The 71,865-nt window shown below is 44.1% G+C and overlaps 1 protein-coding gene across 1 annotated transcript; it reads left to right on the top strand.

Moving 5' to 3' along the window:
• Positions 1-21,056: 21,056 nt before the first annotated feature.
• MTAP (methylthioadenosine phosphorylase) lies at positions 21,057-66,619 on the top strand. The gene is made up of 8 exons (XM_035016546.1): positions 21,057-21,201; positions 32,868-32,954; positions 34,668-34,726; positions 38,005-38,172; positions 53,429-53,531; positions 57,791-58,030; positions 62,586-62,708; positions 65,113-66,619. Exons 1-8 carry the CDS (start codon positions 21,169-21,171, stop codon positions 65,149-65,151), a joined length of 852 nt encoding a protein of 283 aa, XP_034872437.1. The 5' UTR covers positions 21,057-21,168; the 3' UTR covers positions 65,152-66,619.
• The last annotated feature ends 5,246 nt before the right edge of the window (positions 66,620-71,865 follow it).

The raw sequence follows: 71,865 nt of genomic DNA, 5'->3' as shown, positions 1-71,865 counted from the left end.
GAGAGAATGAGAGGGAACACAGGCAGGGGGCGTGGGAGAGGGAGAAGCAGGCTTCCAGTGGAGCAGGGAGCCCGATCCGGAGCTCGATCCCAGGACCTCGGGATCATGTCCTGAGCTGAAGGCAGACGCGTAACGACTGAGCCACCCAGGCGCCACAGAAGAAGAAAATTGACCACTGCTTTTGGCAATATGGAGATTGCTGGTGATTTTCGCAGAGCAATTCCAGGGAAGTAGGGAGGATCCTGCCCAGCACCACGCGTGAGGCGTGAGGCCGAGAAGCGGAAGGGCAGGGAATGGGCTCAAAGTGGAGAGAGGGTCCTTAGAAGAGCAGAAGCTGCTCCTCCTTTGCACCGGCGGGAAGACAGGACATGAGGGTGCGGCGCAAGGAGGCTGGTGGACTTGGTAAAGGGGAAAGGAAGCAGTTCTCCTCCGCTTGCTGTTATTTCCTTAGCGATAAGCTGAGGGCAAGGGCTGGGAGGGAGTGCCGGAGGTTTGAAAAGAGAGAAAGTATAGGGACGCCTGGGTGGCTCAGTCGGTTAAGCGTCTGCCTTCAGCTCAGGTCATGATCCCAGGGTCCTGGGATCGAGTCCCGCATCGGGCTCCCTGCTCCGCGGGGAGCCTGCTTCTCCCTCTGCCTCTGCCTCTCTCTCTCTCTCTCTCATGAATAAATAAATAAAATCTTTAAAAAAAAAAAAAAGAAAAGAGAGAAGGTATACAGCAGTCGTCTGACCACGTGGGCAGGAAACGGAACAGAGAATTCTAGCAGAGGCATCCTACAGTTCCGAGAACCCACTTGGGCTTTGTGGCAATGCATGCAAGGCAAATGTCTTTTTCTCCCGTCCCATCCATTTGGCTGCTTGGATGCAGACGTGGGGAAGACGGAGTTGCGTATCGCTAGGGTTTGCATTTTGTCAGGGAAGTAAGTGGAGGTGGTCTCCAGGCAAAAGAGTTGAGGGTGCATCCAAGGACGTTGTGGTGACAGTCTGTGGCATCTAAGCTGGGTGTGGCAGTAAGTCAAGAGGGGAGAGTTGGACCGGGGAGAGGTCATGGCATGGATCCCTGAATTCCTGGAATGGTGTTATTTTTGGGTGAGGAAGAGATGCTGTGGATATCACAAAGTGGGGTGATGGAAAACCAGATTTTGGAGGCTGCTGTTAATAATAAGATCTAGGATATAACTGTGGGAGCAGGTGAGTGTGGGAGGGAGGTGGGTGGAGAGGAAGTATTGGAGGGAGGTTAAGGAACTGGAATTGATCTCCTAAGTAAGGGGTTCTGAATCCTGCCTGCGCATTCAGATCAACCTGAGAATTGAAAAAGAAAAAAAAAAAACCAAAAAAGCAAAAAAACCCACCCTAATGCCTGAATCCTATCTTGACCAATTAAATCCATATTTCTGGGGCTTGGGGAGGACCTGAGCACAGGTAATCTTTAAAAACATCCTCAGGTGATTCAAATATGCAAGTAAATTTGAGGACCAACCATCTATATGGACGCTAAAGTCACCAAAAATGATGTCTGAAGCAGTAATGGACGGAAACGCAGTGAGCCGGTTGCTAAAATCTGCCAGGCATGAAGCAGAATGACTGGGTGGGGAAGAAATGAAAACCATCTAATATCACCTCCAGAGAGCCGGAGTCTCTGAAAGAGAAGCGGTGATGAGAAACAAGGAGAATACCTATTTCCCATTCCCACCTCCAGGACCTGGAAATATGGGGCATGGAAGCAAACACAGCCACGATTTGAAAGGGCTGCAGGTGGGCAAGATGCCGGGGGATGATCCAGGTCTTAGAGCAAGAAGGCAAAGGTATCCAAAGAAGAGTGTGGAAAGAGGATTCACAGAAGGGTTTGAAGGGAAGACAGATTTTTTTTTTTAAGATTTTATTTATTTATTTGAGAAAGAGAATGAGATAGAGAGAGCATGAGAGTGGGGAGGGTCAGAGGGAGAAGCAGACTCCCCGCTGAGCAGGGAGCCCGATGTGGGACTCGATCCCAGGACTCCAGGATCATGACCTGAGCCGAAGGCAGTCGCTTAACCAACTCAGCCACCCAGGTGCCCGGGAAGACAGATTTTGTTATTCAAGCCCTGAGCTCCAAAGGCCACATTGGAAAGGACAGCAGTTTGGGAAGGAACGGGAGAGTGACTCAGATAACAGACTATCCAGAAATGTATAGATCAGAGTCCCTGTGTTGATCTGAGGGGCTTGTACTTGTGGTGACTAAGGCCAGTGAGGGTGTGAGACATGATCATTAGTCCCACGGCCTCTTAGGGAAAGGGGGAGATTAATTCTAAGTACAGCTTCCTTCCTGGGCTAGGGTGCTTAGGTAGTAGGTGATGAAGAAGCAGGTGGAGGAACCGGGTGGGTGGGCTAATGGGAGGGGAGTCTGTGTGTCTCTAAAGCCCTTTCCTGTTGGACTGGGGACAGTGTCAAAGAGGGTAGGAGAATAGTCCTGCAAAGAGTAAAGTATGGGCCTCCCTTAAAGTCTTGGACACAAACAGTTAAATGCTTTGAATCTCAGGACTTGAACTATTTTGCCATTATCTGTTTATGTGCCTGTCTACAAGTAGGCTTTCAATTGCCTCAGCAAAATCTTTTTCTTATTTATCTTTTTACCCCCAGCACCCTAGCTTAGTGCCTGGTACAGAGGAGGTGCTTAATAAATGTTTGATGTACTGAAATGAAATGCTTAAAAAGCCAAAGACAAGGTCTTTCTGTGTCTACAGTGAAGTAACCAAGTGAGACACAATATTTTGCTAGAATTTCTAGACCGTAACGTTACCAGGCTTGACCTATTGCCAGGTACACTTACATTTCTAACCACAAACAGCACTTTTATTTTTTACTCATTAAAAGAATTAAATTAAAATAGTTTCTGCCAGGAATTGGTGCCATAATATATGTGTTTATGTATTACATTAAGAAATCAATATTTCTAGCTTGCACTAAGTACATTAAGCAACCTTTAATTCAGGAGCATGAACAGTGTGTGCACTTAAGATTAATTTCATGAAAAGAAAAGACAAATTATGGGGCACCTGGGTGGCTCAGTCAGTTAAGCGGCTGCCTTCGGCTCAGGTCATGATCCCAGGGTCCTGGGATCGAGCCCCGCGTGGGGCTCCCTGCTCGGCGGGGAGCCTGCTTCTCCCTCTCCCACTGCCTGCCTCTCTGCCTGCTTGTTCTCTCTCTATCTCTGTCAAATAAATGAATAAATAAAATCTTTAAAAAAAAAAAAAGATAAATTAGATCAGCCAAGCCAAGGAGACAGTGAGACCTCAACATGGTCTTCAGTACTAAACTCTTTGCTCTATTCTGGACATAGATTTCTCCCTTTGTTTGGAGTTTGTTGTTTGGAATCAGGACAATCCAACACAAAATGAAAGCAAAGAGGCTCTCTACTAAAGAATCAGCTATCTGTGGGGCACCTGGGTGGCTCAGGTGGTTGGGCGACTGCCTTTGGCTCAGGTCATGATCCTGGAGTCCCAGGATTGAGTCCCGCATCAGGCTTCCTGCCCAGCAGGGAATCTGCTTCTCCCTCTGACCCTCCCCCATCTCGTGCTCTCTCGCTTTCATTCTCTCTCTCTCAAATAAATAAAATCTTAAAAAAAAAAAAAAGAATCAGCTATCTGTTTTCAGCCTCTTGTAGAATCCTGCTGTAGTTCTCCCTTATTTATAATACCTTATCTCAAAAACACAAATAACACCTGTTTAATATGGTAGCTTGCTAGAATGTTATTTTTCTAAAAATCTTTCTTATGCTGCATATCAAAATAAACCCCAAAGTCAAGAATATATGTGTGAGGATAAAAAAGAAGAAAAATGGAGAACAAGATAATTCTGGGGTGCCTGGGTGGTTCAGTCAGTTAAGCATCTGACTTTGGCTCAGGTCATGATCTCAGGGTCCTGGGATCGAGCCCTGAGTCGGTCTCCCTGCTCAGCAGGGAGACTGCTTCTCCCTCTCTCTCTGGCCCTCCCCGCTGCTTTTATTCTCTCTCTCTCACTCAAATGAATAAATAAAATTTTTAAAAAAATAAAGATAATTCTATCTTGATGCAACCCGGATGCAATAAAAAAGATTCAAAGGAAAATATTCAAATATACAAAAATTTATATAAAATCACACATATGTAAATCACAAAACAATAATTGAAAGGAAAAATATTTTCATCAAATGTGAAGAATGATTAATATCCATATTCAAGTGTATAAGAAAAATAATCTTAATAATTAAGTATTCAGAGGATACAGACAATGACTTCACACAGAAGGAGATATAAATTATAAAGAAAATTAACCAAAAATAACAATCAAAATATTAGCTTAATCCTATCAAATGAGCCAAACTGGATTAATAGTAATCCATACTCTAGTGAAGATGTGATACAATAGACTAGTCTCTGCTACAACTTGATTCAGGGAGAGTTAATAGAGTTGGTTCTCTGCCCTCTGCTCTCTAGAACAATCAGCTCCACTCTCCATGCTGGGGTAAAGATGATATGCATGTGTTCTCATTTACTTGGTGAACACTGCACTCAATTACAGGTGAGTGCGCCAGGCTGGAGAAAGAACAGCAATTAAATCATAGAAAATCATGCTTCCTGTGTGGATAAATGCAGAGGAGCAGGCTAGAAAAAAGGTCTTATAACAATTGGGTATTTTTTTCATTTATCATAAATAAAATCCTGCAGGAAATTCTGCCTTGAACATTCTTGCCAATGTCATAGCATTCTCTCTCTCTCTCTTTTTTAAGATTTTATGTATTTATTTGGGAGAGAGTGAGAGAGGGCATGAGCAGAGGGGAGGGGGAGAGGGAGAGGGAGAAGCAGATGCCCCGCCGAGCAGAGAGCCTGATGTGGGGCTCAGTCCCAGGACCCTGGGATCATGACCTGAGCCGAAGGCAGATGCTTAACTGACTGAGCCACCCAGGCGCCCATAGCATTCTCTTTTTACTTTCACTCAATAGCCAAAGATAAATCTGAGTGCCATCCTGCGTAAGTACAGGTTAGATTCCTTCTTAGTGGCGTAATCCACTGATTTCTCTTGCAGGATGTGGTGAATTTTCAGCAGACCCAAAAGATGGATTCATCACTCCAAACTAGTCTTTTTCTCTAGCTCATTCCTATGAATCAATATTATTATTATTATTTTACTTTTAATATATTAAGGTTTAAATATTTTTCCTACCAGTCCTGAGCAATGATGAAAGAGCTCTGAGACAGAAGAAGAAGGAAAAAATGAAGACATAAAGATTAATTTTCAGCTAAAATAAGCCCCATAGGATTACCTTTGGGTTAGAAATTGCTTTTATTCTCTGGGAGTGCTCGCAACTCTTCAGACTTGGCTGATTTTTTTTTACCCTGAGATTCTCATCTTGGTGACCTGGATAGTGTACAAAATGTCCAGCAAGTTGTTCAGTAAGTGGGAGGAAATCATTGATTTATCCTCCCTGTTTTACCAACTACCAAGCAAATCCATTTAGAGGTGAGACTCCAGAAATGCCTTCTGAATGAGTGACCAGCAGTTAGACAGTGTGGCCTCTGGGACAGAATGATGTTGGCAGCCAGACTTGAAGTTTTGCTGATGTTCTCAGCTTTGCATAAGTCATTTCAACTGTCAGTCTTGTTTTCTCTTAGTGGCCAGATGAGGAAGAGAACAGTGATTAAAATCTACTCCTAGACGTATTTATAAACCATCTTAAGATTCTCCTAATGGTATTTTTTTTTTTTTTTTTTTTTTGCCTACAAAGGGTGAAACACTTAATTACATTAACTATCTTTAATGCTATACTGAGGGGGAAACTTTTATGTATATGTATTTAAAGAGGCACTGCTATACTGAGGGAGAAAATGTATATATAATATACATGACATATATTATTTGATGCCGGTTGAGACTTCCCTTAAAAAAAATAGTGTCTTAAATTTAGTTTTTAAAAAGTAAGTTTGTTTAGAAAGGGCATAAAGATTCATTGAGGTGGAACATGTTTTGTAAGTAAAGTATGATTTGGTGTAAAATTTGTAACTTACTTTGAACAAAGGTATAGGAAGGATTTCATAACTCTCAATTTTAACAACCTAAAGTACATTTTCTTTAGTCAGTGTGTTTGGATTTCCTTAAAGTGATCATGAAATGAAATGAATGAGCATCTGCTACCTGGCATAGGAATGAAAATTTCCTTCCTTCAAGCTACGGGAGTTTTGCTAGGATTTAATTTCTGTGTAAAGTGGGAGGTTAGAATGTATTTGCCTCTAGTTGGTCCTGTTTGGCTGTAAGATCCTTTTAGTATCTCTTTTCTAGGAATTATTCCTAGGGCATTCTCCCAGAAAATTTTGGGGGAAAAATACAGTCTCATTTCCTTCTTTCCAAAGACCTGCTTGTTTGAGCCTCCCCCCCCAAATCAGAGTTCATTGCTGCTGCTTCTCGGTGGGAAGCTGCTTACTCTGCCCCCCCAACCCCCCCCCACCCCCCAGTACACTCATGTGCTTCTGCTCTGAATTAAAGTTATGTATTTGCAGACTGATTTCTTCCACCAGGTTATAAGCTCCTTGAGGGCCAAAATTGGTGTCTTATTCATTCAAGCGTACCCTTCCTCCAAGTACTTACAATAGCAAGAGACTCCCTAAAAGCAGAGTAGAATTGTCGACAGCTTCCCACAGAGCAGGCTTCCTACATTTGTTCAGCGAATATTAGATGTAACTCAGAGGTTGCAACTTGGTTTCAGAGATAAGCATAGCTCCGTAGCACAGTGTGCTTTCTCTCTCCAGCCCCTGATGCCCGGACCAGCCTGCGTCCTGGAGTGATAGTCGGTTTTCCGTCTTATCCATCTGTTTCCTCAGCACCTCAAGCAGTGCCTGGTAGATCATTATCACCTTTAATGCACATAGTTCTTACTGCATTCCTAGTGCTTTACAAGTGTTAACTTGAACTCTCACCCCAATCCGCTATTATCCTCCTCATTCTACAGATGAGGAAATTGAAGCAGAGAATGTGAGAACATTCAACACCAAAATAGTGTAGGGTCAGAGGCCACACTTCCAGACCATATTTCCTCCCACAGGGAGCAGTGTTATTCTTTGGAAACAAAACGAAATCTAAGGGTCATTTCCTGGTAGTTGACCATTCTTCAGGATTTCTAATCCCTTTCGATGTATCTTTCAGTTACTAACCAAATAGAAGAGCTCAGAGCCTGTTTTGCCAAGAAGGCCAAACTTTATTAAAATCGTGGTGTTCGAAGAATCTAAACCCACCTCGCTGTCTGAATCCATTTTCCCTCGATTCAGCCTTGGTGAAAAACAGTGCAGCCTGACCCAGTGATAACCCCATTAGGGAGTTTCTTTCGTGCAAACAGCAATTTAAGCAAATATGCCCTTCTGTTTTTTCTAGTGCCCTTTGTTATTGCAGTAAAATCCAAATTGGGCTCCGTGTGGGAAATCAAAGAGCCGAAGACAAGGGGACTTTTCATTACATGCAGAAATGCAACCGAATGCTTTTTATTCCCATCCAAGCAATTATCGTTTCTTTGCATGTCTAAGGAATGGAAGATCTAAAAAGCAACCAAGTGCTAGAGCTGCATCTGCTCCTTCCCCGATGGAAGTCTCCCGTCCTGTGTGCAGAGTCGTCCTGTGTGCAGAGTCGGGGTAACTGCTGGCCCTCTCCAAGCCAGTTCAAGTACTCCAACTACAGACGTTGTTCCTACTTTCAACCTGATTATTAAAAGCCAACTAAAGTAGTTAAATGTTTAAAAAAAGGTGAAGACCCGATAAAATGTAAAAGCCTCTGAGTACTCTGTTGACACTTAAATAATGTAGCCAGGGACGACGCAGGAAGTCATTTTGTGCTATTAATCAGTAATCTGGAAGCATTGTGTAGGTGTGTAAGTGTCTTTCCCTTGGCTAACATCTGTGAATTGATCATTGAAAAATCTGATAAAGGAACATTCTAAAAGTACACAGTGAAATCCAAATGATTACCATCAATTACAGCTCACCTTTTGTAAGACTCAAACTTGACATTTTAAAACGTTTTTGTTATCGCCTTGCTTCAAAATGAACAATGTGCCTATGGTTAAAATTCTACCTTTCTTTCATCAAGACATTTGAGACCTAGAAGACTTCATCCTCTACTTCATACTGATTTTACTTCTATAGTTTTTAAAATAAAGAATTTCTGCCCCACTTAGCACAGAGTTGGCTTGAGATTCTTTCTCCCTCCCCCTCTGCTTCTCTCCCTGCTCTCTCTCTCTCTCTGTCAAATACATACATACATACATACATACATACATACATACATACATACATACATATATAAAGTCTTAAAAAAAATTTCATGCCCTCTAAAACTTTACTTTTTCCTCAAAATCTTGTTCTGTAATCCTGACCGTGAGAAGTACTGCCATCTTCTGGCCATTGGTATATAACGCAGTATGAACGGTTTGGGGTCCTTGAAGAAAAGACTGTGAAAAAGCACGTGCATTGTTAGAAGCAACCCAAGTAGAGTCCACTTGTCACTTTAGAATTGACCTTTAAATTACAGCACCTCTGTGTGTATGTGTGTCTTTCTCATAGAAAGTCAATATGACAAACGTTAGACAATATTGATTGGCAAAGTTAAAAAAAAACAAAAAAACAAAAAAAACGACTGTTTTGCTGCCCCCTGCTGTCCAGAGCCAGCATTTCTGAGCTTTCATTCTTGTTAAAACTAAAAGCGTAATTAATGTGTTTGTTCTTCTATTTATTTATTCATACAGTCGTTCACTCGGTTATTCGTTCAGTGAATGACTAGAAGCCGTACTCTGCACGTATGCACCATGCTGTGGGCAAGACGACTGGGACACAAACCTGACCAATGAAACAATGAAAGAAAAACGAAGAATTTCAAGGCAAATGACATGAACATCTGTTTTAAAGTGTCCCTAGATCTAATCCATAAATTCAATGGTATCAAATCTGTGATGCCTGTCTTAATAATAGTCTGAGGAAGAGAGGGAAAGGGAAGGGGAGGGGGTGGGAGAGGGAGGGGGAGAAGAGAGCGGGCAGGCACAGTGCCCTGAGCATGGTGTGACCCAGTCACGGCAACACCCAGGGAACAACCGGTTGCTCCTTTTTTTACTTTAAGTCCATTAAAACCATAAAACTTTTCAATAAAAAGCTGGATGAGGGACGCCTGGGTAGCTTAGTCAGTTAAGCGTCTGCTTTCTGCTCGGGTCATGGTCCCAGGGTCCTGGGATCGAGCCCCGCATTGGGCTCCCTGCTCTGTGCTTCTCCCTCTCCCACTCCCCCTGCTTGTGTTCCCTCTCTCGCTGTGTCTCTCTGTGTCAAATAAATAAATAAAATCCTTTAAAAAATAAAAATAATTTTTTAAAAAAGCTAGACGAATTTACCAAGAGCCTGTTCCTTTTGGAGCAAGATTTGTGTCTAATGTTTTAATTTAATTTTGGCTGTTACGGTCAGATAGTCTAGAATAAAATATTGCATCTTGTATAAGATCTGTGCGGAGGCCTATGGAATTCTCAGCAACACCACGTTTCCTTTCACTTACCTGCGCTCCATTTGGCTGAAAAGAGATATTTTCAGTTTGATCGGAAGCTACGTCAGTGATGGCCAATAAACCATAACCTACTCTTCAATTCGGCCACTTGGAGCATATGGTGATACCATGCAGGTGCCATATTTCTGTGAAATACAATCCTTTGGCTTGAAACTTGGCGCCTACCTCCACCTTACCTCCTCCTTCCCCACTTTGCCTAGCTACCTCGGGGTTGTCTTTCAGGATCCCTGCATCACCTCCTCTGGATAGTTTGTCCTGATTCTTCCTGAGCTACCAGTCTGATTAAGAACCCCTGTCTTCCACTTTCCCTCAGCACTTTATAAATACATTTTCCACTGCACTCTGTGAAATGATTGTTTAATCATTACTAAGCTCCTCTAGAGCCTCACCCTCCTTCTGGATGGCCCTTTCAGACTCTTTGCCTTTATTGAAACCTAGTCAACCATTTCCCTCCACAACTCTCTCCAGGGGAAGCCAAATGTTCTAGTGTTCCCCATATATCATGGGACTGCTGGTTCCTCACAGCCAACTCCAGATTGGCTTGCTTCCTGATGTCTATAAAACTAGTACTATTGTGAGGTCTCTGACCAGCCTTGGGGCTCTCCCTTGCCAGCTCTTCCCAGCAACTGGATCCTGGCTCCCCGCCGTCCCCTTTCCCCAAGTTCTGCCACAGTCCCGGTAGATGCAGAATGGTCTCAGACAATGCACACAAAAAGCGCCTTCTGTCCTATCTGATGACTTGATTCAGTTGTTCAATTTTTGGATCTTGCCATAACCTAGGGCTACAATTCTAAAACCTTGAGCTTCAATATCTCCCTTCAGGACCTGCCCTCCTTCCATCTCTCACACCCCTTCATTCTACCACCACTGAGCTGAGCCTCCAGTTCCTCCACCATCACCCAGCTCCTTCTTGGCCTCTGCTCTGTGTAAGGCTGGACTCCCATGGTTGATAATATAAACTCACCCCCCAATACCCTCCATTCCTTGAGACCCCATCAAGTCAGACAATAGGGGCCTACCAGGGGAAATTATATGCCCCTGTAGATTGGTACCATTTCATATTTATGGTCCCTAATCTGACATGGTCCCACAACCATTCCAAAAGTATGCCATCTCTCTTCAAAGCCATTTTGTAACCCTATCTCTTACTTTGTTGAGAATATTAGGATATCAGGAGGGACTTCCTGTAGGTTCACAACACCTTCTCTTAAATTTATCTAGAGCCCCCTGTCTTACCTCCTTTTTCCAGACCCATATCTCCTTCTTCTGATACAGGACCATGTTCCCCATCAGTACTTCTGATCCCATCCCTCTGGGATACTCCGGGACCCTGCCTCATTAGGCATCCCTCTCATTCCTATCTTCCATTTTTCCTTCTTTTCCTTCTGTGTGAACTTCTTCCCCTCTGCTTACAAACATATTCAAAACTCTCTCATCATGAAAGGAAAGGGGAAGAAAACCAACATTGACTTCTTATCCTCTTATGTTTCAATGTTTCTCCTTTTTCATCCAAACTTCATGAAGGGAGGTATCTGTTGTCTCCTTTCCTCACTTTCAGACCATTCCTTACTCTCTTCAATATGGTCAGTTTCTGCTCTTGGTGGAATAATCAATGGGAGGCTTTTGTCTTTATGTTTAATATTCTGGAGTCAGATGGTCGAGAGCTTTGTATGTATAAAGAAGTGTTTATTTGGTTTTAAAGTTAATATTCAATTTATTAGGGCCACACAATCAAAAACAAGTCTTAAGTATTTCTTAAACATTTATGTTCTATTTACAAATTGTTATTCTATTTCTATAATGGGTAAAATGAGAAATATCATCTTTGCTTTTTCACTGATGATTGTATTAACTATTATTGGTTAACATTTCCATAATGAACAGAATAATTTTCCTCAGTTCTCTTTTACAATTATATTCAATTAAATATTTTAAACTTTTTTCAAGAATTGTACATATTTCATTTCATATTGAAGCATTTCACATTCCTGACAGGACACATTTATAACACCTATAAGCAAAGCATTTCCAAGAACTCAAATATTTTTTAATGGAATTATTTATATACTTATAGAATTACCTGTATTACTCAGAAATATAGCAAATCAATTTTTTTGTTTGGGGGCGGTTACCCACAGCTTACTGTCGTCAGGCCAGAAGGGAATGCAAAGATTTCAATAGCAGCAGCTGCTTTTACATTCAGATATTTCCCAACTTTGTCTGTGCATCCCATCAGAGAAATTATTACTTTCGCACCATGAGTAGTTGCAAGGACCATTGAGCTCTCTCTAATTTATAACCAGCAATCACAAAGGCTCATAACGGCATTTGTAAGTTTGTCCAAGGAAGAAAGTTGATCATGGCTAATCCTACTTGAGATTGTTTCTTGGGAAATTCGGTTATCTGATAAATGTTGTCAAAAATAGTATACTCACTGGGCGCCTGGGTGGCTCAGTCAGTTAAGCCTCTGACTTTGGCTCAGGTCATGATCTCAGGGTCCTCATCGAGCCCTGTGTCAGGCTCTGCACTCAGCGCAGGGGTCTGCTTGACATTTTCTCTCTCCCTCTCTCTCTGCCCCTCCCCGTGCTTGTGCTCTCTACGTATGTATGTCACTTTATAGAAAAATTAAGAAATATCAGAGAACTTTCAGGTTTTTCAAGTAGGTACAAAATAAAATTTCACCATTTTAAGAAGACACGCTAAGGAATTTGTTCAAAGTTGAAAATCCTAGCCCCATCATCATATATATATTACATATATATACATATATAGGTATATGCATCACATACATATATGTATATACATCACACATATACATGTATGCACATATATATCATCATATATAAATATATGTACATCTTATCATGTCCCAATGTCTGATCCTTGTGGAAAATGGAAAATAACCTGACATTCCTTAATCCTGAGTTTTCTTCTTTATAAAATGGAAACAATAATTTCTACCTTATAGATTTTTTTTTAGGAGATTAAACTGGTAAATGTAATTGACATGTAACTAATATAATTGACATGGTAGACATTATTTCAGTAATGTCTTTTTAGATAGTTTTCTTGCTAGTTCAAGTTAGAAAGTATAGCTGACTATTTCCGTGGAATTATAATGTAAAATCGGGGTTTAGAAGGAAAGTATTTATATATGTATCTATCTGTTTAATGTGTTTTAAGTTCAGAATATGGATCAAGTCAAAACGCTGAAATATGAAATACGAATGGCTCAAACTTACGAGGAGTTAAATAAATACAAATTAACCACAAAATGGATTTTATATTTATAAGTATATAATGCTTATTATTGGTGAATGTGTAGGAAACAATTTCACTTTCTTCCCAGCTATGTAAGGTGGCAGTGGCTTTCTGTAAGATAATTTGATTCTATGAAGTGCTTGCAAAAATGCCCACTCCTTTTGATTCCCCAGCCCCACTTCTAGAAATTCATCCTCAGGAAAAAAATTATATTTAAACAAATATTTATATAAAATAGAAATAACATGAACATCCAACTAAAGGAAATATTGATTGATTTATTGGCTACACAAAATATCTTACACAATCCGATATTGTGTAAAAATTTATAGTGAAGTTAACTTTGTCTGTAAGCTTAAAAATCAATTGTACGTTAAATTAGAATTATAAGGATAATCTGTGAAAGTCTATGCATTTGGTACTTTATAAAGTTTAAATAAAAAACAGAGATTACCCTAAACTTAACATGAAGGTATTAATACTATGTTTACTTTATTTCATCCAAAACATTACCCAGGTTGCAAGGCACTTACTTAGGGAAATCATAAAATTTATTTTCTAAACTGGGACACTTTCAAGAGGGAAAATGGTAATAATAACAAGAATTAAAATGTACTGAATGGGAGAAGATATTTGCAAATGACACTACAGATAAAGGGTTGGTATCCAAGATCTATAAAGAACTTCTCAAACTCAACACCCAAAAAACAATCAAGTCAAAAAGTGGGCAGAAGATATGAAAAGACACTTCTCTGAAGAAGACACACAAATGGCTAACAGACACATGAAAAAATGTTCATCATCATTAGCCATCAGGGAAATTCAAATCAAAACCACATTGAGATACCACCTTACACCAGTTAGAAGGGCAAAATTGACAGGGCAAGAAACAACAAATGTTGGAGAGGTTGTGGAGAAAGGGGAACCCTCTTACACTGTTGGTGGGAATGCAAGTTGGTGGGAATGCCACTTTGGAAAACAGTGTGGAGGTGCCTCAAAAAATTAAAAATAGAGCTACCCTATGACTTAGCAATTGCACTCCTGGGTATTTACCCCAAAGACACAGTTGTAGTGAAAAGAAGGGCCCTATGCACCCCAATGTTCATAGCAGCAATGTCCACAATAGCCAAACTGTGGAAAGAGCCGAGATGCCCTTCAACAGATGAATGGATAAAGAAGATGTGGTCCATATATACAATGGAATATTACTCAGCCATCAGAAAGGATGAATACCCAACTTTTACATCAACATGGATGGGACTGGAGGAGATTATGCTAAGTGAAATAAGTCAAGCAGAGAAGGTCAATTATCATATGGTTTCACTTATTTGTGGAACATAAGGAAGAGCATGGAGGACATCAGAAGGAAGGGAAAAATGGAGGGGGTGGAATTGGAGGGAGAGATGAACCATGAGAGACTATGGACTCTGAGAAACAAACAGGGTTTTAGAGGGGAGGGGGGAGGGGGGATTGGTTAGTCCGGTGATGGGTATTAAGGAGGGCACGTACTGCATGGAGCACTGGGTGTTATACGAAAACAATGGATCGTGGATCACCACATCAAAAACTAATGATGTATTGTACGGTGACTAACATAACATAATAAAATTTTTAAAAAAAGAATTAAAAGGGTATTAATTGATTTATATCGAGATAAAATAGGATTGTCCCAAGGAAATCAGGTCACCCCATACTTCTCCAAGTATAGAGAGTAGTTTACAATTTGGGTGAGCAGAACTTGCTGCATCATGTGTTCATGACCACATATGGCTATACAGGTCAGAGAGTTCAGACCAGGTCATAGGACCTGAATGTTACTGGCTTTCTAAATGGTTCTAGCAGTGCTACAGGTAGACCTGCAAGGTCTTTTTACAGTTGCTGCATCAATCAGGGCCTTCAAGTTTATATGCTTCGTAGTGATTTTGCAATTTATACCTCTCAGGTTTTTGGGTTTTTTTAATATATATATTTTTTTACTTGACAGAGAGGGACACAGCGAGAGAGGGAGCACAAGCAGGGGGAGTGGGAGAGGGAGAAGCAGGCTTCCCACGGAGCGGGGAGCCCGATGCGGGGCTCGATCCCCGGACCCTGGGATCATGACCCGAGTCGAAGCCACCCAGGCACCCCATGCTCTGTGCTTTCATGGGACCAAGCAGGCAGTCTCAAACCTCATCCGTACCACACTGTCTCAAAAGCTCTGACACCTCTCACCAGACTGGAGTTCCTTAAGGGCTGAGAGTGTCTAAGTCACACATCTTTCTATCTTCAAAACTTAGCTAAAAACTAGCACATGGTGGGAATGTAATGTAGTAATCAACAGTTCAGACTTTGCTGCTATGACAGATTTAGGACTGAATCCCAGTTACCCCAGTTATATAAATTTGAGAAGACTTCACGACTATAGGGATAATAACTCCCAACCCTGTGCTTTCTCAAGCATCACATTCCATCCAGAGTTTAATTATCTTAGTTTGCTTTAATCTCATACAATCCGCAGGCCCCCAGGAGAGGTGACATTTTAAACTGCTATTGGACATTTACAACTTAACAGGAATAATAGATTTGATTGACTTTTTGATGGGGCAGGGAAGACCTGAAAGCCCGAAACAATCAAAGAAGCTTTTGATAGAGGCAGATCAGCAAAGGACACCTGGGTGACTCAGTCTGTTAAGCGGCTGCCTTCGGCCAGGGTCATGATCCCAGGGTCCTGGGATGGAGTCCCACATCGGTCTCCTTGCTCAGCAGGGAGCCTGCGTCTCCCTCTCTCCCCCTCTGCTTGTGCTCTGTCAAATAAATAAAATCTTAAAAAAAAAAAAAAGAGGGGTCAGGGTAAGCCAATGTCTCTTAATCCCCTCATCTGTGAAATGGATATTAGAACAGCATGTGAGGATTAAATGAAGAACAGATGGTTTTCAATAAATATTAACCATTTTATTGTTGCTTTTGAAGACACTCAGAAGACAAAAATGACCCCACTCCCAATTTTTTTATTTTTAAGACTTTACTTTTTAAAAAAGTACTTTATTAAAACAATGGATCGTGGATCACCACATCAAAAACCAATGATGTATTGTATGGTGACTAACATAACATAATAAAATTAAAAAAAAAAAAAAGACTTTATTTCCAGACAATACATGGATTTAGCAGTGAAAGGAAAAAATGCTATTAGAGTTATTTCCTATAATTTAATTTTTCTCTGCTGCCCATAGGTGTGCTTTAAGTTCTAAAAGCAGAATGAAGAGCAGAAACCACTCCAACCTATGAGTCTCTCATTGCCTTAGTTTGGGCTGCTATAACAAAAATACTACAGACTGGGTGGCTTAAGCAAACATTTCTCACAGTTACAGAGGCTGGGAAGTCCAAGGCGAAGGTACTGACAAATTCCGTGCCTGTTGAGGGCTTTCTTCCTGGTTTATAGATGGCTGTCCTCCCATTGTGTCCTCACACACAGAAGGGGTTGGGGAGATCTCTGGGGACTCTTCTATAAAAGCACTAATCCCTTGGGCAGCCTTGGTGGCTCAGTCTGTTAAGCTTCCAACTCAGGTCATGATCTCATGGGTTGTGAGATGGAGCCCCAAGTCGTGAGGCTCCATGCTCAGCAGGGTGTCTGCTTGAAGAGTCTCTCCCTCTGCCCCTACCCCCCCAGTCGCACACTCTTTCTCTCTAAAATAAATGAATCTTTAAAAAAATTAAAAATTAAAAAAAAAAAAAGCACTAATCCCATTCATGAGGGCTCCACCCTCATGACCTAATCACTTCCTAAAGACCTCACCTCCTAAAACCATCAGCACTGGGGGTTAGGATTTCAACGTACAAATTTTGGAAGGACACAAACATTCACTGCATAATACTTGTCATAGTTCTAGTTGTGACATACCGAACAGATTATGGTGCAACTGTAATATTAAAATATATCTGAGCACTTACAACTTCCTGCTCCTTTTCTATACACAGCACAGAAAGGCCCACGTCTCTTTAGAACAAGATCGAACATCCTCTCCCCCACCAAGGGAGGTGTGCCGAGTTTAGTGCTTCATCTTGTCGTCTGCTTATCCTATTACAGAAATAATAATATCTGCCTCACAGGATGTGAGATTCCCAGGATTCTGGGATTCCAGGAGAGATGGTCATTCTGTTAACCAGAATATGTTCTTGATGAGCATTATCCTAAGGAGAGTGGAAAACCAGACACGATTTTTCTTCCATAAATCCAAATTATATGCAACTTGAGTCATCTTCCGTAGGGTCTCCAGAAATGAAGGGAGAGATACAATTTGAAGTGAACACTGAAGAAGAGATAAGATGATTTGGAATGGAAGCTATTTCTAGCCATTTCTGGGGTCAAATGGACTTGGAATAGCAGGGAGAGATGGAGAGAACTGGATGAGTAGAACTTGACTGGATTGCAACAAGACAGTTCAATAGCGGGGAATCGCCAGCTATCTGGAGCCCACCGAGTTAAAAATAGACCATTGGAATTGACCTTGCTTGTCTCATGTCAAAGCATGTGGTTCTTCCTTCAGCCAGAAATACAGACGCCAAGTTCTATTTATTGTTGGACGCTCTACTTTTATTAAAGGTCATTATTAAGGATTGCCACCTACAATATGTTACAAATATTTTTTAAGGAGTTTAACTTCTAATTCCTTCTACAAAGTGCCCTGCAATAAATGCATTACAAATGTTAGCTTTAAATAATATTTTCTTCTCTTGTGACATATTACTATGCTTCTTTACTCTGACAACAGGAGCATGAAGCACTTTATTTTTTCTTAAAATTTTAGTCTAAGTAATAATTACTGACCTATAAGATAAGTATAATGAATTTAGAAAGGTCAAATTAATTAAGCTTTCTGTGACAAAATAAACCCCAGTCTCTAGTACTAAAATGTTCATGTTTAAAGGGTATTATTGCCTACACTATGTGGTGTCAGAGAGACTATACATAACTGTATTTTTAAAAAACTAATAAAATAATTTAATTCATCCAGTTACTTCCCACAACCAGAAGTGTTAAAGAACTTGAATTATAGATAAATATTTTATTTACATACCAAATATTAATTTTTTTTTTTTTTAACAAAACATTACCTGAAGGCTGGCTTGGTACATACTTGCTTATCTTTTACTTCTTATCCTAATAAACACCAGCCACTCTTCCCCATGGCAGGAGAAAGAGAAGTTAATTATTTTGAATACTGCCTATGGAAAAATTTCTCTGAACACAGTTTTGTTAATGTTTGTTGTATCTATTGGGGATTAATTTTTTTTCAGTGGCCACCCTGTGTACAATAGTGACATTAAGATTTCTGAATCTGAATCTACCAACTCAGACATCTCTGGGAGTCTCTGTGTCTTCATCATGGGCTTGCCTCGCTAGAAATCTGAAGGGGCAACAATTGTTAAAAATGTATTATTACTACTATTAATTTTCTTATTGTGCTCTGAAGATATTTTGTTGACAATGTTCTGCTACCTCCAGAGTGGTTTCCCTAGCTTCCAATGCCAGCCTGGAATCCACTGATAAAAGTGTTGGCCAAAATATCCCTACCCATAGTATCTATGATACAGGAATACTGTAAAAAGATCTAAGGCACAAGAAATTGGGGCTCTGCAAGGACACTCTCAGGTTATTTAGAATTGTTATGTTGGCCCAAATTTCTAAAAGGTGGTGGGGAATTATGTGAGTTCCTTCAGCCATCACAATTTGACAGCTTTCACATGCCCACCTGAGGAGTCTCCATCCAGCACTGACACACTGGGCAGAAGCAAAGGGATGTGACCATTCACTGGGGAAGCCGATACGGTTGACTGAGATGATACACTTCACGCATTTGTGTGAAATTTCCTCTTGGATATTTGATGAACCCGGAATGCTTTGAAGTCTTAAATAATAGCATGTCGTATAGTCATATTTAAAGACACAAATTATTGGAGGTTCTCCCCCTACAAAGGGACCCGGGACAGTGAAGAACCATTGCTCAAGACTTGGTATGGATGGCTATGGGCAACACTATCTCAGTACATTGTTGGCTAGGAGCTGGAAGCTGGGGAGGTGTGTATGAGGGATTACCTGGAGAAGGAAGAAGCGATTGAAGTATCTGTATAGTGTCATAATCAGAATTGTTGTAAGGTGGCCTGGGTACTCCTTTAGAATTTTCTTAGAAAAACAAGGATACAGGTGAACAGAGAGAATTTATGGGGCAAGAACATTAGGGTAGAGCAAGATGTTACTTTCATAGACGGATTCTTGAGATACCTGTTGTCCTGTTGAGAATTCCCCATACCGATCAAAAAGAGAGACCACTAGTATAAATTTTGTCTTCCACTGATTCTAGGGCTCGTTAAGAAAAAATTATCTAAAACTTGGAAATAAGCCAAAGACACATTAAGGCATTATCCAACAAGTCTCCCCTAGGGTCCTCTGCTTCTTGGGTGAGTGGAATCCCCTTGGGAGGTGGGCGAATTTGTCTTGAACTACATGTCACACACACACACACACACACACAAATGCAAATCGTGCCTGACAACCAGCTGGGGGGTGGGTGCCTGTTTTCTTATAAGAGGTTAGAAAATTGCTTAAATTTCGTCTAGAATTGTTAATTTCCTCCTATTAATGGCTTGTGAATTACATCCCTCAAAAAAACAGACCAGATTTGGGACAATTTTCCCTTCACAGACACCACATGTTCAAGAGCAAATGATTCAGCCCAGACCTGCAAGTTACAGTAGAAAAGTCCAGAAGTCCAGTTTAACCCCTTCCAAATTTCAAATACCTCCTTCTCTGAGGGTCTTCTAACGCTTCCAGGATCTAACCTGTTTATAGGGTCTAACTTTTGGCAGAGACCCAATACTGAGTAGAAACTGGACTTGCTGGTCACATCAAAGCACCTAAGTTGGTCAAGGTCTCCTAATTACCAAGCAGCCATAAATCCCAGGGTGTCAGGGTCCCCCCCAATAGTTACCTTCTGATCAGTGGGCTTCCTGCTCCTCCGTAGAGCAATCAGCAGACAGGCTCCTGAAAAACCACATTTGAGGGACTCCCAGCCTTCTGCCCTTTCAAAAGAACACCCCAATCTTCTACTTTCTATTCGTTAGCCATTTCATTTTATAACTTAAAAGAAACAGAACAAACTTTACATTCTAAGAAAAGTTAGGACCTAGAGCAAAAAAATAAGAGGGTGAGTCTTTACTAGTTCAGTAAACAGCTTATATGGGCGCCCCCCCCCCACAGTGGTATTTTAAATGAAATTGTATTTATGTCTTGTTTCTGTGTTTTGCTGCTGTAGGTCAAGAGCACACTCTTCCTCCCACCCCCGGGGTAATGTGCACCATTTTTGTGTCTCAGAACATGACTGCCACCCAGCATTTAGTTTTGGAGAGCTTAATCCATCAAGGGAGGTTAAACTGGATTATCCTAGCAGGGGAGGGATGGGGACTTTGAGAAGAAGGGATTATCCAAGTGGAGAGCTGTTGCTATGCTTGGGGGGTGAGAATGACCAGTGTTGAACGATGAACCCATGGGTCTGGATTCTGAATCTAGGTGTACTGGGCATTGGCCGGGGTGGGAGAGGTTGAAGATGGCCTTGGCCGCTTCCGGCCCAACTGGGGGCTGGCCGCGTCTCACCCCCTTAAAAGCCTCCTCGCAAATTTAAGATGAATAAGCTATAGTTTGCACATCAGAAAGGTTATCCCGTAGCAGGTTACTCTGTTTATTTCCCCTTTGTCATCCCCGAGTCTGGGGTAACCCAGTCCCTGCTCCGTCCCCCAGGAATTAGGGACTGGGGCAAACCCCAGGTCGCGGCGGTAGGAAGAGCGAGGCGCGGCCGCGGGGCGTGAGCAGCTGGAAGGAAGGTCGACGAACAGCCAGTTCCCCCCGGACGAGGAGTCTCCCTCCCGCGAGAACTTCTGGGACGCGGACCGACCTGATTTTACCGAGGAGGCCGAGAACGCTGCTACTAGTGGGCGCAGCACTGGGTGGCGCTCTTCCTCGTAGGGATCTTGCAAAAGTTAACGGAGCCGGTCAAAGTACAAAGCACGGAGTGTGGGCCAACACAAGGGCTCAACCAACGGTCTCCATTTTCAGCCCAGTCGTGAACCCGTTACTTAGCACTGCGGTGGAGAGAGAAACCACGGAGAACCGGAAAGGTCTGCAAAAGGGGCGGGACGCGGGAACCTCGAATTGAGGAAGGGGGTGGCGGGGGCGATCCCACGCTAGCAGCCAATCCAGCTGTCCCGGGGAGGAAGAGGAGGAGCCAGGCCGCCCCGGGACTCCGCACTGCTTAGTCCCGCGCTGCCGTTCCAGCCGGCTCGGCTGCTGGGCCCCTGGAAGCCGCCGCCGCAGCCGCCGCTCCGCGCAGACATGGCCTCAGGTGCCACCCCCACGGCAGTGAAGGTGAGAGGAGCCGTCCCGGCGGCTGCAGTCCGCCCCGCTGTGTGCGCTCGCTCCCGCCCCGGGGGACCGCGCCCCAGGACCACGCGCCCGGCCTGTGCGCCCCCGCCTCGGCCGGCAGGGTCTGGGGCCCGGCCCGGGCTCGCTCGCCCAGGGGCGGGGGTTGCGGGAGAGGGAACGCTTGCAATCTCGCCTCCCCCACCGCCACCCCGCCACCACCTTGGGCTCAGCAGTACCCGCGCCGCGCGGGGAATGGGCAAGCCCCTCTGGAGAAGAGCAGGGGGGGGGGGCGGCGCCCCCCCCCCCCCCCCGCCAGCCTTCCCCGGCACCATTCCTGTCCGGGGGCCAGCGGGGGTGCTGGCAGGGTGGGCGCCTGCAGCAGCTGAGACCAACTCCTCATGCCTGCCGGACTCGGGCTTCCGCTCCGACTCGGCTCGCTGAGCCTACGTGAACTGGGTGCTCGCTTTTTTGCAGGCTTCCGGCTTTTTTCTTATTCTTCCCAACGTAGGGCTTTTCTGGCCTGAAGTTTTCCCTGCAGCGCAATGCTTGGGGAATTCTGAGACTTTTTGACCTCACGGAAAGGGAGCGCAGGGCCGCTCCCGGTTTGGAGGCCTCTGGGTTTAAACTGCTTTTGTTTGCAACCTTGAAAGTTAGAGATCCGTTTCCTTGTGCCCTCAGACCTCACAGGTCTCCGTACAAGGGATCATTGTTCGGTGGGAGCTTTGGCCAAGGAGGGCACGAGTTCTGAAGGGTGCAGCGAGCTCCCCTGGGGCTCTTAAACCCTTATATCCTGTTGGTGTCTTGGGAGAGAGAGTGGGTAGAATTACAGTGCAGTGGAAAAACTGATGCTAGAACTCAGGATCTCTTCTAGGTTGTTCATCATTGGCTAAGAGCTCGGTTAATTTGTTTGCTTTAGAAATTCTTGGTCGATGGGATAGGAAGGTCTGGGATCTTTCTTCGGGTATCTCCTGATTCCCGCCTTTGTGTTCAGTTCTGGGAGAAGGCAGATCTCTGCGCTGTGTATTCAGCCAGAATGATTAGTTTATCAGGCTCTTGTAGCTCTTAATGAGACACTTAGAAGGAGAAGGGGTAGGGTGGAGAGAGTTGCATTCATATTTGGGGACATGAAATTCGTTTTTCCGTTTTGAAAAGAATCTTGGATTTAACAAATACTTGTAGAACGCCTCTCCCTTATCAGTAGCAGAGAACAAGGCAGAACACTTTCATGAAGCTTATGTGCAGAGTAGGTGAGCCTTAGGTGTCCATCTCTAAGGGGGGATTTTCCTGCAGGGTTTGCTGGGATGGTTACAATTATCTGTCTGGCACACTTGAAACTTATTAAATGTTAGTGCTTACAGGGGAGGGGGAGCTGAATTAATTTTGCATGTCTTTTCTCCAGCAGTTATTGTCATAGGTCTTATTAGGCTGCGGCTTTCAGTGGGTAAGCGGGAAGTGATCACCTCTCCCTTGCAGGAATACCCTTCGATTAAAAGCAGAGAGGGATGATTTTTAAAAAAAAATTTTTTTAATTCAGTTTAATTAACACATACTGTGTTATTAGTTTCAGAGGTAGAATTCAGTGAGTCACCATTTGCATATAACACCCGGTGCTCGTCATATCACGTGCCCTCCATAATGCCCGTCACCCAGTTACCCCATCCGCCATCCGCCTCCCCTCCAGCGACCCTCCGATTGTTCCCTAGAGTTACGAGTCTCTTACAGAGAGGGATGATGTTGAACACATCGCCGCAGTCTTGTTTGGCCCACTCCAGCCACACAGCTTCCCGGGCAGATCAGCGCAGTGCATTTAACTGCAGAATGGGCGCTGATTAGGGCCCTGATGTAAATATTGAATGACGTTTATTTTTGGACTTGGCGAGTTGCTGCATGTAAAATTAAGAGGGACAAATAGTGCTAGGCCTGCCTGCTGATGGCTTAGAAAGCAGCTTAGAAAGGTGACAGCTTTGCTCTGAGCATGCATGACGGCAACACCGAATCCCCCAGCCTGCTGACGCAACATCCTGTATAGGAGACAGCAGGTGCTAATGTGCAGAGCAAACCAGGCTCATAAAACCATCCCCTTTCCCCAGATCATAGCCTGGAGCGCTGGAATGTTCTGAAGACCATATAGCCACACAGACCCCCTTTTGTGGACATAAAGCTGAGGCCCGGAGAGGTCGACTAAGGTGTCCAGAACTACACAGCTGGACCTAGATGGTGATAGAATTGGGCGTAGAGCCTGGCCTTCCACCAGCCAGATGCTGTGAGGCAGTTCTGAAATCTGACATGTGGTCTTTGGGCCCCGTTTTATTGTGTGAGTGGAGAGATCATGCAGCCCGTGCCCCATGCCCATTGGACGCTCTCCCATGGTATTAATGACGGCTGTTTTCTGGGAGGACCTTAGGAGACAGTGTCCTCCAGCATCAACCGTGGGCAGGTGGTATGCGTGACCACGCGGAGGGCTGAACAGGTCTTTGGCACCCCAACAGAACATTCTAAAGGGCTCTTTCAATGGGCTGTGGCTCCCCCAGGCAGCTGCCCAGCCATTGCTCTGGGGGATTAAAAATAAGCCATATCAGTCATGGTTGTTATGACAAGGAGGGCATATGGTCCCATCATAAGTGGGTAGTGGGCTATCAACAAAATGGTATTAAGAGAGACAGACAAGTCATGGAGTCTAGACTGGGATGACTGGGCCTTCTAAACCCTCCTTTTGGCGCCTGAGTGTGGCTTGCAAAGGCCTTCAGACTGAGAGTCCTTGAGTGACCCTCAGAAACCAGGGGACAACCGACCCTATTGGAAGCCAGAGGACCACAAGCCTTCGTTTTTTTGCTTAGGGCCCGGTGGCATTTTGGGCCAGACAGTTCCTCCTTTTGTAGGACTGTCCTGAGCATCGCAGGACCTATAGTGCATCCTGGACCCCTCCCCACAGAATGCCAGTAGCCCTCCCCCGAGTCATCGTGGAGCCAGGAATGTCCCCATGGGTTTCCAGACACTCCCAGGAGAGCAGGTACACACCCAGATGAGGGACCTGGGCCAAATCCCTGAGACAGAGACTGCCTGATGAGATATAAGAGCAGCCTGGTTTGTGTCCTGACCGGCAGAAAAAGACCAGGAGATAAGGGGCCTTCTGTCATTGCCTGGAGAGGAGATTTATTTTTATTTTGTTTTTGCTGGAGGTGGGAGGATAGAAACAGTGACAGATACTAATGCGTTATTTCACCTGATTGTCATAATTCTACAGAGTAAGGAAGAATCTTACCTTTTCGGTACAGATGAGCAAACGGGATAATAAATTTTTGTGTGCAGTGGACCCTCATCCTTCACTGTGACTATGATCACCGTATTCTAGTCTGTGCCTCGGAAGCATCTAAGGCCGTAGTTCTCAAACTGGGATGCATCCGCACCCACCTGGGGATTTGTTAGAAATGCACATTATCAGGCCCCATCCCAGTCCTCCTGAATCAGAAGCATGGGAGAGGGTCGGGGGAAACCCTGCAGTCTGGGTTTTGAAGTGCCTCAGTATATTCAGATGCCCGCGAACGTGTGACAACTGCTGACCCAGAGGGCTTTGAAGAGGCCCAGGCATCTGCGTTTTTAACAAGCCCTTCAGGTGATCCTTGGTGTAAGAGTTTCCTGTGGCTACTCTAACAGTCACCACAGACCAGACGGCTTAAAACCGTGCCCAGTTCTAGAGGTTAGAAGTACAGAATGGGTCCTGCTGGACTGAACCCTGGGTGTTAGGGCAGCTTCTCTTGGAGGATCCAAGGGAGAGTCTGTTTCCTTGCTTTTCCAGCTTCTACAAGTCACCAGCATTCTTTGGCATCATGTCGCCTTCTTCCTCATGTGACCGTCTTATAAGGAAGCTTATGGTTACATTTTAGGGCCTACCCAGATAATCCAGGATGATCTCCCCATCTCAAGGTCTTTGACTTAGGTAAGGTAACACGTACAGGTTCCGGGAAGTAGGACGCAGACGGGACCTCTTTCGGGAACATTATTTAGCCTGTGACACTCAGCTAGCCCAGACTGTGGAAGTTCATGGTCTAGGCCCTAGAGTGAAGGTCTCAATGCTGGCTGCACGTTTGAACTACCTGAGGAGCTTCAAGAAAACAAACCTTGCCCTGCCCGCTTAATCGAGTCTCTAGAATCTCGGACCTGAGCTTTGGTATGGAAAGCTCCCCGAGGGACTCTCCTCTCCAGGGGGAGAGGAAGAGTCCCACTGCTGTCCCACATGTGGAGAGCTCTACAGAATACGGTAAGTGTTGAGGAAAAGCCTTCTCAAAAAAACTGGCAATTTCAGGAGGCGAGCTAGGTCTTCAAGAAGGGTGTCTGCCCATTAGAATAACATCCTGACTGCGCGGCGAGGCCGCTTAAGTAAAAACGGTGGCTGTCCCGAGCCCTCAGGTCATCTCTGACCAGAATGTCACATTCCTGTATTAGTGTGCAAGGACCACCCTAACGAAGTACCACACGCTGGGTGGCTTAAGCAACAGAAGTGTTATTTCTTCAGAGCCTGGAGGCGGGAAGGCCAAGATCAAGGGGTCAGCAGGGTTGGTTGCTTTTGAGGCCTCTCTCCTTGGCTCGTGGACGGCCAGCCGCTTCCTGCGCTTCACACGGTCTTCCCTCTGTGTGTGTTTGTGTTCCCAATCTTGCTTTGTGGGGTCACCAGTCGTGGTGGATTAGGGCCCTTCCTGTGACTTCATTTCACCTTAATTATCTCATCAAAGATCCTCTTTCCAAAAATCATTACATTCCGAGGTATTGGGTGTTGGGGCTTCAGCGTAGGATTTGGGGGGGGGGTGACTGATGCAGCCCATAACCGTCACCTGCAAGGGCGGCTTCCAGAGAGGAGCGTCTTGTCCGAGATGGGGCCACCAGCGATCTCTGTGGACCGCATTGCAGGTTTTGAACGGGCCACCCAGACTGAGACATTTGGCCACTCTCTCCCCACACAGCTGGGCTTCTGGGATTTTACAAGGCCCCGGGAGGCTCGAAGCCAGGTTGGCTCAATAAAAGGAGAACTTTTGTCTGTTGCGCTCACCGGATATGTCCGTGGCAACCAGAGCTGAAGGCCTGAAGTGCTCAGATCAGGGATCGCCGCCAGCCTGAGCTCCGGTCCTCTCCCCTCATCGGGAGTCTGAAGCACTCAGAGGTGGCCCACCTCCCTGGCATGAGCTAGCCTCGACTGCTTGGGCTTCTGTGTTCTGAGAGTGCCAACATGGAGTGCTAGGCCCTTTGAGGTAGTGTATCTAGGCCTCAAAGTGATGGTGAGTGGTTCTTGAAACCAAGTGGGATATGGGAAATCTCCTGGGTCCAGGTACTAGGGGAAATAGACACAGGGTAGGGGTTCATAGGAGCCCTTTGAGCATTGCCGGAAACAACCAGTCTGGCCAGGTTAAGCTAACATTTAGATGAAGTGCTTGTGCACTCTCAAGAAGTCAAACCCTCTTCTCTCTTTTTTTTTTTTTTTTTAAGATTTTATTTATTTATTTGAGACAGAGAGAATGAGAGACAGAGAGCATGAGAGGGAGGAGGGTCAGAGGGAGAAGCAGACTCCCTGCCGAGCAGGGAGCCCGATGTGGGACTCGATCCCGGGACTCCAGGATCATGACCTGAGCCGAAGGCAGTCGCTCAACCAACTGAGCCACCCAGGCGCCCCCCTCTTCTCTTTTTAAGGAAATTGACTCAGTGGTCTGTCAGTGGGAACGTGTGGGATGAACCAGTAGCTGTTAAAAGTCGGCAATGACCGTGATTGACCAGGGGTTCGCTGTTTCAGAACTTTATCTCCTGTAAGGAAGTCCTGGCTGGGCAGGATTGGCCCAGAAATTCCATCCCAGTCCTCAAATATATTTCTGTGCAATCTAGGCTTACCTGATGCTTCTGGCCCAGGAGGCCTGGTAAGGTCTTTTCGTTATGTCCCGAGTGTGGAGGAGGTCACTGATGGAGAGGCCCCTTCCTCTTGAGGTGTTTGCTTAGACCCCCAAAGTCATTGTTTCTATGCTTGCTCTGTGACCTTGACTTCTCTGAGCATCAGTTTCCTCAGTACATGGAGAGAGGAAGACTTCCCTGGTGGGGTGTGACGTAACAAAGGACTCCAGGGGATATTGGGAGACAGTTCATCGTAGCCGTTGAGTGTGAAAGACCTGGGTTCCTATTGCGGCTTTCCTTATGATTTGTTCTTGGACGAGTTTCTTAATTTGATGCTTTTCTTTTGTCTTTGGGAAAATGTTATTAAGAGAGACAGACAAGTCATGTAGGGCGTATCTTATGGGGTAGTTGTGAAGATCAAATCGGGGAAGGTGGCTGGAGCACTTAGCACAGTGCCTGGGACATCTGAGTACTCAGACACAGTGACTTTATTACCAAGGCAGGTACTGAATTTAAATTCAGCTATTGACTTTAGAGGCTCCCGGTGACGCAGAATTAGGCCCTGGTGCTTGGAGTTCCATCCTAGTTGTACTTTGCTGCGGAGCCAGCAGGTGGCGACATCGCTCCATCCTGGCATTGATGCTGGAAAATGGTTAGAGGTCCATTTCCCAGTGTGGCGGTGTGCAGTTGCTACACTCGTCCTGGACACCTTGCAAGATATGACTTTCTATAGTCATATCTGTAGGAGCCGGTTGGGTGAGTGGACATGCTCGCCTACAGATAATTCCAGTGCCAGAGACCCCGTCCCAGCCTTTCTCTTGCTCTCATGCCCAGTACATGTTCCTCTCGGAGGGCTGAGTTACCAGCCACCTAAGGCAGTCATGCAGCCGGGGTGCTGTGGACTGAACCTTGAGGCTGCTGACCATGGGCTCAAGGGCACTGAACTTCGGCAGGACCCCTGGTCGGCATTTCTTCATCACTGCCGCGATGCTGGGCTAGCTTGCCCCAAACCGAGAGGTGGTTTCACAACAGAGACAGTTCTGTTGTGTATGTGCAAGTATGAGAGTCTAGTGCTGAATCCAGAATATGAGATGCGATGGCCCAGAGGACATCCAGAAACCGCCAAGTCAAAGGGGTAATAAGCCTTGAAAACTTCTGCCCCGCCCCCCCTTTTTTAAAAGAGCAACCGAATCCCCCAAGATTAGTCGGCATTCGGTTTTGTGACCTGGGGTGATGACGCAGGCTGGGCAGTTTATTAGCCCCTGCCCCCGCCCCATGGTCTGGGGTGCCTCAGAGATGTATGAAATGAAGGATAAAATGGAGAAGCCAGCTGGAGGAAGGGTTAAGATTGTATAAAACTGATGTGCGATTTTTTTCTAGTGGGTGGGCATGATTTGAGTGTCCTGACTTGAACGAACACTTCTGTTGATTTAAAAACTGTAATACTGGTTAGTCTTACGATGATCTATGGTGGCAAGGTAGGAGCGAGAGGTAGGGTGGGCCCAGAATGTAGCCTGCTGTGGTTTCAACAACGTACCACAAGGTGGCACCAACTTCAAAAACTGGTTTAGCCACTTAAGGAAGTTGTGGGGACACTTGGAAAGTTCTGCATCGTGTATGTAACTAGCAGTTCTTTAGTAAAACCTCACTAAATTGCCCCTCCTGCTTTGTTTTTTTTGTCTCCAGAAAACTGAGGGCCGGAGAGATGGCCCATTCATAATAATATAAAATCAACTTGTGTAAACGGATCTGAAAATTATTCAGGTGTTCAGTGACTTCTTAACCTGGAATTTTTTCTCAAGGAGCTGAGTAGAAATTTTACTCAAGTGACAGTAGACTTAAAGCTTTTCATGGAGAAAAAAATGCTCGGGTCACTTTCCATTTGGTTTCTAATAAAGCGTCCTCTCTCTAACCTGTCACTGATAATTTAAATACTATTTTTCCTTTAGGAACTATCAGCCCAGAGAAGCCTTAATGATTTCCGTCATTTAATTTTTAGTTAACAGTTCAGTTAATATTTAGCTGTCTTTGTAACTGTTCTTGTTTGTGTTTCTTAGTCATCAAATTAGATTAACTCTGGAGTTGCAGGACCAGGTTCCTGTAACTCCGATTAGCCCCTGAAGACAAGGGCTGGTAAGTTCATCTCTGGAAAATGCAATACAATACTTGAACTTAAAAAAAAAATTTAGAGCGGGGCGCCTGGGTGGCTCAGTCATTAAGCGCCTGCCTTCGGCTCAGGTCATGATCCCAGCGTCATGGGATCGGGCCCCGCGTCGGGCTCCCTGCTCCTCGGGAAGCCTGCTTCTCCCTTTCCCACTCCCCCTGCTTGTGTTCCTGCTCTCTCTCTCTCTCTCTGTCAAATAAATAAATAAAATCTTTAAAAAAAAAAAAATTTAGAGCTGCCTCTGCGTTACCTATTTATATTTACATGTATAGGAAGGATAGTTTGATTTTATAAATATACATCGGACTAACTTTCCATGCTTTTCCAGACTCTTCTATCCATGGTCTCTTACAACTGTGATTTTAGTGGCATAGAAAAGAAAATCTTTCTCGTTTCTTTACCAAATGGTATAATGAGGAGGAAACATTACCAGCTGGGTATACAGAGTATTTTCTGTCCTAGAGGTCTTTTGAACATTCCTTATTCCATAACCCATGTAGTAGAGAAAATAAAATTGGTTAGAAAGTACCGTCTACAACCACATGCCTATATTTTAGGTTTGGTTTTCTAACTTAAGCTAGCTAAAGTATCTTTCTGTGCTAATTTATTATTCGCATAGTCAGCAATAAATGTCATACAGTAAAAAACATGACCCCTTCTCTGGTTATTTCTGCAATATGGAAGGCCCTCAAATATTTATTGAATGGGTGATTGCTCTTCAGTAATGTGCAGTTTTTAAAAACGACTGGGCCTGGGAGGAGTAGGGGACCCCAAGGTCGTCTGGTCCCAGGAGTTCAGCTAGATAGCTATCAAATCATCCTGAACACCTGCAAACTCAACCAGAGATTGAAGAAAACAGCTGCAACTCTGCAAATAGAAAAGCGACCACTTTCTGGAAGGTAGGAGGTGCGGAGAAGTGAATCCAAGGCACTATATGGGAAGATAAACCATGGGAGGAGGGAGCCTCCATGAGCCGGCTGCTGGCAAGTGATATAACAGTGGAGCGCAAAATCAGAACTTTTTGAAGTCTGTTCTGGTGGGGGACATCCCTGCCTGAAAGGTGCCCAGGTGGTGAAGCAGGGCGGAATCCTAGGTGGGACAGTGCGGTCTTAGGATCCCCGGGGTCACAGGAAGACCGGGGGTTCCTGAGTGCAGCAGAGCTCCCAGGCATCAGAGCGGGGAAGCCGGCTGCGATGAGCGAGGCCAAGAGTGGGCTCTCCACTTAGGGCCACCATATATGGAACCACGGCGCAGTCAGGCCACCGCTCTGCGAGCAGCAAAACCTGCGAGACCCCCCCTCCCTGCAGTGTAGGGAGAGAGGGAACATACCTCAATATCACCAAAGCCATATATGAAAAACCTACAGCGAACATTATCCTCAATGGGGAAAAACTGAGAGCTTTCCCCTAAGGTCAGGAACATGGCAGGGATGCCCACTATCACCACTGTTGTTCAACATAGCACTGGAAGTCCTAGTCTCGGCAGTCAGACAACAAAAAGAAATAAAGGGCATCCAAACTGGCAAAGAAGAAGCCAAACTCTCACTCTTTGCAGACAATATGATACTCTATGTAGAAAGCCCAAAAGACTCCACCCCAAAATTGCTAGAACTCATACAGATTCAGCAAAGTGGCAGGATATAAAATCAGTGCACAGAAGTCAGTTCCATTTCTGCATACTAACAATGAGGCTGAAGAAAGAGAAATTAAGGGAGTCGATCCCATTTACAATTGCACCCAAAACCATAAGATACCTAGGAATAAACCTAAGAGGTAATGGATCTGTATTCTGAAAACCATAGAACACTTATGAAAGAAACTGAGGAAGACACAAAGAAATGGAAAAACATTCCATGCCCATGGAATGGAAGAACAAATATTGTTAAAATGTCTAGGCTACCCAAACCAGTCTACATAGTCAATGCAATCCCTATCAAATACTGTCAGCATTTTTCACAGAGCCAGAACAAATAATCCTCAAATTTGTATGGAACCAGAAAAGACCCTGCGTAGCCAGAGGAATGTTGAAAAAGAAAAGCAAAGCTGGCGGCATCACAATTCCGGACTTCCAGCTCTAGTACAAAGCTGTCATCATCAAGACTGGCACAAAAACAGATGCATAGATCAATGGAACAGAATGGAGAGCCCAGAAATGGACCCTCAACTCTATGGTCAACTAATCTTCGACAAAGCAGGAAAGAATGTCCAGTGGAAAAAAGACAGTCTCTTCAACAAATGGTGTTGGGAAAATTGGACAGCCACATGCAGAAGAATGAAACTGGACCATTTCCTTACACCACACACAAAAATAGCCTCCAAATGGATGAAAGACCTAAATGTGAGACAGGAGTCCATCAAAATCCTAGAGGAGAACACAGGCAACAACCTTTTCGACCTCGGCTGCAGCAGCTTCTTGCTAGACACATCACCGGAGGCAAGGGAAACAAAAGCAAAAATGAATTATTGGGACTTCATCAAGATAAAAAGCTTTTTTTTGCACAGTGAAGGAAACAGTCAACAAAACCAAAAGACAACCGACAGAATGGGAGAAGATATTTGCAAATGACATATCAGATAAAGGGCTAGTATCCAAAATCTATAAAGATCTTACCAAACTCAACACCCAGAGAACAAATAATCTAATCAAGAAATGGGCAGAAGACATGAACAGACATTTCTGCAGAGAAGACATCCAAATAGCCAAGAGACGCATGAAAAAGTGCTCAACATCGCTCAGCATCAAAGAAATAAAACCATGATGAGATACCACCTCACACCAGTCAGAATGGCTAAAATTAATTAACTTAGGAAACAGCAGATGTTGGCGAGGATGCGGAGAAAGGGGAACCCTCTTACCCTGTTGGTGGGAATGCAAGCTGGTGCAGCCACTCTGGAAAACAGTATGGAGTTCCTCAAAAAGTTAAAAATAGAACTACCCTACAACCCAGCAATTGCACTACTAAGTATTTATCCAAAGGATACGAATATAGGGATCCGAAGAGGTACCTGCACCCCAATGTTTATAGCAACAGTGTCCACGATAGCCAAACTGTAGAAAGAGCCCAGATGTCCACTGACAGATGAATGGATAAAGATGTGGTATATATATATACAATGGAATATTACTCCGCCATCAAAAAAACCCCCACAAAATCTTGCCATTTACAACGACGTGAATGGACCTAGAGGGTATGATGCTAAGTGAGATAAGTCAGTCAGAGAAAGACAAATACCATATGATTTCACTCGTGTGGAATTTAAGAAACAAAACAGATGAACATAGGGGAAGGGAAGGCAAAAATAATATAAGATGAAAATAGAGAGGGAGACAAACCATAAGAGACTCTGAATTCTAGGAAACAACCTGAGGGTTGCTGGAGGGGAGGGGGGGGGGATGGGGTAACTGGGGGATGGGCATTAAGGAGGGCATGTGATGTAATGAGCAGTGGGTGTTATCTGCAACTGATGAATCACTAAATTCTACCTCTGAAACTAATTTAAAAAAAAAAGGTGACCAGGGCTTAGCAGAAATGGAGAAGAGCATATGTATATGAATAAATGAATTTGTTTGAAATAATGATTTTATTTCTAATGAAAAATGACCAAATATGTTGTCTTTTTATTGTCTCCTTTAGATTGGAATAATTGGTGGAACAGGCCTGGATGATCCAGAAATCTTAGAAGGAAGAACTGAAAAATATGTGGATACTCCATTTGGCAAGGTTAATATCCATCCATTTCGTGAAGATATACCAGCTTTTTCCTTTCTTCTTGCTGGTTTGGTTTTTATGTTAAAGTATATATATATATATATATGTATGTATATATGTATATATTTTGGGCGGGTGGGGGGAACGCCTGTGTGGCTCAGTCAGTTGAACATCTGCCTTCAGCTCAGGTCATGATCTCAGGGTCCTGGGATCGAGCCCCACATCGCTTCTCCCTCTTCCTGCCGTTCCCCCTCCTTGTGTGTGCATGCATGCGTGCTCTATCGCTCTCTCTCTCTCTCTCAAAAATAAAGAAGTTCTTTTATATATATATATATATATATACACGTATATGTGTGTGTATATATATGTGTATATATATATATATACATATATATATTTTTTATTGCTTTTGTCTTGGCAGCACAGGGCTGTCTGCCCCGGGCTGAGAGGGCCCAGTAGTTCTATCATTGGGTTCTACCAGCTGAGACAGTGTCCCTAAGAATGCCTTGGACCTCACAGGATTGAGAACATACTCGCATGACTTCTCAGCTTTTATCTCTAGAAGCCAGATACTAATTTCAGAGATAGCAGTGGTACATCTTCAGACCACTGCATTCAAATTAGCTTCTAATTTGGGTCCTATAGGTCTTCCACATTAATTATGCAGACAGGTGGCAAACAACATATAATGCAAAGTGGCCTTTTCTTAGTAAGCCCTGGCCCAAGGTTGGGGTGGATTTCCTGAGGATCCAGAAAGCAAAGCATAACTGAACTAGAAATAAAACACTCCTCCTTTTCTATTAAAAGGGCACTACCGGGACACCCAGGTGGCTCAGTCATTAAGCGTCTGCCTTTGGCTCAGGTCATGATCCCAGGGTCCTAGGATCGAGCCCTGCATCGGGCTCCCTGCTGTGCGGGAAGCCTGCTTCTCCCTCTCCCACTCCCCCTGCTTGTGTTCCCTCTCTCGCTATCTCTCTCTGTTGAAAAATAAACAAAATCTTTTTAAAAAAAAAAGGCGGGGGGGGGGGCTACTTCTCCCAGCTCCTGTTATCCAGCTAGGATGAGATGTCTACCTTCTCCCAATCCCATAGTGCTACTTCCAAACACAACGGTTCTTCTAGTCCTCCTTGGAGGGATCCATCCGGCAGTTCCTCCCCAACCCTCCTGTCCAGCCAAGTCCTTAGACTGACCTCATGTTCTCTAAGTCCTGCTCTCAGCTTGGCTCATCTCATGGCCTCATGTTTTCTGAACCCTCTCCGGCTCTGAGGATCTTCCCCTCCGTTTACCTCAGGTCCTCCCATGGCCGTCTTAGACTTGGTGAACATGGCAAGCAGTTCTGGGGCTGAGTTGTTAAATTCTGTGACAGTTTCCTCCCTACCGCATTTTAGTCTCACATCTCTCAGACCTGCCAAATTCTTGACACATCTGTATCTGACCATGGTGACGTGAGAGACCATGTAGCAAGCATGCTACAAATAGATCTTACTAAGCGGTATCTGCCCACGCTCCTGAGGCAGGCCTCCCGCTGCCATGAACCCCGTCCTGCGGAGGGCTCAGTGTTTACTGAGGGATTACGTTGGTCAAATCTGGACCCTCTTCAAGTGCATCCTCCGAGTTTTCCATGAATCCTGTTGTGGTCGAAAAATTGAAATGGCGGTTTTTGAATTGTTTGTATGTTGAGTGTTTTCAAGTCATTGCGTTGTGACCATTTTTCATTGCATTCAGCCTTCTGATGCCTTAATTTTGGGGAAGATCAAGAATGTCGATTGCGTCCTCCTCGCAAGGTAAGGTATTTTAAGCTTTTTGAATGTTGCCACTGAAGGAGGGTTTAGACTTACGTCCTGGAGAGAGTACTGGTGTGGGCGTGAGTTTTTAGTTGGGAGAGCCAGAGCATCTCAGTCACCTTTATTTACCACTTACAGTTTTGGGCTAAATTATAGTGACTTTGGAGGTCAGAGAGCTCACCCCACTCCCCTTAGGCTGGGAAAGCAGAATAATCAGTAGGCAATAGAATGAGTCTGACTAAAATTGAAGCTTCTGGTTTCAGTTCAAACTGCGAGAGGAGAGGTGCTTTCCTTTATTTATTGTTTTTCTCCTAATTAAGAAGGTGAACGGCTTCATTCGCGACCCCTGTGTGGTGATAGTCATGGGTTTGCAGGGAGTGAGTTCCCTTTGGTATCCACACTCTGTCTCTTGACAAGACCGGTGCCATCCCACTGCTAAAGAGGGGGCAAACCATTGTTACCACACGGTTGGAAATTAGTCAGACCACGTGTGTTAGTTTTCTCATGCTGTAAACAAATTACCACGGGTTGAGCCGCTTCAAACAGTGTCCCACGGTTTCTCAGCATCGGGAGCGTGGGCACAGCTTAGCTGGCTCGTCTGTTCAGCGTTACGCAAGGTCACGCAAGGTCACACAAGGTTTACTCAGGGATTTGCTCTCATCAGGCTCCCCAGGTTCTCATTCAGGCTTACCTGAGTGTTGGCAAAATTCGGTTCCTCACCGTCGTAGACCTGAGGCCTTCGGCTCCTGTAGGCTTGTCCCCGGTCCCTGTCACGTGGTACCCTCCGAGGGCGGAGGCTTGCTTCCTCGAGGCCAGCAGGAGGGGTACCCTCCGTGATGGGGGCTTGCTTCCTCGAGGCCAGCAGGAGGGGCTCTCTGGGGCGGGCTGGTGAGGTGGCGCATGATCGTGGGAGTGCCCCCCAGCCGCTTTGGTGGAGCCCATTGGCCGGAAGCAGATCTCAGGTCCACCTGCAGTGGAGGGAGGAGGGAGTTACACTGAGCATGAAAGTGGGGGACCAGCCTAGAGTCTGTCTGCCACACTACATTTTTGAAACAGAAGTGACTTTGCTGAATCCAGCAAAACTAAGTTTGAGTTGTCGATGGACCCATGGGGTCGATTTCAGGCAACCCTCTTTGTTGGTCCGTGGTCATTGCTGGAGGATTGATTCCTTTTTTTTCCAGGCTCTAAGAGAAAGCAGCTGGTTGTGTGGCCCTCCGGTGAGGCTTTTGTTATACTCCTCCTGCCCATTGAACTGCATTGTGTTGGACTGTGGTTTGTCCCTCGAATGCAAGTGTTTCTTAAGGACCTTGGGTTTTTGAATTTCTTTTGAAAATTTTTATTCGTGTTTTGGAGACCAGCCTTAGGAAAATGCATATACTGTCTGTGCATTCATGGACCTCCACCTTCTGAGAGGTCATCTGTGCACTCAGGGTAAAAACCCTGAAATGCTATGCCTGTCTGAAATTATGTGCAAAGCATTTTGATGTTTTTCACAGTTCTGATGGTGAACAGAAAACACACTAAGTTTTTCTTCTAGTAGTAACACGGGATGACACAAGGGATATTTAGTAACAACCCTGTGGTGCAGGTAATATTATTAACCATTTTCCAGGTGGAAAAAATGGGACTGAGAGCGCTGAGTGGCTATTAGGAGGTCACATCACTAGGAAATGGCAAAAGCTAGGATTTGGACCCAGGCACTTTCACTCCAAAGCCCAAACTTAATCGTCATTGTAGAAAGTGAGATTTTTGTGTGTTTACCTACTTCCTTGAAAGCCTGTTTCTGCATTATCACACGTAAAGGACACTGGACTTGACACTTGGCCTTTCCGTGGTAGATCGTTACACCATTATATTGGTAGTTTTTCAAGCAGCCCAGAATGATTTTAACTCATTATGAAATACCGCTTATATAAGTCTATCATCTAACATGTGAATTTTTCGAAGTAATTTTAGAAATTGGGTTGCCTTGACTGGCCGTTTACTGGCTGGTGCTCCTAGTCGTGTTCTGCATCCCAGCAAAGAGCACACACGAGGGCCTCACCCCCTCGGGGCTGATTCCAGTGGGAAAGAGAGACACGGGAAAGGAACTGTAGTTTGAGTTACCAACAGAGGTTAGAAAGAAAAGGGGATAGCGATGTGACTGTGACTCAGTGGCTGTGGAAGGCACTTCTCTGCGGAGGTGACATTGGAGTGGAGAGCTCAGCGGGCTGGAGACCTGGGCAGGAATGAGCAGAGATGGGCAGCGAGAAGGCCAGTGAGGCTGACTTGTGATAAGAGCTGAGGTTGCATTAGGACCCTGGTGCCCAAGTGACATGAGGGCCGTGGTTAGGTGTTTGGATTTTATTTGAAGCGTGGTAGGAAGTCGGTGGTGGTTGTATTAGTTTGCGGAAACTGGCACAGACTGGGTGGACACAGAAATTTGTTTGCTCACAGCTCTGGAGGCTAGAATTCCAAGATCAAGGTGTCAGCGGGATTGGTTCCTTCTGAGGGCTTACGGGGGAAGGGCCTATTCCGGGCCTCTTTTTTTTTTTTGGCTCGTGGATGGCCATCTTCCCCTGTGTCTTCACACGTTCTTCCCCGTGTGCAAGTCTGTGTCCAGATTTCCTCCTCTTGTAAGGATACTGGATTAGGGTCCGCCCTAATGACCTCGTTTTAACTCCATTACCATATTAAAGACCCTCTCTGCAAATATGGTTGCATTCTGGTGTACTGGGGATTAGGACTTCAAAATATGAACTCTGGGGGCGGTGGGGGGAGGGCACAGTTCAGCCACTAACAGTGGTCATGCGTGAGGTGACTGGTTCTTGCACAAAACCTGCTAGTGTCAGAACAGCTGGGAACTCTTTTAATTATTTTGAAAGTTTCACTGACTTATTTGGGTGATCAGACAAAGGAATGGACAGAGTCGACTGGAAACTTGAGTTTCTCCTTCTCTTTTGTATCTCTCTTCACTGGCACCTCTAGTTTTCCGTGTTGTGGCTCGTGTGAAATCATCTGCCTCAGATTCTGATGTGTCCGTGCGCCAGAGGATAGACACGGTACATCTTCCTTACCAGCTCTTGATAGAAAAATACATACCATGTACAGGTGGCCTGCGCTTTAAGACCCAGTGGTTTGTATTTACAGTAGGCTAGTTATCCTCTGGCCTCTGCCTATAAAAGTGCTCTGATGGAAAGGGCTGGAAGGCACTGCTATATGTAAGTTTTCTCTTCTCACAGCGTCCGAGCACCCTGCTCACCGCCACCCCCCCCCCCCGTATCCACTCCTTCCCACAGGCATGGGAGACAGCATACCATCATGCCTTCAAAAGTCAACTACCAGGCGAACATCTGGGCTCTGAAGGAGGAGGGCTGTACACACGTCATCGTGACCACAGCCTGTGGCTCCTTGAGGGAAGAGATTCAGCCCGGCGATATCGTCATTATCGATCAGTTCATCGACAGGTGAGCAGGGCCTCTAAGATGCTTTAGGCTCGGGTGAGATCGTTCCCAGCTCACCTGGAGGTTGTGTGGGGGCCTGGGAGAGGAGTGGAGGGCAGGCCCACAGATCTGCTCGAAGCTGCGTCGTGGGCAGTTTTTAAGCAGGTGCCAACAAGAGTAAGCATCCACTGTCCACTGACCAGTTCCCAGCTCTGCCATCTCGCAGTTCGCTGTGGTCTGTAACGTGAATAGATAAGAACTCTCGTAGACACAAGCGAGTCGCCTCAGGTTTCCTTAACGTTCTAGACGCTGCTCCCTTTTTCCCTAGTGCCTCACGGGCTTTTTTGAAGTTGGTTTTTTCAAAGAAGATTCCAGAGGAGGTCCACTCAGGATACGTATGAGCTAATAATGTTTGGTCCACCTCCTTTTTTCCCTTTTTCTTGTTGTCCTGCAGTGTCCCCGGTCCGGATTTTACTGACTCCCTCCTTAAGTGTTGGTGCCTTTCCCTGTCCCCTGTGTTTGCTGTAAACCAGTCGGTAGCTCTGGAGGCCTGACGAGAACAAGGTTCACATTCTTGGCAGGAACCCTCCCTTCTTGCATCGTATTGGCAGGCATGCAATGTCCAGTCTTTACATGGTGTTAAGATCGACCAGTTGGTTCAGGAGCTGGGGACTTTTTTCTTATTTAATTGTATAAGTAATATATAACGTTCCTTTGCCAAAAAAAAAATTCAGCAGTAATAGACTGCCAAGATCCTGGGCTTTTCCTGAATTTAGAAATAGTTGAAGAGGGGCACCTGGATGGGTCGCGTTGGTTAAGCGTCCGACTCTTGATTTTAGCTCAGGTCATGATCTCAGGATGGTGAGAGTGAGCCCTGTATCAGACTCCACCCTCAGCGTGGAGTCTGAGATTCTCTCTCTCCCTCTCCCTCTGCCCTTTCTCCCACTCTCTCTTTCTAAAATAAACAAATAAGATCTTAAAAAAAAACCCAAAGAAATAGTTGAAGAAATCACAAGGGAAAGTGGTCGGTCTCCTAGGGATCCCTTTCCACTGCTCCCTGTCCCCCTACAATTCCTGGCGAAAGGAACCACCTCCCAGGGTATTCCAGGTAGAGACAGGTGGCCACACTCTGTGCCTTGAATCAGTGGTGGGGAAAAGTAGCACAGAGTTTAAGCCATTTGGTGGCTCCTGTTGAAGTCCCCAGACTGTCGCCTCTGTTCATCCCACCTTCCCCATCTGCTGTCACTGAGTTTACTCCACCCAAGCACCCTCTCACCTCTTCCATGGGAGCAAAGTTTATTCAGCCCAGTTCTCTGTGTTTTCTGTCTGTCAGGGATCTGTTCTAATTTAGAGTCCATCAGAAGCATTCTTGATTGTTTCCTGATGGAGTGAAACTGTTAGGTGGGGCTATGTGAAACTGACCGTTTTCTAGGTCAGAAGTGCTTGAATATCAGCAGTTTCATGTGACTCAGCCTAATAAATAATGGGGATAGACTAAAATCATTACATGCCCTTCACCTATCATTTTTGCTATTATTTTTTCAGCACCTGACACTATGTATGTATTGTTCGTCTTTCTCTCTAGAATATATGCCGTGTGAGGGCAAAGACCCTATTTGCCACTTTATCCCTAACACACACAACAGTGCATGGCCTGTAGTTGCTCAGTCTTTTTAGAGCTATTGAATGAACATGATTGTTCGAAGGAAGAGGGAGGCTGGCATTCTTGATCAAGATCTCTGTGGTTGTCAAAGTCCATGTGTTTGGAGGTAATGACTTAAGAAAATGGTTGTAAGATGCTTGTTCAATAGAGCAGAGTGCGTGGGGCGCCCAGCTGGCTCAGTCAGTAGAGCATGGGACTCTTGATCTCAGGGTTGTGAGTTCAAGCCCCACACTGGACATGGAGCCTACTTAAAAAAATAAAGCAGAGTACAAAACTCCCTATTCCAACTGATCCAGATTTATAAAGTATCATAGATGATCCTGGAAAGAAAAGTCTGACTTGGGTATTAAGCCTCGGATTAAGTTGTTAACTTAAATGGTGTAACTGTACGCTCATATTTGCCAAATCTTTTCCTCATCTATAGTAAATGTAGATGTTTTACATACTGGCTCTTTCAAGAAAGCAGTTGGGGCAGAAAGATGGAGAATAGAAAGGAGAACAGGTGTTACATCGTATCTAGTTTCATTCTGTTTTAGCAATCCTTAGACATGTAACCTTAAGATCTTCTGGTATCTGTGTTTTTTTATGTGCTGTGTGGATAACCTGACTCCTTACTCTTTTTTTTTTAAAGATTTTATTTATTTATTTGACAGAGAGAGACACAGGGAGAGAGGGAACACAAGCAGGGGGAGTGGGAGAGGGAGAAGCAGGCTCCCCACGGAGCAGGGAGGCGGGGCTCAGTCCCTGGACCCTGGGATCATGGCCTGAGCCGAAGGCAGATGCTTAACGACTGAGCCACCCAGTTGCCCCCTGACTCCTTTACTCTTGCCTTGGAAGTTCAAAGTCTCTATCAAATACCTTTTATGGGATCTAGCACCTGCTACCTGCCTAGTACATGGGTGCCATTATTGTGAATGTGGCCTGTTGGCTGGAGGGGTCTGCAGTTAACACTATGTGGTAACAACAGAAGAAAAGTTCTCTGAAAAGGAGGATCCCAAAAGGAATATCATTTAGAAGCAATCTCAAATTTTATATTGATGTGATATATTCCAATGGCAATATTTTGGATTTATTGGGCTAGATAGGATATTAAAGCTAATTTTACCTCTTTTCCTTTTTGAATGTAACTGTTAGAAAATTTAAGCGTCATTAGGTGGCTTGTGTTCTATTGCTTTTGGACACTTTCTGAATGACACTGCCTCTGGCTCAGTCAGTTCACCAAGCTTGGGTGCATGCATGATTTACTGTATGTTTGTCTCAGAAGAGAAGAGAATCAGCACTTTTTGCCTTATGAGTAATGGCCTCCATGTGTTGTACTAGTAACACATTCTTGTAAGTGAATCTTGGTGTGTTCAGGGAGGCACCTGCTGCGTCCTCTCGGTGCCGACCTCAGGCCCGGAATGCCGAGCTGGGGGCTGTGCTGCCGATAGCCTGAGCTTCCCGCAGCCAAACACCCAGCCTCAGCTTGGGGAACGAAAGTGCAGCGTTCTGCAAAGCCACCCCCGTGGATTATAGCCATGGGGACAGGAGCCCTGGATCGGGAGGTTTTGGGTTGGCTCTCTTTAGCCTCAGGCACATCTGTGGCCCATGGCCCTCTCTCCTCGAAGTCCAAGTTTGAGCTCCACCATCGCTGAGGCTTCTTCTCCCTGCTCAGTCCCCTCTCCAGCACTGATCTGGAAACACACATTTGCTTATTGCTGCCACTTTGCTGGCACCTTCTCTTAGGAAAAAATATCCTCGTCCTCAAGGGGTCTTCAGAGGTCAAGAGGGATCTTTTTAATCTCCCTAACATAAATTTGTGATAAAGAATCAGGATGGAGGGACGCCTGAGTGGCTCAGTTGGTTAAGCTCCTGCCTTCGGCTCAGGTCATGATCCCGAGGACCTGGGATCAAGTCCTGCGTCGGGCTCCCTGCTCCGCGGGGAGTCTGCTTCTCCCTCTCCCTCTGCAGCTCCCCTTGCTTGTGCTGTCTCTCACTCTCTCAGATAAATAACATCTTCAAAAAAAGAGAATCGGGATGGAGTAGTGTGGCTGTTCTTACTTAATAGACGACGGAACTAAAGCATATTACTTTCTCTGCCCTCGGTGCCCAGCATAGGGAAAAACACCACCAACCTGGTCCATCGGCCTTGCCGTGCATACTGTAGAGACCATTTAGGTTGAAGAGTGACAGGTGGCTTTGACGTTAGGGTTGTTTTTAAAAACATTAGATTTCTACTCTAAAAATGGAAGACACCTTTAAAGGAGTCTGGTGGGTTGGAAGCTCTTTTAAGAAAATAAGCTCATTGTCTTCTGAAAATAATTTTTTTTCTCTCTGCTATGTTCCTGCCTGTGAAAAGTTGAAGGCCTGGGCCTGAGAGAAGGGGAGTCTTGGGTGCGGCTGACCTGGAGAGAGCAGGACAACAGACAGGTGGGGAAGGGAGTGGCTCCAGGTATTTTTGGGGTGTGGGCAGTCGGGCATCTCTTCCTCAGACATGCAAGGAGATGCCTTAGCTAATATTTAAAGTGAAAGTCATCCTCTTGTGTTTGTTCCTAGGGCAGCTGTGGAAAGCAAAATGGATCTTGGTCTAGAATTTAAATACCAGAAATGTGTTGTTGGTGTTGTCATTTTCCCATTCTCACTGTAGAGGGATAGGTTACTTGACTCTGCCCTTGCCCTGGGCCCGGGGCTCCATGGGTAATGTTCCTCACGAACCAAAGTTAAAAACAGCAGCTGATAACCAAGAGCTTGGAGGAGGCTCGTCCACAGTCAGTGTCTTCGGTGCCTCATGCCTCCTGATGAATGGGGTTTGACGAATCCATTTCTTCTACCTCAGTGGAGGTCCTTGTTGTCAGATCCACAAGTCATTTGACAATCCAGGATCAAACCTGGTTAAGAATGGGACTTGTTTCACTTCTGGATGGCCATTCCACAGTCCATCTGAACTCAGGAAAGAATCGGACCTTCCGTCTGTCCCAAGAGACCATTGTGAGGCTATTTCTACTTCCAAAGGATCTCACAAGGGTGATGCTCCAAGATTCATAATTTGGGGGTTGTTCTTCTGTGGTACAGACCTTTGTATGTGTAGGGTACACCTGTCACCCCAAACTACTCTCCACGCCGTGCCAGGTACACGTGGGTAGAGAACTCCAGCAGTTCCACACATGACCTCTCTCCTCTTCACCATCAATCCCGATTGTTACCGTGGAAGGGAATTGAATTCACCATATATCTATAAGCTGTTGGGAAAGATGCCCACATTCTATTAAATTGTTTTTTTTTTAAAGATGCAGATTAGGGGCGCCTGGGTGGCTCAGTCGTTAAGTGTCTGCCTTCGGCTCAGGTCATGATCCCAGGGTCCAGGGATCGAGCCCCACATCGGGCTCCCTGCTCGGCCTGCTTCTCCCTCTCCCGCTCCTCCTGCTTGTGTTCCCTCTCTCGCTGCGTCTCTCTCAATGTCAAATAAATAAATAAAGTCTTTAAAAAGATGCAGATTAGTAGGACCCGTTCAACTGCTAGGGCTATCAGAACTCTCAAGCTGTGCCCAGCAAACATATCCCTTAAAGACAAGGATGGGATTCTTACTTCCTAATAGAGGTCTTTATCAGGAATGTTTTACAGATAAGGACTTTGGTTTTGTTTTTTTTTGTTTTTTTTTTTTTAGTTTGTTTTTTTGACCATGAGAAAAATACAACCAAAAAACTAAGATGAAAAACAGCAGGGTGTGATTCCTAGTGGCAGATGTTTTCTGCGAAATGGTGTTACCACGTTGGCCTGGTATGCCTGAGGCCCATGGTTAGGTTCTGCTTGAAGAATGCCGTGGGAGAAGCGCCAGCTTGGAAGTGCGAACCTCCAGAATTGTTTCCTGGCTCTGCCCCCAAATTCTTCTGTCACTTAGTGTCCTCATTGCAAGATGAGGGTGCTGTGTTGTGATGTCCTCCCTCCTCTGGGAGCCCTGCGTTCACTACATTGGGAAAGTTTTGACTGAGCGTGGCTGCAGTTCTTGCTGGCTTATTCATCAGGAAAGTCCCACAGTACAAGTGGTAAGGGATTATGTCAGTTTATTTCCCCTCCCAAAGCCCTGGGCTTCCCCTCCGCCTCGATCATGAGGTAAGATTGTTGGTCCCCGCCCCTGCCGAGGACCCGCCTGGAGGTTGAGGTGTGCTCTGATGCCCATTAATCATTAGTCTTTGAACCTCTGGGGCAGGGCGTGGATTTTTATCCACACTCACGGGGGTTATGGTAAACAGTTGCACAGGAAGCCCTCCTTTGGCTCTTTTCCCATTCCTCTGAGCAGCTCTTTGAAACCCTTACTGTCCTCACGGCTTCCTGCCTGTCTTCTTCACTGTGGTTGAGAATGTCTCCTCTTTGTGAGAAGACAGAAGCTATTTGGCATAAACTGACCATGTTCTTTCCCCCTCCCTCTCACCGTTACTTGCATGCCTGCCCTCTGTCATCTTCCTGCCTACACCTGTGCTGAGAGCCGGGGTAGCTACTGCCATGGTCCCAGCAGTTCCCGAGTTCTGCTCAGCAACCTGGCTCTCTTATTACTGCCTCGCCTTCTGTCCCTTCTCTTAATAAAATTGCTGATAAGCTCCCAATTTTTGAGGTACTACTAAGTGCCACAAATCACTTAATCCTATTCACCTCGTTCAAGGGTAGTTTTCTCAGGTTGTAGTTGAGGAAACTTAAAACTCAAAAATACTGGTCATTTGCTAGTAAGTGGGACCTGTGGAGTTTGAATTCCGTTAGCGTCCAATGTCTTTGACCTCACCTGTCCTTCCTCACACGCACACTTCCAGCTCTGCCCTCCCCCTTCACATTCACTCTCGCCACTAGATCTAGGACAGGATCTCAAAGATACCTCACGCTTTATAATTCAAGATTAAATTATCCTCCGTGGGCAGGGGGTTGGGGGAGCGCCTGGGTGGCTCAGTGGGTTAAGCGTCTGCCTTCAGCTCAGGTCATGATCCCAGGGTCCTGGGATCAAGCCCCGCATCGGGCTCCCTGCTCAGCGGGAAGCCTGCTTCTCCCTCTCCCACTCCCCCTGCTTGTGTTCCGTCTCGGGCTGTCTCTGTCAAATAAGTAAATAAAATCTTTTAAAAATAAATAAAAATGTAATAGAAACAAAGACATGATCAGAAAAGTGCTGGAGAGGTACCTGGGTGGCTCAGTCCGTTGAGCGTCCAGACTCTTGATCTCAGCTCAGGTCTTGATCTCAGGGTTTGAATTCAAGCCCTGCGTTGAGCTCCATGCCCATTGTGGAGCCTACTTTAAAAAAAAAGTGCTGGAAACAGAGCTTCTACTCCTTTCTGGGTAGGCTTGCCCCAGAACCTCATTGTCGGTTGGGGTTTTTAGTGAGCAGTGATTAGTACCAGCTCAGAGTTCACAGCACAGTCCAGGGGGGAGGAATTTCCTAACAAGCTCTATGTGTAGAAGACTTCAGCTCTTTCAGTAATATGATGTCATTTTTTCCTAGTTCCTTTTGTCATTGATGCTAATGATCTTTGACATGTACCTAAAAATATCTTGTCACCTCTGTGGTGGTTTCTTCCATTGCCTTTGTACTTAGTATCCCTGCCCATTTCCCTCTCAGTGGAATATTAGTGTTTATCATCTGGTAACATCTATTCTTCTGAACATGAAGTTGTTATTTCTGGTTAATTTTGAAGTGAAAGAAAGTATGAAGCTCTTCCCACATGTCAGATGCTATTAGGTCCTGGATAATTCACATTCACATACCTATTGCTGGTAGAGATAGTTAACAACTCTTTATTTTTTATTTTTGTTTTCTTTTAAAGATGTATTTAGTTTTAGAGAGAGAGAGCATGCGAGTGAGAAGAGGGGCAGAGGGAGCGAATCTTCAAGCAGAGTTTGTGCTAAGCTGTGGGGCTCGATCTCACCACCCATGAGATCATGACCTGAGCCAAAATCAAGAGTCAGACGCTTAACTGACTAAGCCACCCAGGTGCCCCTAGAACTCTTTTTAAAAGGCAGTCTGACTCAGTAAGTTTTAAAATACGCATGCCTCTCCAACAAGCCTTCCCTTTTGTGGTTTGTAGTCCTAAGAATAAAAGCACCAAATGGTGTATTTTTCTAGACACATGGAACAAGGATGTGTGTATATTGTTTCTTAAGAGCAGCCTAAGGCGGTGGTTGAACACCTATCCTGTGGAATGTGGTGAAGTTGTAAACAGGATTTGTTAAAGTTACATACATTGACCTGGAGCCATGTCCATGATACTTTACGGTGAAACAAAGCTGCTTCTGTGGTCCTATCTATGTTCCTGGTGCTGCTAATTATCACAGCACTAGGAAACATCATGTACATACCTTTTACATCCCCCTTGTATAGATGAGAAAACTGAGGTCCATCGAGATTGTTTCTCAGCCCCTATGTCAGAGCCAGGATTTTGTTATCGTGCTGTTGCTTTGCATGCTCTGTTTAGCAAGACCTCATGAAAAGTAGAAAAAAACTGTACATGTTTATTAAACAGTGTTGCCTCCTTGTTGGGATATAAACATCGTACATTTTTCTCCTTTTCTGTGGCACCGTAAGCACTCATGAGATCGGAGCAACGGAGGGATCTTAATCATGTGTGTCCAAATTTAGAAGCTCTCAGTTCCTGGAGAGTATTATGTTGAGTGAAATAAGTCAAACAGAGAAAGACATGTATCATATGATCTCACTGATATGAGGAATTCTTTTTTTTTTTTTTTAAAGATTTTATTTATTTATTCATGAGAGACAGAGACAGAGAGAGAGAGAAGCAGGCTCCCAAGGAGCAGGGAGCCCGATGCGGGACTCGATCCCAGGACCCTAGGATCATGACCCAAGCTGAAGGCAGACACTTAACCATCTGAGCCACCCAGGTGCCCCTGATATGAGGAATTCTTAATTGCAGGAAACAAACAGGGTTGCTGGAGTGGGGGGTGGGGTGGGAGGGATGGGGTGACTGGGTGATAGACACTGGGGAGGGTATGTGCTCTGGTAAGCGCTGTGAATTGTGCAAGACTGTTGAATCTCAGATCTGTACCTCTGAAACAAATAATGCAATATATGTTAAGAAAAAAAAAAAGAAGAAGAAGAAGGTAGCGGGAGGGGAAGAATGAAGCGGGGGAAATCGGAGGGGTAGACGAACCATGAGAGATGATGGACTCTGAAAAACAAACTGAGGGTTCTAGAGGGGAGGGGGGTGGGAGGATGGGTTAGCCTGGGGGTGGGTATTGAGGAGGGCACATTCCGCATGGAGCACTGGGTGTTATGCACAAACAATGAATCATGGAACACTTCATCTGAAACTAATGATGTAATGTATGGGGATTAACATAAGAATAAAAAAAATTTAAAAAAAAAGAAGCTCTCAGTTCCTTCTGGTTAAGAGAACAGATTTATTCCGTGTCATAATGGGTTGCCATTCATGTCATTCATGTCAAAATTTTTTTTTACTTTTCCTGACTGTACTACTTTCTCTTTTTCTTTTAATTTTTAGAAAGTAAAAGTGGGGCAGGGTGGGGCAAGGGGTAGGTGGAAAGGGATGGAGAGAATCTTAAACAGACTCTGCTCTCACCTCAAAACCCAGACGTGGGGCTCAGATCTGAGGACCCTGAGATCATGCCCTGAGCTGAAATCAAAGAGTCAGACGCTTAACCGACTGAGCCACCCAGGTGCCCCTCCCCACTGCAGTTTTAAATTCTCTTCCTCCCCCTCAGTGCCCTACCTTTCTCCTCCAGATGAGAACCCTTTGTACCCTAACTCCATGACCCACATCTTTTAGGATTTGACCTTCACTTATTTGCATGCTCGCAACAGGGGCACCTGGGTGGTGTAGTTCGCGGAGCGTCTGACTCTTGGTTTTGGCTCGGGTCATGATCTCAGGGTTGTGAGATCGAGCCTGGTGTCGGGCTCTGTGCTCAGTACGGAGCCTACTTGAGATTCTGTCTTTCCCTCTCCCTCTGCCCCTTCCACTCGTGCTCTCTCTCTCTCTCTCAAATAAATCTTTAAATAAATAAATAAGCATGCTCACATCAGTGCTGTCCATAAATATGTATGTGCACACCCACACATGTATATACACCTAGACATTTAGAAGGCTCATTCTTAATCCTATTGATCTTAGAATTATGCTTATTTCCTAGAATATGAATATCCTTTTGATCTAACCAGTTGGTGACCTGGCCTTTTCTGTTTTGTTTTGTTTTGTTTTTTGTTTTTTGCCATCTTCTATTTGCATACTTTTAAAATTTTTAACTTAAATTGTCTTTGGTGTTCTAGTGTGTGCTAAAACTAAAATGCTGTCTAAAATAACCTGTGTTTTAGAGCATTTAAAGAGTAATACATATTTGTAATGAGATGAAATGAAAATAGTATAGGAGGGTATATGGTAAAAAGTGAAACCCTCCTAAGTTCCTGGTTACTTGAAGGGAAATTTGGTGAAATCTGTTCATTGAACTTGAAAATGTGAGACCTTTGCAACAGTTCCTTTTTTTGGTTTTTTTTTTTAAAGATTTTATTTATTTATTTGACAGAGAGATAGAGAGCACAAGTAGCCAGAGTGGCAGGCAGAGGGAGAGGGAGAAGCAGGCTCTCTGCCAAGCAGGGAGCCGGACGTGGGGCTCGATCCCAGGACCCCAGGATCGTGACCTGAGCCGAAGGCAGACGCTTAACTGACTGAGCCACCCAGGTGCCCCTTTTTCTTGGTTTTTTGAGGAACATGTACAAGGTAGCTCATGCAGAGACACTGGTGGTTGTACCATTTTTATTTATTTATTTTTTTATTCTTATGTTAATCCCCATACATTACATCATTAGTTTTAGATGAAGTGTTCCATGATTCATTGTTTGTGCACAACACCCAGTGCTCCATGCAGAATGTGCCCTCCTCAATACCCACCACCAGGCTAACCCATCCTCCCACCCCCCTCCCCTCTAGAACCCTCAGTTTGTTTTTCAGAGTCCATCGTCTCTCATGGTTCGTCTACCCCTCCGATTTCCCCCGCTTCATTCTTCCCCTCCCGCTACCTTCTTCTTCTTTTTTTTTTTCTTAACATATATTGCATTATTTGTTTCAGAGGGGTTGTACCATTTTTAATTACCCATTTTTTGTATAATAACTTAAATATACTGATATATCCATGGCCTTCTATTCAGAACTTGAAACAAGTAAATTTCTATGTGCTGATACAGAAAAGTCTTCAAGATCTATCATCATTAACTAAATCAAGCATATTGTGAGACAGTCCATATTACATACCATTTATATATTTTTTAACACACCCAAAAAATATGTTCGTGTGAAAGAATTCTAGAAAAAGAGGAGTTTGTCTTTTTCTTCTCTCCTGGCTCACAACATGAGCTAACCATCTCTCTTAGCTTTCCACACGTGTAGTCAGATACCACCGTGTTCTTCCTAACGGACATAACCCTCTGCCGTTGCCGGCAATGTGGCTTATTTAAGCTGCCTGCTAAGTGGGAAATTGGTTGTTTTCAGCTTCCTGTTTGTATTAACTGTGGTTCGGTTAACATTGGTGTGCCCAGTTATCTGTATATTTGTGTGAATACGAATTTGTGGTGGCCGTGATGACTTGCTACAGAGAACACTTCCACTTGCCCTCAGAGCCCGGGCTTTAATGAAAAGAGGGACTGGGGGCACCTGGGTGGCTGAGTCAGATGGGGGTCTGACTCTTGATTTTGGCTCAGGTCATGATCTCAGGGTTGTGGGATCGAGCCCTGCATTAGACTCTGAGTTCAGTGGGGAGCCTGCTTGAGGATTCTCTCTTTCCCTCTCCCTGCTCACATTCTCTCTCTCTCTCTCTCTCTGTCCCTCCCCCCCTTCTCTTTGGGGTAAATAAATAAATCTTTAAAAAAAGAAGAAAGAAAAGAGAGATTGGGAGGATTTTTTGTTTTACTTAGGTTTCTTAGAGACTGAGTTTGAGTTTGTCCATGCACATTACTATTCAGGTATCTTTTAAGTGACTTGGGTAGAATCATTTCCCCAAAACCATGCTAATTATGAGCGGCCGTTGGCCCTGCTTTGCCAGTAGGTTAATTGACTCATGTTCCTGCATGCTGAGGCTTGTTGGGGACATGTGCTTCCTCAGAGATGTGCAGTTGCATTTGTTTCTGCTGTACGACACGTGTTCTCCTTGTTGCTTGCAACTCCGCTTTTCCTCAGAGGGAAATTATTAACAAATGGCTGTCTGAGAGCCGATTCAAGAGTCTACCAGTCAGTCTACCACCTGATTCAACAACCTACCCATCAGTCTTTTTCTGGTCTTCTCTGTTCTGTGTGTGAAAGTGCCCCGTGTTCTCTCCTTAGCAGTCTTGAACTTACTTCTCTCTTGCCAGTACACAGCACAATTTTGCCTCCTTCACTCTTCCATGGGCAGTTTTTGGTTCGGACGCACACTTCACTTCTCTTAGTATGTGTCCCTGTTTGATAGCTTCGAGCGGTTTTTTGGTACCTTCGACCTGAGGGTCCTTACATGTGTCAGGCTCTGAGGTGGGCACATGAGAAGTACAGGAGCAGATTTTCCATAAATAGTAGTTGCTCGTGCTGAGCACTTGCTTCCCATGTCTCATTCAGTCTTCACATCGACCTTAGAAGGTAGGTGGTATTATTTATTCCCCATTTTAAATATGAGGAAATGGATACAAACTGAGGTGCAGTTTGTATCAGATTGACTTTTCTCTGAGGCACAGTTACGGAGTGAGTGGTAAAGCCAGCCAAGTCAGTCAGTCCCAGAGTCTGTTTTCCACTGGGGTCCCAAGCTAATGGGGAAGTGAAATTCGCAGTCCCCTTGCCTAGCTGGGAGGGTTTGCTAATCAAGCAAGAGTTGGGGCTGGCCTTCAGCACCATTTCTTTATTACTGTGGAAGCCATAACTGGGTTGACTATATCTTAACCTCCAGAAGCACGTGTATTAGTGTCCTGCAGGTGCTGTAACAAATTACAGTTGACCCTTATACGACATGGGTCATGTTGTGCATGTTGTATAAGGTGCTGACCCCTGTTCAGTTGAAAACCCATGTATAACTTTTGACCTCGCCAAAACTTAACTAATAGCCTACTGTTGACCAGAAGCCTTACTGATAACATAGTCGATTAACACACATTTTATCTTGTTATATGCATTATGTCCTATATTCTTATGGTAAAGTATGCTACAGAAAAGAAGGTGTTATTAAGAAAATCGTAAATGGGGCGCCTGGGTGGCTCAGTCGTTAAGCGTCTGCCTTTGGCTCAGGTCATGATCGTAGGGTCCTGGGATTGAGCCCCGCATCGGGCTCCCTGCTCCGCAGGAAGCCTGCTTCTCCCTCTCCCACTCCGCCTGCTTGTGTTCCCTCTCTCGCCGTCTCTCTCTGTCAAATAAATAAAATCTTAAAAAAAAAAAAAAATCATAAGGAAGAGAAAATACATTTACATACTATACTGTATTTACGGGAAAAAATGTGCTCCATCCCCTCCCATTGTAAATCCTGTGGCTCTTGGTCAGAATTTCATTCAGCCTTAATCATGCCTTATCATTTTATGCTGGACAGGAGTATTGCTGTTTATAGTGATTTTAGCCCTGAAACCGTTAGAAATGTTGGTATTAGAGTCTTTTCTTCCTCAGGGCTCCGCCCTTCCCTTGTCCCTACAGGGCTGAGTGCACCGAGGCCCCGCTTCTCAGCCGTAGCTTCTCCTTGGTGCCGGCTCCGTGTTTGTCGCTAGCCCCTGACCTTGCTTCTGAGCTGCCGGCAGCCGTCTGGACATCTTGGTTGGCTTCATCCTCACGATGCCTGTACAAATGGGTGGATGAACTACATTTTATGATTGGAAGTAGAGAATCGAACAGATATGGCAGTTTGCTCTAAGCCCTGTAGTTAGTAGTTAAAGAGCTTCGCTTAAAGAGAAAAATGTAAAATGTTCCACTTGACAGAGGGGATGAACTGTAGTAATAAGTATCAAGTGTATGTGACATAACATAAAGCATAATACATGTTTTGTCTTAAGGTAGATGTTCAGAACAAAGAGGAGGGATTAGGCAAAGAAGGGGTAGAAAGAGAAGAGAGAGGGACGGAGATAGGTAAGGTGCATAGACATTTATGGGGGTATTGCTTCTGGAGGTTTTTGTGGCCCTGTTTTCGTATACTTCATCATGGTTGTAAATGGGGATATTGCTAATATTTGACTCATGGAAGGCTGATACCAAGCCAGAGCTGGAGTATGTGGCCCCATTTTATTGGTTAGTTTTACAAAAAGAGGAAAGCCTCTGTTTATGTGGGCTAGGACGGCCATTTGACCTGTTCTTCAACCCCATCTGGAATTGCTTGGGGGTTAACTTGGCCTTCCCCCAAGACACATATGACAGAGGGCTGGGAGGAGTCCAGGCTAGGTTTTCATCCCTGCAGGGCACTGAGACCTCATTATGGAGCTAGGTGGCTTTGGTGCCGGCTAAGGTCACTGTTTAGTATGTGACAGGATGGAAGGAACAGGTGAATTTTGGTAGGTGGACGCACCAGCTGTATAAATCCAACCAGTGTATTTCTCCATGGTGTTCCCTTCCCTCCTGCTCCCGAAAGCAGACATGAAGTGGCCCACCTTCCCGTGCTTTCCCTTGGGCTGTCCCTCGCCGGCCCTCCCCGCCATAGGAAAGATGAAGACTCTCTTTCCTGTATTACTCATGAGTTCAAGTTGAGAACAATATAAAGGACACAGAAAGTACTTTATTCTGAAAACTTTGGGTGAAAAATTGCAGGGTGACTTGGCTCTGGGTTAATTTTAGCCTTTCTTTTGTGGATTCAAAAATCTTCTACCAGAAGTTGAGCTAAGGTTTCAGAACTAATTACGGTGGGTAGAGGAACAAGCTAGATGAGGTGGCAACGAGAGTCCCACAAGTGGGGCAGGACAAAGGGCTGCTTTCTTTAGTGGGCCAAAGGCATGAAAAAATACGGTCGGGGGGTGGAGGGCGGGAATTAGCCTCATTAGAGACAGGCCAATCAAATGCAAGGTTAGGACCTTGTTTGGAGCTTGAAACTAAAAAAGCATTAGTTAAAAAATAAAAGATAAGTAAAAAAAAAAATAGGACATTTTTGAGGACATCAGGGAAATTTGCATCTGGTCTGTGTATTAGTTGGTATGGAGGAATTGATATTTATCAAATGTGATCATGACATTACAGTGAAAAATCCACATATTTTGGTCCATCTGAAGTCGGGGTGAAACGACGAAGTCTGAGATTTGCAACCATGGAAAAACGAACAGATGAAGCAAGTTTGACAAAGTTTGAATTGTTGAATCTAGATAATGGACATATATGGGGTTCACTGTACGTCTACGTCTACAATGATTGAGAATTCTGTACTGACTTCTTAAGGGTTTTACCCAGCGTCCTGAGCCCAGAGTTGAGTTGTACTTACAATCCGCTGTGGTTGTTCTGTCAGTCACCAGGCCACACACATCAGCCCAGAGCCAGAAAAGCCACATACTATCCTGAAGCAGCTTTTCCAACAGTTGCCTTCAGCTTATCCAGAGCTATCGGTTCTGGAGTGAGAACCAAGGTATTGACCTAGGTACCATGGATTCACCAGCCCCCAGAGGATGGAGTGAAGGCTTTTAAAAAAAAAAAAAAAAAACCTTTCCACTTTATTTTGTAGGACCACCAAAAGGCCTCAGACCTTCTATGATGGAAGTCATTCCAGTACCAGAGGAGTATGCCATATTCCCGTGGCTGAGCCGTTCTGCCCCAAAACGAGAGAGGTTTGTGGTCTTTCTGGAAGGTGTGCCAAAATAAGTCGTAAGGGCTTGGGGTGGCATCTAGAGTTCGATTAATTGGCTAAGCAGGTAGTCCCTCTTCCCCTCTCCAGTGTGCTTCTTCTGCAAGGTTTCTAGAAGACTTTCCCTTTGTTAGTACTGCCTCCGCTGCTCTCAGTCATCGATAAGCTGAGTCACTCAGACGTGCAACCTGCCTTTTTTATAGGTTTTGATTTTGCTATCAGAATACCTTTTAAATCATTTAGCGTATTAGTCCAGAGTGTACAGTCTGAAAAAAGATTACTTGGGATCAGATCTCTGCTCTTGTGCTTAATAGTTGTGTCTTGTTGGACAAGTTACTTAATGCCCTTGGGCCTTAGTTTCCTCATTTGGAAAATGAAGGTAATGGTACATGAACCTCACAGCACTGTGGGAAGGATAAACGAGTGAGTCATTATTTATAAAGTGCTTTGAGCTATCCTTGTCAGTTACGAGACATCCAACAACTGCTTTTACGAATTCAGTTTTTGATCATCTGTAAATTGTCAGATTGGCATCATTGGCCTTTGAGGTGAGGTTGGCTGTTACTGTCCAGCCTCCTCTCCAGGATTACAGTAAAATCTTAGAACTAAGTGGCTAGCCCTTTAGTGGAAGTACGGAAGCATTTTACTCATTCAGATAATTTTAACACCTGCATATGGAAAGTAGATTTATTGCAGCTTTTATGTTCAGCCCCGTGTAATTGTATAAAAGTAGTTTCCTTACAGTTTACAGCAAGGGCTCCTTAACCTCACAGTGGTCTTAAACAAAAATCCAGAATCTGAAGCCAGGAGTCAGGGGGAGCCATTTCAGATATACCACTGCTTGTTGATTCTCTCTGATTTGTGTGAAAATACACTTTTTATTTGTTTAAAAAAAAATGGCAGGTTAAGTGTGTATTTGGGTTTTGGGGATGTGTATGTTTCCAAGTAGTTATCAGTAGAATATACCAAAACGTTGCTGCTAGTCTTCTCTCTGAAACGCAGATCTGTCCACATAATAAATTTGCTTTCCAGGGGTAATAAGATATATATAAGATTCTTGTCCATTTCAAAATGGGGAGAGCTTGGGAAGAAATAGACCAGGGAGAGAATAGGCCTGAGGTCGTGTCCCACAGAAAACACTGAATTCAGGTACTAGCAGTAGAGATAGGGTAGGGGAAATAAATACTAATGAACTAATGATGTATACAGAATACACGCTCATGTGGTGGCTTGGCGATCAGCAGTTGGAGACCGTTTCCAGTAACAGAGTTTAGCCTCCCTTGAGCCAACATTAACTCAGCTATTCTTGGTCTGGCCAAGCCAGGGGACCCCTCCCTGCCCCATGTAAGACTAAAGGAATGCTAGGAAAGGCGGTTTAAGAAAATGGGAAATGGGGCGCCTGGGTGGCTCAGTCATTAAGCGTCTGCCTTCGGCTCGGGTCATGATCCCAGGGTCCTGGGATCGAGCCCCACATCGGGCTCCCTGCTCAGTGGGGAGTCTGCTTCTCCCTCTGCCTCTCCTGCTCCCCCTGCTTGTGCTTGTGCTCTCTCTCTCTCTCTCTGTGTCAAATAAATAATTAAAAAAAAAAAAGGAAAATGGGAAAAATAAGCCTTGGCATATAACTTTATTCCTACATACTCTGAAAGAGATTTGTAAATATTGTCCAGAAATATAGAGTAGATGGTGCTGCCCCTTGGCAATTATCACTTTAACTTAAAACATTCACATGACCTTTCATGTACGGATGAGGAAGGATTGTCAAGGTGAATTGTCAAGTGGTGAACAAGATTTCCGCCACCTGTGTTACATATAAAGAGGTAAATATGACAATATTAACCTGCAGATAGAGTGTTTTTAGAAAATTGACCCAAAGAGGGGCGCCTGGGTGGCTGAGTCGGTTAAGCATCTGCCTTTGGCTCAGGTCGTGATCCCAGGATCCTGGGATTGAGCCCTGCATCGGGCTCCCTGCTCAGTCAGTGGAGAGCCTTCTTCTCCCTCTCCCTCTGCCTGCCGCTCTCCCTGCTTGTGCTCTCTCTCTCACTATGTGTCAAATAAATAAAAATAAATAAAATCTTTAGAAAATTGACCCAAAGAAACTGGTGGTTTCCCTTGGGGAGGTGAACTGGTTCGCTAGAACATGGGTAGAAAAAACATTTGTCACATATGTGGGGTTAATATTTTGTCCCATGTCACTTCTACCCCCAAAATATTTTCACCTCTAGTCATTTTAGGAGGTAATCAGAAGCACAGTCTTTCAAAGTCTGGACACATAAAATATATTTAGCTTGGTGATCTAATATTGCTAATACATTTGAAGGATGGTGGTAGATTCAGGAGTTCCATTATCATTGCTCAGAACATGCAAATGAAAGCATCTTTGCCTCAGACCCAGAGATCTCTCAGCCTGTGGTTTGTATTGCTGGTTGCTGGTACATCATGTTGGAGTTGTCCGTTCTTGTGGTTGTGGGGGTGCAAAGTGCTGGTTCAAGTGACTGAGACCCCAGGGTCTGTCTCTGTGGCTGGTCCGCATCCATAATCCTTCACTTCCTCCTCCTCACCATCATGGCACCCCCCTCCCAGGGTGACATGAGAACTTAACATGCCGCAGTCCAGTGTACAAGGTAGTTATGATATTCCTCCAGTCATTTCTGGAAATACTGAAGTTTGGCCAAGATACACAGCTTGGTTATTCAGGATTTTAAAAGACATTTAATGAAGATGGGACTGGGCTGGCTATATTTTAATTTGGGGGTGGGAGAGGTAGAGGTGAAGGAAGAGTGATTTAGGCCCTCGAATGTATAACCTGTACTCGAGGGGAAAGTTTTTATTAAGCATAATCTTATTTTCAGCATATGTAGTATAAACAAACATGATATAATATCAACTATTCATTGTGACTTGTCACGCTTCTAAATTTGGTGTTGCCAAGGCTCTTATTAAAATTCTTTCTCCCATTGCTATAGCATAATGAAAATTATTTTTAGAGAAACAGGTTAATTTGCTTATGTGGTTCCAGCATGTGCAGGCTAGACTTTGGCCTGAATTGGAGCCTTTATTGACACTGAGTCACACCGCTTTATATATAAAGCACCCCAGGAGTCTGTGCCAGTTACTTGGCAAACAAGGGTAGAAGGTGCCAGTGTTAGTAATTGTTAGAAGACTGATTTAGCTTGTATCCAGTGTTTTAAAGTGTGCCCAACACAATTCTGTGCTGTATTATTCCTTAGCTCATTTAATCCTCACCGTACTTCTGTAATATAATCTCATTATTCCCATTTTACAGATGAGAAAATGAAAACATACAAAAATTAAGTGAAGTTTTGGCAGTGCTTAAGTGGGTTAACAGTTAATTTTTTTTAATTAAAAAGGAATGTTGAAACACAGGCTAGAAATTAATAACTTGAGGATTAGATGTGTGTTATTAATTAGTCACTGGAAAAAGTGATCAAACTTTTAAATAATGTTTTTAAAACCCATGTGTGGCCTTGCCATTAAAGTAAGATGCCATGATAAGTTTATCCCTAGAGAGAAAAAACCAGCACATCCCCGTTCTGGTTTTGTTTTTGGGAGAGACAACAGGCAAAAGAGATTATGAAGAAATCACTTTCCCTTTTTTTGGAGGTGGGGAGAGGGAGAGAGAATCTTAAGCAGGCTCCACACCCAGTTCGGAGCCAGCCACAGGGCTCGATCTCATAACCCTGAGATCATGACCTGAGCCAAGATTATGAGTTAGCCGCTTAACCAGCTGAGCCACCCAGGTACCCCAGAAATCATTTTCTAACCAAAAAAAGCTTCTCTGAAAGTCTTCAGATTTTGTGTGAAAGAGCTTGGAAACTGTTCTCAGCATGTCTTTGAGGAGATGTGAATAGGATCGGCACCATAGCTCACCCTGGAGGGTGAAGGGCTCAGACTCAAGTCCATGTTCGCAACCCAGCTTAGTCTTCTTCAAGCTGTTAAGAAATAAGTGAAATGAGTATAAACAAATGCCTGGCGTAGAGAAGAAGCTCACTGTTCGCTCTGGTAGCTGTAAGCTGTGTGTGCAAGGGGCCGGGGGAACAGGGTTATGTGAGGGGGTTCGGATCTAGATCTTCCAGGCTCTGTCTGGGGGCCTGCAGGTACTAGCCATTTGTAGTAAGAATCTTGAAGTAATTAACTTGGCAAACATCAGGGGGAAAAAAAACAAAATAGTAAGCTGTTAACTCATGTTTGTATTTTCTGAGTGTGTGGTTCTTTGTTTTCTAGGTCCTCATAGAGACTGCTAAAAAGTTAGGACTCCGGTGCCACTCAAAAGGCACAGTGGTCACAATCGAGGGACCTCGTTTTAGCTCCCGGGCAGAAAGCTTTATGTTCCGCACCTGGGGGGCGGATGTTATCAACATGACCACGGTTCCAGAGGTGGTTCTCGCTAAGGAGGCTGGGATTTGCTATGCGAGTATTGCCATGGCAACAGATTATGACTGCTGGAAGGAGCACGAGGAAGCGGTAGGTGGAATTCTCTTCCCAACATGTAAAGCCCCGTGGGAGCCTTTGAGAGAGTGTCTTCACCATTTGTTCTACTATATTCCTTCCGGAAAATGCCTTTCTGCCAGGTTTTAAAGTCAGCTCTGTATGTGGTCAGGTATTTTCTTTATAGTTCTCGTTGGAAGATACAAACAAAGATCTCCACAGAGAAGAAAAAGACACTTTTATCCACGGATAAACAGTAATTGTGGACATGTAGGTGTGGTGCGAATCATATGGAGACTTGGGCCTTGTTTTAAGGATGAAAGTGTGTTTGGGTTCTAATTTCCTTATCCTGTGCTACTGGTTATTTGTGTTTTCAAAGGGAAAGACCTATTACCTCTGCCTGGTAAGAGGCCTCTATATTCATACCTGTCTGTTGAACCTACCACGACTGCATGCTGTTGGTGTAGGAATATGACAGCCGACAGACAAGCCTGTGAGGAGTGAATATTCTGAGGCCTTTGGGGGGGCAAGGGGGTGCAGAGATCAAGCCAACCAGTGTAAGAAAGCTCAGGGTTATAAAGAGATAGTGTGGTGAGAACCACATACCCAGTTGGCCCAACCCAAGATTTGAAGTCTGGGAGGCCTTTCCGGTGGAAGGGTGGTGGGAAAGACAGGCCCGCTTGGCGGGGAGTGGAGGGAGGGAGGGAGGGAGGGAGGCAGCACCGTGTAGACTATGTACATATTTCAGAGGGAAGGTCAGTGAGGGGTTCTGGGCAGGAAAGACAGCGAGGTCCAGCTGGTATGTGAAGACACTGACCACTTCAGTCAGGCTTCCAGAATAAATATGCTCGCTGTGGAAAACTTCCAACATTGGCAAAAGGAGAGAGGCTAGTATAATGAACCCCCAGTTACCCATCATGTAGCTTTACCAGCCACAGCCAGTCTTGTGTCCTGTGTATGTTCCTACTCACTTCCCTCTTGAAGTAAATATTTTTCCAGAAGGCCTTTTTAAAAAAAAAAAATAATAATAATAGGCGCCTGGGTGGCTCAGTCGTTAAGCGTCTGCCTTCGGCTCAGGTCATGATCCCAGGGTCCTGGGATCGAGTCCCACATCGGGCTCCGTGCTCCGCGGGAAGCCTGCTTCTCCCTCTCCCACTCCCCCTGCTTGTGTTCCCTCTCTCGCTGTGTCTCTCTCTGTCAAATAAATAAAATCTTTTAAAAAAAATAATAACAAAATAACTACAATACCACTATTGTACCAAAAAATATTAATTCCTTAGCGTAACCAAATGTCCAGACTGTTTACATTTTCCTTGTCTCATATAACCGTTCAGATCAGGGTCCCTTATAATCCACATATTGCATTTAAATGATCTGCCTCTTAAATCTCTTTTCATCTAATATTCCCCTGTCTTTTCACTCCTGGCATTTCACTTGAAGAAACTGGATCATTTGTCTTATCCCCTGTCTCATTTTAATTAATTAATTAATTTATTTTTTTATTCTTATGTTAATCCCCATACATTACATCATTAGTTTTAGATGAAGTGTTCCATGATTCATTGTTTGTGCACAACACCCAGTGCTCCATGCAGAATGTGCCCTCCTCAATACCCACCCCCAGGCTAACCCATCCTCCCACCCCCCTCCCCTCTAGAACCCTCAGTTCGTTTTTCAGAGTCCATCGTCTCTCATGGTTCGTCTACCCCTCCGATTTCCCCCGCTTCATTCTTCCCCTCCCTGTCTCATTTTAAAATAGAGAAAGGGAAGGGGGGCACCTGGGTGACTCGGTTGAGCGTCTGACTCTTAATTGCAGCTCGGGTCATGATCTCAGGATCATGGGATCGAGCCCCACATCAGGCTTGCCGCTCAGCATGTAGTCTGCTAGAGATTCTCTCTCTCCCTCGCCCTCTGCCCCACCCTCTGCTTGTGTGCACGCTCTCTCTCTCAAATAAATAAATAAAAATATTTAAAATGGAGAAAGGGACAAAATTACAGTCAAGGGGTTTTAAAGTGAACAAGTGCAGGGGTGGCTGTTGGGAGCACATTTATGGGAGGTGACCTCTTCTCCAAGATGACCCTTCCCACCGTCTCAGAGCTGCTTGTCGTGCTGTCCATTGTCATGGAAGACAGTAAGGTACCCTTGCTGTCAGTCCATCTGTGTATATGGAGTTTGGGTTGTACTTGAACACAGGTTCTTTGTTTTGTGTGAGTACCTTGTCCCGACTCCTCAGTGTAATAAACCGTTGCTAACTACTAGGATATTTTGTGTGCAAGAAACTTCCAGATCCTGACACAGCATAATCTCTGACTTGGCAGCTCTGGTCACCTAAGGGACAGCTCAGCCTCATGGTGGTGAGAAGCAGCCTCCAATTAGCAGGAGGCTCCAGTCTCTGCCGCTCCCCGAGAGCAGGTTGCTTCCTGCCTGTGGCTTTCTGCTCAGTCTAGAAACATCTGTCTCCCCTGCAGAGCACGTGGTGCTTTCCTTTACTACATGAGATTTGGAAAGCAGGCAGTTAGAGCCCCTTGAGTTGAAAGCAGAGACGCTAAGCCGTGTGTAAGTGGTAAGGCATGAAGGCAGATAATGCTAAATGCCACAAGAAAAGCACAGGCGAAAATCGCATCCTCAGCCAGCCGTGTGTGTCACCCTGCTTTAAACCAGACGTGCAGTGTGGCCTGGTACAAAGATTTTCGAGTTGCCTATACCCACCTTCAGATTCCTGTTACTCCACTTCCTTGTAACACGGGGCAAGTTCGTTGATCCATTTACTCTTCTGTGGGATGGAGCCAGAGGTGAGGGGTGGAGGTTGTTTACTTACAGTTCTTACCTTGCGGGGTTTCTGGGAGAGTGAAACCAAATTCGATACGTAGAGCAGCCCCTATAGAGCTGGCTCCTGAGAAGGCGGTCATCACATGCCAGCTATGATGCAGGGGGGTGGCGCAGAAATGTTTGAGAAGAAAACTGGACATTTGATCTGGGCATTCAACAGAGGGTTAGATTTTACTGTGAGGAGGTTAGTAGAACAGGCATTTTGGGACGAGAAAAGAGCAATCAGAGTCTGTATAGAAATATCAGTCAAAGGAAGGTTAACTGTCTGCCTTCAGCTCGGGTCATGATCTCAAGGTCCTGGGATCGAGTCCCACATCGGGCTCCCTGCTCAGCGGGGAGTCTGCTTCTGCCTCTGCTTCTGCCCCTCCCCCCCCCACTCATGCTCTCTCTCTTGCTCTCAAATAAATAAATAAATAAAATCTTAAAAAAAAAAAGAAATATCAGTCAAAGGAAAAGCATAAGGAAAAAAAGTAAATATAAGGTGAATTTCTTGGATGCTTCATGAGCCTGCATCAGAAGACTGCTTAAAGCGTGCCTCTGCGTGTACTTGCGAGCACCCAGCTGCTCACTGCAGGGTGTTCCCACAGCAGTGGGACTCCCATCTGCTACAGTGCCCATCAGTTTTTTCTGAACACACCTCAGTGTTTGTGGGACTTTATATAAACTCCAGGAAATAGAAAGAAAGGTGTAATCTTTGTGCCCCTGAACCTCAGATACTCTCTAAGTATAGTGAGGTGTGACGAGTACTCCACCTCTGATCATTTTACATTCACAACTTTTTTTTCAACATCCTTATGAAGCAATTTCAGTCATATACAAAAGTCGACGACGGTATGAGCTTTTGTAAATCAACATGCAGCTTCAACTATAAACATATCAGCTTAGGACCAATTATATTTCATCTGGACTCTGATCCATGATTTTATCCATAAACATCTAACATAACCCCATTATCACTGTCACATTCCAACAGTAATTCCTTAATATATCGAAGCACAGTTCACGTTTCTAGCTATCTCAAATATCACAATTTTTTACTTCCAAGTGTTCTGAAAAGAAACTAGGTCATCTGTCCTGTAGAGTTTCCCATAGGAAATTTTCTGGATCACTGAAATCATCTCCTTGGGGGTAGTTTGACAGATTTCTCTGTCGTCTGTATTTTCTGTAAACTGACAGCTGGTTCCAGAGAGTTCATCCAATTCAGATGTCAAAACCAGTGTTTAGTTTTCCTGTCAGGAAGCTCATTAAAGTGGATTGTTTGTTCGGTTTGGGATTTTTTTGTTGTTCTGTGATGTTAGCCGCCCATCCATTAATTTATTGGGAGCTGTAGAAATGATGATACTCTGATTCCAGCATTTCTCTTTATTAGCTCGAAGACTTCTCTAAAGAGCAATGTGCTTATCTTGTGATTGGTGAGCCAGTGTGGAAACAATTTTAAGACTGGAATCCATTTTACTGTGGATGTGAGGAGAATTAGCCACATCTTTCCAGACCATGCTAACACATTATACATCTGAGATAGTTTCTCAGACATTATATTGAAAACAGCAGTGCTTTTCAGAGATGTCATTGGGTTTCTCCAAGGCACCCCCCCTGCCCCCACCCCGGGAACGAGCCTGCCTTGAAAAATGCAGAGCTGGTGCTCAGGGGATTGGAATTGGAATAAACTGACTTTATAGATCAGGTAGGAACTCAGGAAAATGTTCTGCGGAGAGCAGTGGGATTGTAAATTGCTCGTAACATCCTGTGCTGTTTTTCTAGGTTTCGGTGGACCGGGTCTTAAAGACCCTGAAAGAAAATGCCAATAAAGCCAAAAGTTTACTCCTCACTACCATACCTCAGATAGGGTCCATGGAATGGTCAGAAACCCTCCATAACCTGAAGGTAAGTACCCTCAGCCATCTGCAAGCAGATGCTTCCATAGACCGTCAGCTGCCTTTTTCTCTTACTTGCATTTCATCCTTGGTCCAGCTCATTGTGTGTTTTATACTAGTCTAGAAGTTCTCTACAAGTTTTCATGCTCTTTACTACCATACTAACCATTGTGAAATTGAGTAGTTACATATTTTGGCGAGTAATGCAAGACTGTTGAAAGTTCAGGTGGTGAGAGTTTTAGTATCTCGTCTGCCAGGCTCTTAACATTGTCATGCTTTGCAGGGTATCCCTAAGTCATACTTCAGAAGGTTGATAGTGCTTGTTCTGTACGTGGCTTACATTGCTGACAAAGCGGTTTGCTCTTTGGCAGACCCAGGCAAAGTGTTGGCAGCCTTTAAAGCCAAAATACTAATAGCAATACCAAAACAGTGCCAGGGAATGTCTACTTAGTGTTGATGTTGTATCAGACTAAGACAGTGATTAATGATAAACATGGGATGGGTTGTAGACTGGTAGCTTTTCAACTCTAGTAGTAATTCCCAGAATATAATTTAAACTGAGTGCTAAGCTCAGAGACGCATGATTTTTATTTGGACATTTTGTGACTCTCTTGACTAGCCACACTGGATAAGGAGTTGCCTCAAATCGATTGGATATTACATTCCCCTAGTATCCAGAGAAGGTGGCTAGCATGTCCTAAGGTCTAGCTCATACCTATACTCTTGGGTCTTATGACAAGTAGTTGAGAGAGGATTTGAAAAGTTGATAAAAGCCCTCCCTACCTGACCTGCTACCCCTAAGGAGCTCTGGAATGAGAGCCACAATTTTAGTGTGGTGAAGACACTATGTGGTGGTCAGTGACTGATAGCTGCTGGGCATTGAGGAGCCATGATTTTAGTGGATACCGTGTGCATGGTGGAAGTGCTCCAGCCCAGCCGGTTTCCAGCTATCTGTACAAAACCCCTGAGAGATACACAGGGCCTGTTCTTGCAAGCAGATACGGCAGGCTGCAGTACTCACCCCTGTAACAGGTTTTTCTCTCCGCCCTACGCACTGGCAAAGTCAGGAATATTGGAACTTGTATTCCATTTTTTTCCCACCAGACTTTAAGCCCATAAGGGACAGGAAACACATGTGTTGGTTTCAACCTCTATACCTAGGAGGAGCTAAATGTTCTTTAATGAGTAAATGATAGCCCCTCTTTCCCCCATGAAGTTCGCATCATAACTGAAATACAGGCAAGCCTTTATTATGAATGTGAAACAAATTAATTTCTAAGAATTGAGGAAAGTCCGTTTCAAGTGGAAACCGTTACATTTCCCTGAGTGCAGGGCAACAGGAACAGGAGGACGTTAGCTTGTCTAAATAAGCACGCTATTGATTATGGGAAGTATGACTCATACTTCTGCTGCTGCAGAGGCTAATGTCACTGGCAACATGTGATGGGTTGTTCTTTTGTTTGGGGGTTTGTTTTGTTTTGTTTTGTTTTAGGTTTTCCAACTGACCCCATTTGACCATAGTCTTTTGAATTTGAAGATAATTTCTCAAGCAATAAATGTATTATTTCAGCTTCATTTTTAAGTAAAAAAATGCTAGGATGGTAGAAATCCATGTGCTCCTTCTGTGAAGTTTCTGGAAGTATGTAAAAATAGTGTGCTTCTGTATGGATGCATTTTTAAAGAGAGTTAATATGTGTAGCTTTCCTCAGATTCTCAAAGAGATACATGATCTAAAGAAAGAAAATGAAGAATTGCTGCTCTAGATGATACTGAGAATCATGGCCTCCATTCTGTCGCATTAAGGAACACCCTACTAATAACCCCTTATTCTGGGGTAGCGTGTTCAGTCCCCTCTACACTGAGGTGTGTATCGTCCATTCACTCATTCATTTCAGAAACACTCAGCACCCACTGTGTGGCCAGCTGTGGTTTACAAAGATAGATAAGACTTGCAGTGATGAAGATGATCCTATTAGGTTTAGAGATACTAATGTACTAAGATTTCAAGGATTTTTTTTCCAGTGGGATAAGGTTAATGACAGAGGTTGATTTACATTAATCCAGGCTGGAGGTTGGTGTATAAAATGTATCCTAGTGGATGTGCAAGGGGCCGGAGGTCCAGGAGAATCTGAACAGCCTTCTTGAGATAAGCACTACTCACTTTACAAGAAAGGAGAGAGAGGAATTAAGAGTTAGGGGCGATGTCGCAAGTCCCACACCTGGTTGGTTGGTTTTAAGGTTTGGTGAACAGGAAAATTTCCTGGGGAGTTTACTGAAAGTGTGTATACCGTGAGTCCTTGGTCTCTGAAATCAAAATCTGGTTTTTTGTAAGTACTCCTGGTGATTATCCTGATCTTCAGAATCACTTCCTATAGCAAATGCTTGGTTAACTGTGCCTGTTTTCTTCCTTTTAGAATATGGCCCAGTTTTCTGTTTTATTACCAAGACATTAAACGAGCACTGCTGCCTAGGAGACAAGAAGACTTTCTAATTTCAGCCATTTGAGAAATTTCAGCTTAACTTGGAAAAAACATGGAAAAGACATGCAGCTCTCATGCCCTCACCTGTTAAGGAGAAGAACATGATAAGACAAGAAGACATGCACTTATCAGAGATGCCTTCTAGAAGGCTTAGGCTGCTTCAGAAAATGACCAATGAACATGTGGAAAAATTCTGACACTTTAGAAAAAAAGATTAGACCCCATTTATCCTTCCCCCAGTAAATTTGTAATAATAAAGGGTGGGAGGTAACATCCAGTTCCCTATGTTACCAAGGAAATATGAAGAAGAAATGGGAATTCTTAGGCTGTTTATTGGTGTGACTATAAATTTGTACAGTCTTTTTGGAGGGCAGTTTGCTAAAATGTATCAAAGGCTTAAAAATACTTAGACCCTTTGTGCTGGTTACGCTACTCCTAGGAATTTATCTTTAAAAAATTATCAGAGATACAAAGAATTATGTATAAAGAAGGATGTCTAATATACCATTAGTTATAATAGTAAATATTCAGAACAATCTGAATATCCAACAGTTGGAGGTAAATTACGGCCTACTTCTAATTGGATTGTGGAGCAGTCAACTGAGGATCATGTTTTCACATAATATTTAATGTCCTAAAGAAATGGCTGCTCTATAATATGAAAGGAAGAAAGGATATATCGCACACATTTTCCACTGCTAATTTTGTTTTAAAGTTCTACATTAATGTACAAAAAGACCAGAAATGGATATATAATCTTTTGTTACTGTATTTGGGGTTGGGTCACTGAATCATTTTAATTTTCTATTTTTCTGTGTCTTCACGTTTTTCTACAATGAATATAATCAAATAATAAAGTTGTCTTAAAAATAAAAAGATCCAGTTCTTGAAAACAACTGATGTGAAGCAAAGTTTAAGATGGTAGTTCTAAGAGGAGTTCTGTTTGGGTTCTGTCTTCATTGTATTAAAAAAGAGGATCATTAATAACTGTACAGTGAGAACAATACTTGGGCCTGCAACAACTTGAGAATAACTGGGTGTTTAATCCTCAGAGAGTCTGAAACTCTGTAAGAGACTACAGACACACATGCTCGTGTGTCAGGTATTTTTAAAATTAATAATTGACCTTTGTTTCTACTTTTTATGAGTCGATGAATTATTTTACATGAGTTAATGGTTTGGAATTTTTCATAAAACGGAAGCTTGCTTCTTTCTCTTTTTGTTGTTCATTTTATAGGAGTGTGTTTTGTTTTCTCTCGCAGGGAGAGCCTTTTTTTCCCTCAGAGATACTACTATTCACTGTGGCCTGTTACTGGGTCCTTTAGTCATGTAGCTTGTCTGTTTAAAGAATCTGTAAAGTCTGTGTTTGTGTCTAGGAGACTGTCCTCGAGATAATAAGCTGCTAATTGTAAACAACAAAATAAAGTGGTTAACCCCCCCGCCCAGCATTAATATTGAGCTGTTTGGGTTACGTGGGATTATGATTCTCGAATTCCCCAGTGCAGGGATCCAACCCCGGCTGCACATTAGAGATACACAGATGATATAACGGACCTGAACCCAGAACTCCCTGACTCTGTAAGCCCTGATCCACTACTCTGTAATACTATATATACACCTTTTTCCTTCGTTCTTAGTACATGTCTGAGGATGTCAAGGCAAAAACATGTGGGCATTTTTCTTGCTGCCTTCAGAAAGTACAGTTCTGCCCCAGCAGCTTTCAGGGGTGTCTCTTGATTCAATAACCTTTTCTAGCAACCTCATTTTCAGACTTCTCATATGGAGTATACTTCTCTTCTGTTGTTGTTACCCGTCAGCCACTCCTTATACAAAGCCAATGTATTCTTCCAGACACCTCATTCTTGAGGACTTTGCTGACCATTTCTTCCTGGATTGCTTTTTACTTACATCATCTTTCACTTTTTTTTTTTTTAAGCTATAAAATTAAGTAAACGGTGATCAGTTTGAGTATTTCAGAGTTAACCCAGTGGATTATGGGCATAATGGAAAGTTGTAGCTTAGTGACTTAGCCCTTTGGAAGAGTGCCAAGTTACTGATAAGTGCATTTGCATCTACTTAGAAAATGTTATTGGTAATGCATTGTTTTTCATAATTTTGTGGATGAACCAGAATAGTTCATATGTAGAGTGTTAACCAAAAAAAGATGGAGAAGGCTGGAATACCAGGGTTATATTTGAGACCTGAGATGTTTTGCACACTAGCCCCAGTGCATCCTGGAGTTGTTTATAATAGGCAAAAGCTTAGGAATGGCTAAAATTCTCAATGGTGGCATCTAAATAAGGTGCATCAATACAAATAAATGATGCATTATCTTTATGCGCCAGTATGGAATTAAGTGGAAATCAGAAAAATACATGAAGTAAAATAACGCAGTTCAGGTGTGCGGATAGCATATTTATGCTTTCTGTTCATAAGAAGTTTCTGGTAAGAAGCTTAGTAATAGGGGCACCTGGGTGGCTCAGTCGTTAAGCGTCTGCCTTCGGCTCAGGTCATGATCCCAGGGTCCTGGGATCGAGCCCCACATCGGGCTCCCCACTCCGTGGGAAGTCTGCTTCTCCCTCTCCCACTCCCCCTGCTTGTGTTCTCTCTCTTTGCTGTCTCTCTGTCAAATAAATAAATAAAATTAAAAAAAAAAAAAAAGCAGCTTAGTAATAGGGGCGCCTGAGTGGCTCAGATGGTTAAGCATCTGCCTTCGGCCCAGGTCATGATCCCAGGGTGCTGGGATCAAGCCCAGTGTTGGGCTCCCTGCTCAGCGGGGACTCTGCTTTTCCCTTTTCCTCTGCCCCTCCCCCCCCCACTCGTTTTCTCTCTCTCAAATAAATCTTAAAAAAAAAAAAATGATAATCTCTGAGGTATGAATCAAGAGACCTACTGTCTACTTCATGCCTTTCTGCACTGTTTGAGCTTTTTACCATAATCATCTACTCTCTTTAAGGAGTGGACACTAGAGGAGACCTGGCTTTGTAGCAGTTCATGTAAAATAAGAAACTAATCTCTCTTAATTTGATACTGAATTTGTTAAATCATGTCTGGAACACTGTATCCTGTTCTGGGCACAACACTTTGAGGAGAACATTGACCATCTAAAGAGCACCAGTTTAGAAGGGTGTGAGCACTGGGAAGACCATGCCACATAAGTAATGGTTAAAGAAATTGAGTATCTTTAACCATTGAAGGAAAAACAGAACTTTAAATATTTAAAGGGCTGTCATTCAGTTAAGGACTTCCCCATCTCCCTCACTATTTGATAAACCTCCATAAAAGCATGAACTTTGTCTTTTTCACTTGGGATCCTCAGTTCCTTGTACTTAGCACAAGTTCAACGAATATTTGTGTAAATGAAAATCTAATTCTGTCTTTCCTGTGTGACTCTCACCTGTCAAAGACCTCACATTAGTGGTTGCCCATCTCTCCATGCTCAAATTTTCCCTCACTGGATCATTTCTCCCAGCACACAAATATGCTGGTACTTCTCCCATTAAAAAAAAAAGTTCTTGGCCACAATTAGTGTGCTGTTTGTCTTACTGCTTTGTCTTTTATTGGGATATAGCCCCCGAAGATCTCTTCTGTCTCCCAATTCCTCTTCCTTGTTTCTTCAGCTCACTCCAGTCCAGATTTTGCCAGCACCCCACTTTTAACACCACCACCACTATTCTCAAGGTCACCACCTTACTAAATCTACTGGTCACTTTTGAGCTTAATCTTTCTTTTCCTATCAGCAGCATATGATACATTTAATCCCTCCCTCTTCCTTGATAAATATTCTTCACTTGGCTTCCAAGGACACCACACTCAGTTTTCTTTCTACCTCGATGGTTGCTACTCAGTCTATTCTGGTTCCTGCTGTTCTCTCAAATCTTTTAATGTTACCTGCTCCAGGGGTCAACTCTTGGACTTCTCCATCTCCACTCATTCCTCAGTGACTGGTTCCAGTCCCTACCTCCACCCCCAAATCTCTCCCAGTACTCTCCCATCTCAGGCATCGGAAGTTTCATCCTTCCAGTTCCTCAGACCGAAAACATGGGAGTTATCCTTGACTCTTCAAAACCCACACACCAGGAAGATATTTATTCTACCATCCAAAATATATCCAGGAACTGGGGTACCTGGGTGGCTCAGTCAGTTAAATGTCTGCCTTCAGCTCAGGTCATGATACCAGCATCCTGGGATCCAGCCCTACATCAGGCTACCTGTTCAGTGGGGAAGCCTGCTTCTCCCTCTCCTGCTCCCCCTGCTTGTGCTCTCTCTCTCTGTCAAATTAAAAAAAAAAAAAAAAAAAAGGTTTCTGCTCTGGACTTCATAAAATCTATTTTAAAAAAGAAAGAGGGGCGCCTCGGTGGCTCAGTCGGTTAAGTGACTGCCTTCAGCTCCGGTCATGATCCCAGGGTCCTGGGCTCAAGCCCCGCATCGGGCTCCCTGCTCAGCGGGGAGTCTGCTTCTCCTTCTACCTCTCCCCCTGCTTGTGTTCTCTCTGCCTCTCTCTCAAATGAATAAATAAAATCTTTAAAAAAAAATGAACAATCAACAAAATGTTGTTGGTTTTACCTCACTCAGTAAACTGAACACACACAGAAATTGAATAGCTGGTCATATCAATAGGATCTTGAGGAAAAGATTTTTGAAGAAGTACAAACACCAAAATACCTAAGTGTTGTAGAATTCAGCATATAACTGAAAAAGATGTGTGCTTGAATTCATAGGTATTTTGTTGCAGAGCACATTTTTTTCCATAATAAAAACAAAAGCATTTGATGATTTCATTTAGGGAAAATTAACAGGAATTGTCAGTGTTTTCAAATGATGCCCTCAGCTTTATAGATGATTCAGGTTTAAAAAGTCTACACATCGGAATGTGATGATGCGTTCATTAACTGCTCTTTGTGACCTCACTTTAGTTTACAAATTCTCTCCCTGTAAGAATCAAGATTACAAGGTTAAAGCAGTAAGGAATAGGAAAGTCAATTCCAAATGTAGACAAAAATACAAAGAATAGTAATGAACCTTTATTACCTGGCTTCAAGAATTATCATCTCATAGCCAATGGGTTTCTTCTATATTCCCACCCACTACACTCCTCCCATGTTATTTGAAGCATTTCACATACATCATATAATTTCATCCATGAGTAGTAGTTCCATGTTACTTCTAAAGGATAAGTATTTTTAAGGGAGCCACGATACCATTCGCACACATTTGAAAGTTAAAATTTCCTTCAAGGCATCAAATATGCAGTGAATATTCAAAAGTTCAAATATCTTGGGGCACAAGGGTGGCTCAGTCAGTTAAGTGTCTGACTCTTGATTTCAGCTCAGGTCATGATCTCAGGGTCATGAGATTGAGCCCTCGACAGGCTCTGCACTGAGTGTGGAGCTTGCTTGAGATTCTCTCTCTCCGTCTCCCTCTGCCCCTATCCCCCTTTCAAATAAATAAATTTTAAAAATACATGTCTTAATATATACACAGAAAGAGTATTTCATAAAATTTAAGTCATTCATGGCAAATAAGTTTAGTAAACAAGAAATAGAAATTCCTTAGAATTTAGGAACAGATCAGATATATACTATGAAATACATATTGGATAAATGGTTAGAAACAAAGCCATAGGAAGAGAAAATATAAGAAAACAATGAGACTCTATCTTAAATACCAGGCAGATTAAAAAAAAAAAAACTAAATAGTACTGAAGAAAATTTAAAATACAGTCAATACAACTAAAAACTCAAAAGAGTAATTCAGAACATTAGACAGAGTTGGAGAGAAAATTGGTTAGCTGGATTATGAACTAAAACTCAGAATGTACAGAGAAATCGAGATGGAAAACATGGCAGACAGTTTGAAATGTAAAACGCAGCAGAAGTCCCAACATAAATCTTACTGGAGAGAATACATGTTCCAGAAAGAGGAAATAAAGAAGATGGGTGGCATTTCTCTGACTCTCAGCATAACAGCATAAGGAACTCTGTGGACAAGCTCACCAGCAAAACCAGTGAAAATTATTTTAAAACAACCAGCTAAAATCTCTGGGTATGGTTGAAGAACACTTAGTAACAAAATAAACACACATTCAAGAGAATTTACTAAAACGTATTAGGAACCATGGCAGTCTGTGGTATTTGAACTGAAAGATCTGCTTCCCCCTTCCTCCCTCCCAATTCAGAAAGATGGAAACTTTACTCTAGACTGGTGCAGCCAAGAACACAGAGTTTCATCTCCCCTAGTTCCTAGTTGGAGAGCTATCATCCCAGGAGGGGCAGGATGTCAGTATTTCTCACCTGCCCCCCTCCTATCTGCTACTGAGGCTAAGTTATAGGCAAGTGTCAGTGACGGGTGGAGTCTTTCTTCTTCTACCCAGCCCCTAAGGAACTCTACCCTGTAGGTGGTGTTGCTGAGAATACTGGGACCCCAATCATCCTTCCCGCAGCCTGTAACATGAGGAGAGTCAAGCAAAAAAAGCTGAAGGTACTGCCCGCCCCCCGCCCCCCAGCCCGCTCCCAGCAACCAACCACCACCACAAGCGCTCAGCTCCTAAACTGAGAGTGTCATTCAGAGAGAAGCTTGCCATTGTCCTCCCTTCCAGCCCCATAGCCATAACTCAGAGATTTTGCCTGGAGGGAGAGTAGGCAATAAACCAGAGAACTCCAATTCTTTTCCTAAAGGAACTGACTT

The sequence above is a fragment of the Mirounga leonina genome, unplaced genomic scaffold (assembly GCF_011800145.1).
Source record: "Mirounga leonina isolate KUSES-001 unplaced genomic scaffold, KU_Mleo_1.0 Mir_170, whole genome shotgun sequence".
Taxonomy (NCBI): Eukaryota; Metazoa; Chordata; class Mammalia; order Carnivora; family Phocidae; genus Mirounga; species Mirounga leonina.
This window is presented reverse-complemented; position numbering and strand designations above follow the sequence as displayed.

Coding starts and splice junctions, on each gene's coding strand:
- MTAP (XM_035016546.1), top strand. CDS start 21,169: ATGGCCTCAGGTGCCACCCCCACGGCAGTGAAG. Junction 58,031..62,585: donor GGAAGGAGCACGAGGAAGCG/GTAGGTGGAATT, acceptor CTGTTTTTCTAG/GTTTCGGTGGACCGGGTCTT. Junction 62,709..65,112: donor AAACCCTCCATAACCTGAAG/GTAAGTACCCTC, acceptor TCTTCCTTTTAG/AATATGGCCCAGTTTTCTGT.